The 71,746-nt window shown below is 43.0% G+C and overlaps 4 protein-coding genes and 1 long non-coding RNA gene across 5 annotated transcripts in view; 2 read left to right on the top strand and 3 right to left on the bottom strand.

Annotated features, from left to right (window-relative positions):
- The first annotated feature begins 34,942 nt into the window (after positions 1-34,942).
- On the top strand, positions 34,943-35,302 carry LOC138351667 (sporozoite surface protein 2-like). Its single transcript, XM_069303682.1, has one exon. The coding sequence runs from the start codon at positions 34,943-34,945 to the stop codon at positions 35,300-35,302; it is 360 nt and encodes a 119-aa protein (XP_069159783.1).
- A 524-nt stretch (positions 35,303-35,826) lies between these two features.
- On the bottom strand, positions 35,827-36,846 carry LOC123772733 (collagen alpha-1(III) chain-like). Its single transcript, XM_045766102.2, has one exon. The coding sequence runs from the start codon at positions 36,844-36,846 to the stop codon at positions 35,827-35,829; it is 1,020 nt and encodes a 339-aa protein (XP_045622058.2).
- Positions 36,847-45,663: 8,817 nt separating this feature from the next.
- LOC123772732 (putative phosphopantothenoylcysteine decarboxylase) lies at positions 45,664-47,556 on the bottom strand. The gene is given in 2 exon segments (XM_069303681.1): positions 45,664-46,511; positions 47,451-47,556. Coding segments are annotated over 2 exon segments (843 nt in total). The 3' UTR covers positions 45,664-45,774.
- Positions 47,557-49,710: 2,154 nt separating this feature from the next.
- LOC123772731 (calphotin-like) lies at positions 49,711-50,949 on the bottom strand. The gene has a single exon (XM_045766100.1). The coding sequence runs from the start codon at positions 50,947-50,949 to the stop codon at positions 49,711-49,713; it is 1,239 nt and encodes a 412-aa protein (XP_045622056.1).
- A 140-nt stretch (positions 50,950-51,089) lies between these two features.
- LOC123772783 (uncharacterized) overlaps positions 51,090-71,746 on the top strand; it is a 117,611-nt gene continuing 96,954 nt past the window's right edge. Inside the window, exon 1 of the long non-coding RNA XR_006774709.2 lies at positions 51,090-51,144. This is a non-coding gene — a long non-coding RNA (uncharacterized lncRNA). The remainder of the gene's footprint in view (positions 51,145-71,746) is intronic.

The raw sequence follows: 71,746 nt of genomic DNA, 5'->3' as shown, positions 1-71,746 counted from the left end.
TAGTTCCGTGATTTGGGTGTTCATGGTAGGTCGCTCTATTCTTATGTGAATTGCCTCAAGAATTTGCAATCTTCTTGAATCTTGGGTTTTGTCTATTATGCAAGTATTCTTGTTCAACATTTCTCTTGTTAGAGTAATGTCATGGGCTTGTCTCATGTGATTCCTAGGGGCACCAGATGGAAGATGGCATGTCAAACGCCTCGTCAGCTTGGTCGACGTCATACCTATGTACTTACATTGAAGGTTACATCCTTCGTGGGGGCAAGTGTACATGTATACAACGCTTGACTGCTGTAGAGGGTTCTCCGTCGGCTTCGGGCTGTTTTTGATAAGGAGTTCGAAAGTCTTCTTGGTTTTGTAGAATATTATCAGGTTTATGTTTTGGTTAGGAGTAGTGCTTTTTACTCCTTTACGGATTATTTCTTTCATTATTCTTTCCTCTTTTATATGTTCACTGTGCATGGTTGATTTGTAATATAATTTTATTGGGGGTGTTGTGGTTTCTGTTCTAGGTTCTGAATTATACAAACGGTCCAAGTGTCTTCTTATAGCAGCGTTTATTTCCGCGTTGCTATATCCGTTGTTCACCAATACCTGAGTTACTCTTTCAAACTCTCTACTCACGTTGCTCCATTCAGAGCAGTGGGTAAGCGCTCGACGAATATAAGCATTGAGAACACTGGCTTTGTATCTTTGGGGGCACTCACTTCTACCGTTCAGGCATAATCCTATGTTGGTGGGCTTGGTATATACGTTGGTGCTTAAAGAGGTTCCTGTTTTTGTTATTAGTACATCCAAGAATGGCAGACTGTTATTTTCACTATTTTCATGTGTAAATCGGAGTACTGACTCTCTCTCTAGGTGTCTTTTTAGGTCAATTAGTTCATCTGAGTCTTTTACTATTACGAATATGTCATCTACATAACGGCAGTATACAGTTGGTTTTTGTCTGCTACTGAAGACCCTATCTTCGATGGTTCCCATATAAAAAAATTAGCAAATAAAACTCCTAAGGGGGAGCCCATTGCTACTCCGTCTATTTGTAAATACATGTCTCCTTGTGGACTGATGAAAGGGGCTTCCTTTGTACATGCTTCGAGAAGACTTTTCAAGTGTGGCTCAGGTATGTCTAATTTGGGGGTGCTCTCGTCTCTGTATACTCTGTCCAGTATCATTCCTATGGTTGTGTCGACTGGGACGTTGGTAAAAAAGGATTCAACGTCCAGGGAAGCGATGATTCCATCGGGCTGGGTAGATTTGATCAATTCTAGGAAATCTGCAGATTTCCTAGAACAACACCCCCAATAAAATTACGTATATTACAAATCAACCATGCACAGTGAACATATAAAAGAGGAAAGAATAATGAAAGAAATAATCCGTAAAGGAGTAAAAAGCACTACTCCTAACCAAAACATAAACCTGATAATATTCTACAAAACCAAGAAGACTTCCGAACTCCTTATCAAAAACAGCCCGAAGCCGACGGAGAACCCTCTACAGCAGTCAAGCGTTGTATACATGTACACTTGCCCCCACGAAGGATGTAACCTTCAATGTAAGTACATAGGTATGACGTCGACCAAGCTGACGAGGCGTTTGACATGCCATCTTCAATCTGGTGCCCCTAGGAATCACATGAGACAAGCCCATGACATTACTCTAACAAGAGAAATGTTGAACAAGAATACTTGCATAATAGACAAAACCCAAGATTCAAGAAGATTACAAATTCTTGAGGCAATTCACATAAGAATAGAGCGACCTACCATGAACACCCAAATCACGGAACTATTTACTCTACCCACCATGAGAGTAAGGACAAGACAAGAACATATCGATGCCAACACAAGACAATGTCCAACATAACAGGCCAATTACACTGGATTAATCTTTGTGTTTAGATAGGAGATGCCTCGTATGGGCCAATAAGCCTTCTGCAGCCCCTATGTTTATCCCTTATGTATCCCCCCATGTTTTCACCTTCATTGTATTATCACCTGACCTAATGCGGGTATAAAATCAACTAGTATTGTAAGATCTGTTCACTTGAGAATGAACCATGGAGGTTCGAAACGTCGTGCAAATTATACAAATAAGTGTAATACACTCTATAGTAAATCACTTCTTTTCTTCACCTTAAAAGTACGAAAATGAGTTTTAGAGAACTCCTATTTCAATTAAGCCCTGATGCTAAGAAAATAGTTAGAGGGATAGAAGCCCTAAACCAGAAAATAATAAATACAGAATATGCGGTCATATTCAATGAAACATGTTTGAAAGAAAACCTGCTGCCAGTATACACCAATATATATATATATATATATATATATATATATATATATATATATATATATATATATATATATATATATATATATATATATATATATATATATATATATATATATATATATATATATATATATATATATATATATATATATATATATATATATATATATATATATATATATATATATATATATATATATATATATATATATATATATATATATAAATATTTAGGCACATATGTTGAATATACCCATGAGAGTTTGGAAGCTGAGATGAACAGACTGTTGGGTCAATGTCGGAAGAGATTACAAACTTTGAAGGCCTTGGCATGCTGTGGAAAGGGAGTAGGAGTCCCTGTGCTACGAATGATATACTCTACTCTCTATAAAGAAATTGGCATTTTTACCACATTTGCCTACTTCCCGTACCTGTTAATACAGCTTGGAGTTCAGTCTGTGTTGAAGAGACATTGTCAGTTAAGCGGCGTCTAATAACAGTGTCTACAGTGCCGATGTCAGTGTACGCCCTAATCAAGACTACTCATCCTGCCTTTCCATCCCTAGCTACTGACCCATCACAATATACATGTAGAGTGTTTTCTGTAGGTAATTTTCTAATTATACAATCATGTTACCCTCATCTCTCCTATCTCATACAAACTTTCTTTCTTTTGCAGGGAAATAATTACTACATCTACATTATAATCCTCCCATGGTGGTGTGAATTGTCTCTTAGAAAAAGCAATACATTCTGGAATAACATACTTTATAACATTAGACCAAAAGGTAAACATAGAAATCACAATAGCGTGATGCATCAAATGAACAAATCCACAAGGGCCGTGATGAGGGTTCGAACCTACGTCCGAGAGGATCCCAGACGCGCCTTAATTGACTGTGTCACGACATGGTTAAAAGAATTGCAACTGGGAGTTCCACTGACCTCACACGGATCCTGCAGTCTCTCCGAGATACAAACCAGGGTTTTACACAATTTCCCCCATGCACCCGGGCTCTGTCAGTAATGGGGGATGCATGGCGGAATTGTGTAAAACCCTGGTTTGTGTCTCGGAGAGACTGCAGGATCCGTGTGAGGTCAGTGGAACTCCCAGTTGCAATTCTTTTAACCATGTCGTGACACAGTCAATTAAGGCGCGTCTGGGATCCTCTCGGACGTAGGTTCGAACCCTCATCACGGCCCTTGTGGATTTGTTCATTTGATGCATCACGCTATTGTGATTTCTATGTTTACCTTTTGGTCTAATGTTATAAAGTATGTTATTCCAGAATGTATTGCTTTTTCTAAGAGACAATTCACACCACCATGGGAGGATTATAATGTAGATGTAGTAATTATTTCCCTGCAAAAGAAAGAAAGTTTGTATGAGATAGGAGAGATGAGGGTAACATGATTGTATAATTAGAAAATTACCTACAGAAAACACTCTACATGTATATTGTGATGGGTCAGTAGCTAGGGATGGAAAGGCAGGATGAGTAGTCTTGATTAGGGCGTACACTGACATCGGCACTGTAGACACTGTTATTAGACGCCGCTTAACTGACAATGTCTCTTCAACACAGACTGAACTCCAAGCTGTATTAACAGGTACGGGAAGTAGGCAAATGTGGTAAAAATGCCAATTTCTTTATAGAGAGTAGAGGAGCGTTGGAGTCTTTAAATAGCAGACGACCAGTTTACCAGAATATTGTGATCAAATGTAGAGAAAATGTTAAGACTTTAGAAAAAATGGGTATACATTAAGATTCATGTGGATCCCTTCACATGTGGGAATACTCTTGAATGAGGCAGTTGATGAGGTAGCGAAGAGAGCCTCGGAAAAAACTTTTGTCGACGTTGTATGTCAGAAAACTTTGAAACAAATAAAGATAAGAATCAAGATGATCCAAGAGGATGAAGAAAAGTTAAGAGGATAGCAATGTTGGGGATCAGTAACACACTTAAGAAATATTCACTAATAAATACAAATTCTTCCTTCATTTATGGTAGAGGAAAGTCTACTTGGAAGGATTCAATTTACACGTGATTAAGAGTAGGATATATTTACCTGGCAATACGGTGTTGATGTCAGTGAAATAGATAAGGAGTGTAAATTATGTAGTATGCCACACGCCCACACCTTAGAACATTATGTATTAGAGTGTCAACTTATTGATAACTATAGAAATAAGGAAATAAGTAGTATACCACATCAAATTGTTTGGATGTGATAATGGTAGGATTCTTGCCGAAACGCTGTGCATATTAGTGGCTTTAGGTATTGTATGTACTAGCTCTATCTATAAATCCAACATTATGTTTGTAACTCATCTTCAATGTATATTACTTAAATTATTACTTAATTACAATTATTACTTAAACTATACCTATAATAGGTATAGGTTATATAACCTATACCTATTATAGGTATAGGTTATATAACCTATACCTATAATAGGTTAAGTAATAATTGTTTAAGAAGCAATAAGATGCTTATCTTAACATACTAAGAAGGTTAGGTAAGGTCGGTGTTTTCTATGAAGCTTTTCAAGGTAAACTAAAATATTCATAATAAATTAGTATGTCACACATGCACTTATTTAATAAGTCAATATTGACTGTACGAAAGTGCGAGAACGGGTTGGCTCTGTTTACTATATTAACCTGTACTGTAAAATATGACTCCTGTATTGTGATTTGTGGATTTGTACTCACTGGATTGTCCCTTGAGGGACTTGAAGTAAAGTAGGGGGTGGGTGGGGGGGGGGGTAGAAGAAATAGCCTAAGCTACTTTATTTCTTTGAGATGTATTTTATTGTCTTAATAAACGTACTTGAATTTGGTATGTCAGGGGAAGCACAATCAATAAGAGATCTCACATTATGCCATGTGATTACTATTGGAATGTGAAATGTAAAATACGATTAATAAATGCATGTATTGGTTTGTGAGGGACCTATTTAGACGAGGATAGAAATAGCCTAAGCTATTCTGCTATTTTTTAGATTAACTATATTTTTGCAATAAACTTACTTGTACTTGATCTAAAAAAAAAATTTCACCAATACCCTCTGTCCTTTTAACATAAAGCTCGCCTTTCGACAAACTAACACTCTTCGTACTAATTAGGTTCACAATGATCATCCCCCCTTTCTGCTTCTAATGCTGCTGGTGTCTACTCTATTTCCAGTTCGTCTTGTCCTCTCCAATACTTTGGTGAAACTGGCCGTACACTTATTGACTGATTTAAGGAACATAAAAGAAGTGTTAAGTCTGTAGACACAAACAATACTCTTTTCTGTTATGATAGGGATTCTAATCATCCTATTGATTGGTCTTCTTCTAAAATATTCTTTCCTGCCTCTATTCCTCACAGATGCCGTCATGACGAATCGGCTGATACACAATCTACTTAACATGAACGTTAGTTAGTCCTGACTTTGTTACTGTTGACTCTTCCCTTTTGCAGAACATACTCAAATGCTCTAAACTTTCTAACAAACGTGACCTAACATAAGCCTACCCATCCTTTTTCTTTCTCTTATTCTCACGTTCCCATTCTTATACCCATTATTACCCCCCCTTACACCCCGTTATTACACCTATCCGATCCATAACTTTCTCCTTCACGGGGGAGACATCTCCCGTCACGCAGGGTGCAGTCGCACCTCCACAGATCTCCAGTATCAGCTAATGATACTGGTAATGGCTGATTGATTGATTGATGAAGATTAAGCCACCCAAGAGGTGGCACGGGCATGAATAGCCCGTAAGTGGTACAATTTTTTTTCAGTATTCTGAGGTTGCATTTAACCATCAAGCTGTTATCGTGGGGGAGGATACTGCTTCAGTCTTTATGAGGGTGTCCAGCTGCTGGACACCTTTGTTGACCAGGAGAGTGGCTGTGTTGATGGCTTCAGGGTGGCCACTGCATGATTCAGGAACTCTTAAAGCTCTTCTAAGGTCGTTGGTTGCTTCACATTCCAGAAGAAAGTGAAGTAATGGCTTTTCTGTGACAGTTTGGCAGAAGATGCACTCTCTCTGTCGGGGTTCACCAATATCCCAGTTGCATCTGTAACCTAGACGTAGTCTATATAACCTAACTGCTATTTCCCTGTGGATTCCTTTTGGGATATTTAACCTTTCAAATTTGGTTGCCTGAAGATACCATGTTGCAGATGGCGAACCTTCAGCTATTCTCTGGTGCAGGTCGGCTTTGTTGAGATGTGAGAGTTTTTTGGTGATGATGTGTTTTTATGTTCTCTAGGCTGGGTTGAATTGTTTTATGTATCACTGGATGACGAGTTGCCAATTTAGCCATTTCATCAGCTTTCTCATATAATGGGATTCCAATATGGGATGAGATCCAGTTTAAGGTTATGTTGAGTCCTTTGCCTTTAGTGACTGCTCCAAGATACAAAATGGTGGTAATTATTTCCACGTTATCTTTCCACTGTTTTTGTCCTAGTATTTGAAGTGCAGCTTTTGAGTCTGTGTGTATGATTGCATTTTGAGTGTTTTGTGCAATCACATATGCGAATGCCTGTTGTATGGCAAACAGCTTAGTTTGGGTTGATGATACTAGTCCTCCCAGTCTCCAATATGCCTGTACGCTGGCCGTGCAAAGAGCAACGCCAGCACTCTCATATTCTGTGTCCACCGATCCGTCTGTGAAGATATGGGTGGCTCCTGCTACTGCTATGCTATACATTTGCACCACCAAGAGCAGAAGCACCACCAGGAGTAGAAGCACCACCAAGAGCAGAAGCACCACCATGAACAGAAGCACCACCAAAAGTAGAAGCACCACCAAGAGCAGAAGCACCACCAAGAGCAGTAGCACCACCAGGAGTAGAAGCACCACCAGGAGCAGAAGCACCACCAAGAACAGAAGCACTACCAGCAGCGGCCCCACCACCAAGAGCAGAAGCGCCACCAAGAGCAGAAGCGCCACCAAGAGCAGAAGCGCCACCAAGAACAGAAGCACTACCAGCAGCAGCCCCACCACCAAGAGCAGAAGCACCACCAGGAGCAGAAACACCGCCAGGATTAGAAGCACCACCAGCAGCGGCCCCACTACCAGGAGCAGATGCACCATTAACAGCACTAGGGGCAGGAGGAGGAGCCCCAGCAACAACACCAAGAGGAGAAAGAGCAGCCAACATCACCAGCTGAACAAGCAGCAGGACAACCAGCAGTAGCCGCAGCAGCTGGACAACCAGCAGCAGCAGCAGCAACTGGGCAACCAGCAGCCGCATCAGCAGCTGGACAACCAGCAGCCGCATCAGCAGCTGGACCAACAGTGGCTGCTGTTGCTGCAGCAGCAGCGCCTTTAGCCAGCAGCAGCAGCTGGACTTGATGAAGATTAAGAGTATCTTGTAGCGAGTAAACATTTTACTCGCTCCAATCTCTTATTGCCTTAATGACAAACTCATTAGCACTAATTATGACTACTCAACTCCTTTCCCTAATTATGGGTAGCATTCTTTCCATTGTATTGGAGGAAGCTGAGGTGTAGTCCAATAATATAAGCAGTCATGAAACGAGTAAGCACTCACCAGTTCTAGCCCCGCTCCTGTGTTGCGACACTAGCCAGACATTTGTAGTTCACCAATTATTCTCAAAAACTTGTACAACACAACCGATGGTCAGTTGATACTTGCAACTGTTGTAGTGATCAGTTGATACTTGCAATAACTGACGACGATTGCAGTAGCTGGTAAACACACTCAAGGCTTGATGCTGTCGGCTTAGGTGGTGGGTGGCGCAGGTTCCAAGATGATGCGGAAAATTCAAAATGGCTGGCGGCTGGCAAATTCCTCTCCCCTCCACTGATGAAATAGCATTCTCATTTTGAAATATAGTGCCTACTTCTGAGAACGTCGACCTAGAGTAGTGGTTGATGGTAGGACCCCGGACTGGTACAATATCATTAAATATTGATGTGTGGGTGGCCGTGACAGCTGGAGACACGTGACGATGTGGGTTCTTGACTTGTCGTTGCTCATAAAATTAATTCTGAATCCCACAGCTGCTACCAGTATTCGTTACCTTCAGATGTGTTGTGCTAGCTTGATTACAGAGAATACACAGTAGTTCACTTCAGCAGTTGCCATACTCAATTTATTGAGTATGGCAACAAGGTATAGATGGGAGCCTGCTGAGGTCCTACCTAACCCTGGTGAGATACTGACCTTGCCTCCAAAGCGGTCAATACCTGCTCTCTGTAGGGAATGACGTCAGAGACCTACTCGACTGTGATTGGGTATATCCCAACTGTCATGCAATTTGAGTACTAACACCAGGTAAGTCCACTACGGGCTCACCATAGCCCATGCTACTTGGAACTTTTTTGTTCCCAGTAGCTGAATCTTAAACAACAACAACAACGAGCAAGCATTAGTACAATTTCCACAGAGATTCAGTTAACTTCAGTACAGACGCTTCGGATTTACCACACCTCTTCAACCTCAAGAATGTAGCACTCAGCATGTACAGCTCCAACCGACCCTAAGACACTACAGCTTCGTCACAGAGCAGAACCAGCAAACTCCGACCACATCAAGCTACAACGTTCTCGCTCCCCATCGAATTTAGACACTCACAATTCCCCATTGAGCCGCCACACTCTCCCGCACAGACGCATAGAGCTCCCCGACTCTAGCCTCACTCAGCTCTGCTCCAAGCTCCATCTCAACGTCTACAACACTGATGTATCCAAGACTACTAAATAAATATGAAAACCCACTAAACATTGTGTATCTACTCTACCCAACAACGTAACATAATCGTACGTTACAATCTTAATGATGATGAGTTTTGCTATACTTAGGCTTACACTATGCTATATTGCACTGCCATAGCATGTAAGGGAAGTGAAGTCTAATGAAATTGGGTCTAAGAAATTGTTTGGGTAAGTTGACATAGATGAGTTGCTCACCCGCGCAAACGATCAACCAATACTAATAATAGTTATCAAATATTTGACCTACTCCAACTAAGTCAAAATCCACACATAACATAGAGTACAGAAAGTCAATCTTTTATTATTTATTTATTTATTATTTATTTATATTGGGGGTTAACAGAGAACATAGAAATTAAGTTGATTTTACGGTCTTCTAAAGTCACTAGCACGCATAGCAAGTCCTTAAACTAACAGATAATTTTTAGATAATTCAAAGTAAAATAGACAAAACACGTTCACAGGTACTTTACAGCTTTACTTTACAGGTACAGATAATTTTAAGTAGAATAATTACAGTAAAAATTGACAAAAAATGTTTACAGGTACATTGCAAGAAATTTTGACACAAAAGCATATTAGAATAATACACAATAATAACAATACACAATAATGAACAAGGAACAAATCCACAAAGGCCGTGACGAGGATTCGAACCTGCGTCCGAGAACATCCCAGACGCTGCCTTAATCGACTGAGCTACGACATTCAAAAGGAGTTGAAACCGAAGTTCTACTGAACTTACTGGATCCTGCAGCCTCTCCGAGGCACACAAACCAGGTTCAGTAGAACTTCGGTTTCAACTCCTAGGATGCTGCCCTGTTGCACCCCTACGGTTAGTGGTGGAGTAGGAAAGGTTATATCATTGATGGCTACATATTGGTGCCTGTCACTAAGATAGGATCGGATATAGTTCAGGGCAAGGCCATGGATTCCATAATGGTGGAGTTTAAGTAAGAGGTAGTTATAGTTAACAGTATCAAAAGCCTTTCTCAGGTTAATGAAGAGTCCAATTGGAAACTCACTTTTGTCAAGGGCTGAGTAGACTAAGTCAAGCAGACTAACAATTGCATCATTGGTACTCTTTTGGAAGCGGAAACCAAACTGACAGGGACTTAGTATTTGGAATTTTACGAAATAGGAGTAGCTGTTTGTAAATATTTTTGATAATATAGGTAGATTTGATATGGGTCTGTAATTATTTATATCTGCCGTGTTATCTTCTCTATGAACTGGCGTTATTCTTGCTTTTTGTAAGGATATCAGGGAAGGTATGACACTCTTGAGATTTATTGAACAGCAAAGCTATGGGTGGTGCAAGGGCATGGGAGGCACTCTTGTATACCATGGATGGTATTTCACTAATGTTCCCAGCTTTGGATTTTAGTGAATGAATGATGGACGCAACATCTGTAGGGCTGATCGGTGAGAGGAGAAGATAGTTTGGGTAGCTACCTGGCAACTAGGTCTGATGTTTTTTTTCGGACGTGATTAGCACCAATTGATGAAAAGAAGCTATTAAATTCAGTTGCTGTTTCAAGATCTGTTGCAGGTGTATAACCATCCTTGGAGATTTTTATCTTGTTATGTGAATGTTGTTTAGCTCCTAGAATGTTAGAGATGGCTCTCCATGTGCTTTTCATGTTGCCTTTTGCTTCTTTGAATCTATTCTCATAATAGGAACGCTTTGCTCTTCTTATTATACTGGTAAGCACTGATTAGTACCTTTTAACTACTTCCTTTGCAACTAGATCAATCCAATGTTTTTATTTCATATTCATGTTTCCTGTCGATTGGATTTAATATGCCATTAGTGAGCCAGGGATTATTTAACCTTTTGCCAGTTACTTGCTTGGTGAGGAGAGGACAGGAAATATTGTAAAGGCTTAGAATTTTGGAGAGGAAGAGGCTAGTTAAGGAATTTATATCCTGTGTATTATTCAATTCAGATTCCCAGTTTATATTGAGGAGGGCATTGGTGAGATTGCCTATTGCTGCTTCACTGTGTAACTGTGTAACCTAAAGGTAATTTTCTTGTTAGCTGTTGGTGTTATGGCCATGTTCGCTGCAAGGAAGGTAGGATAGTGGTCAGTTGTTCTGTCAGGGATTATACCTGATGTGAGGGGAGCTGTTATGTTGGTCCATAAATGATCCCAGGGTAGTAGCGAATGTTTGAGTGAATCGGGTGGGTCTGATGATTGCAGGGATGAGCATACAGGAATTCATGCTGTTAAGGAAATAGTCGATTTGTGGACTATTTTGTTGCCCCAGGTCAATATTGAAATAACCCCCCAGAACTATGTGATTTTTGTTGAGGTTGTTGTTTATGATGAAATTCCACAAGCTATGCAGCTATGTTAGTATTGGGAAATCTATATATATGGCTCCAACAGTTAAGGAGGATTTAAGGGATTTAATTGAAAATTGAGCAAAAGTAAATTCACAGTAGTCTTCTCTATCACTAATGACACTGTTGCAGGTGACGGTATCTTGGTAGTATATAGCTGTGCCACCTCCCTTTTTGTTAGGGTTAGGCCTACAGTTGTGAATGGCTCTATAACCAGCTAATAGTTGGGTATGGTCTTTACTAAGCCAGGTTTCTGTTAAAATAATGAACAATAGTTCAGTACCCTAGTGCTGAGAGTAGTGCATTTATATAATCAAAATGTTTACTAAGTGATCTGACATTTTGGTTGAAGACTGATAAGCAAGTGTTATTTCGGAGTTTGGGTTTTGCCTGGTGAACTGTGTAATACCTGCAGTGGTGATGATCCGTGTGTTGGTTATTGAGAATTTGAGATAGTAGATTTTGTTCAGGATCGATATCAGCTTGCATGTGGATGCAATGGAGTCAAGGTACAATAGGAAAGCAAGTACAGAACAGTAAATGCTAAATCTGCTAAAAATATAAAATAATTATGGTAAGCAGATAAAAAGAAAAAAATGCAAATACAGTGGTACCTCGGCTTACGAGCCCTCCTGGTTACAAGTTTTTCGGGTTACGAGCAGGATTTGCTCGGAAAATTTGTATCGGGATATGAGGGTTGCCTCAGGATACGAGGGTGTTGATAACGGGCCGACTAGCACATGGTGGCACGGCGATCGCCACTCAGTTTACCAGTGCCTCGTGCCCAGTGACTATCCCACCTCAACTCTTCACCAGGATTTACAGTGTTTTGTTGGATATTTGGCCATTTTAACATAAAAGTTGTTATTATATATCTCGCAATGGGTACCAAGAAAGCCAGTGTAAGGTTCAACCTAAGAAAATAGTTGTGAGTAGAGGATGTCCAGTCCTCATTAAAAAATGTGTGAAGTACGGGAAGAACTGCAAAGTTTTGTAGAAAAAACTCACCCAGGTAAAGCTGTAGCAGGCGTTGCATTGACCTTTTAAATGACAATGTGATGTCTCACTACAGACAAGAGTTAAAATGTAAAGAAAAACAAGTGTCTTTAGACAGATTCTTAGTAAGACAAGCAAGCAATGAGCCACAAGCAGGTCCTAGTGGTATGCAGGCAAAACGTGCCAGATGTGCACACCAGAGATGTCCTCACTGCCTGATGTTATCAGGCAGTGAGGACAGTACTGTTTTGACAGTCCTCACTGCCTGCCAAACAGTAACACCTCTCCTCCTCCCCCCCCCCCTCCAAAACATAGTTTTGTAGTGCAGATTTCGATGAATTAGGTATAAAATATAGTTTGAAGTGAGGTTTTTGGGTAGTCAGGAACAGATTAATTCATTTCCCATTATTTCTTATGGGGAAATTAGCTTCGGTTTACGAGTTTTCGGGTTACGAGCCATCTCCAGGAATGGATTAAACTCATAAACCGAGGTACCCCTGTCTATATATAAATAGAAACAAAATAATAAAAAATGACAATCACTGAAATGAGACAGTAATAGCAAAAACAAATGATAATTCTATAAAATAATGGCTCACTTTAATAATATAATTACACTATATTTAATTACTAAAGTTACACTAAGATAAAAATGAGGTAGATTATTAATTAAAGATACACTCAGGTACAGGTACACAGGCACTCAGGTACACTGAATGATAGAGTTTATACTAGAGAACACTGGCAAAGTCAGTGAACAATGGAACAGGGGAGTAAGTAGTATATATAAAATAGAGTAAAATCAAGGAAAAAAGTCAATAACAGAGATGACAATTTAAAGAAAAAACTTTTGAAAGGAAAGGCAGAGCTAAAGTACACTTTGGTAGTTAGATGAGACTATAAATTAACTTCTGGTTATTCAGCTGTTATCCCACAGTCAACCAGGAAAGAATTGATGTGTGCCTCAGTGGTTATAACATAAGCTTTTCCCGAGTCAGACTTCCTAGCTGTAATTTTACCATTCTGACTTGTGGGAGCAGCTGTCTAATTTAACGCGACTTTTTCTGTTATTTGAACCAAACGATTTGATTCCCACTCTATAAATCAGCCTATCAAATCTATAAGCTGATTTGATGTCACTTGCTTGGATTGTATAAATCATCTTATTCCGCAATTCCTGGATCACGATGGCAGCACAGTCTTCTCCGTCAGTTTCATGGGGAAAAATCACGTGAATAGATAACAACAGAATCAAGGAGCTTATGCTGGTCTGATTCATCTTGGGTAACAGTGTGTTGCTGTTGCAGGGCGTTAAGATGCTTTTCAAACTTTTGTAGCATGTCTTCCTGCTTCTTAGTGTTTTTTGCTGGGTTAATGTTAGTAACTGTGTTCTTAAGAGAGCTTAATTCCTGTTCGAGGAGGTCGACTCTGGTAGACAGATCTTGATTATTCCTGAGCATGGCTGTATCTTTCCCCTGATAGTTCCTTCCTTCCTTCACCTTGCAGATTCATGATTAATGTCGACCTCTCTCGGATTACTGCCATTTGTTCCTCGTGTATTTGGCTTAATAACCTGAGCCACGGATTATCAGCAAAGCGCTTGAAGTCAGAACAAGGGGCCGCAGTTCGTTTAAATTAATCCATACGGTTATTTAATTGATGCATCGCCCAGGTCACTGACGTCGCTGAAACCAGCTGAGATGTTTTGTTGTTGTTGTCAAGGGGAGACTTGGTATCCCCCCCCAGTGGACCCAGAGGGAAGGACAGCTGCGTTATTCCTGTTGCTAGGGTTATTCCTGATAGGTGTGCTATTTTTCATAGTGGCCTTGGGTTTGTTCTGCATGGTAGCAGGATAAATGTAGGCAGGCACAATATGGAAGACTCGTTGATGTGGTAGCAGTGAACGCTAGGTAGCAGTGCACGCTTCCTCCAGGGAGCAACACTAGTGAGGTCGTAATTAGCTAAAAGGGGTTGGTCTTGATGATTGTTTCAATCACATTTGGGTCACTGAGTACATAGCTGCCTTCTGGGGATGCTACATCATTTGTGGGTTGCTGAGAGCTCAAGGAGCAGCTGATAAAATTGGAGGGACGGCAGGGCCATCAAGTGGGTTGAGCGTTCGAGTTTGTTTTTTTTCTATTATTTTATTATGTCTACTATTATTTTTTTTCTATTTTTTATTATGTCTACTACTGTTATGATCTCATCCTGCAGGAGAAACGAGTCTCCCTCCTTGAGAGTTATTCATCAAGCCTGACCTGATTAGAAGGTCTAGCAAATATTGAGGTGATAACGCATATGTAAAATAGTTGCTTGGATATGTATAACAGTTTGAGATTATGGGCAATGAAGAAGAAAACAGATAAATGACTGGCTAGGAGATGTGGACATTTTGCTGGAGGCGTGAGGCTCGCTTCCGGAGGACCTTGACCTCACTTGAGTGCCAGACATCGCAGGGGAAAACCGCCCTCCGTTCGAGCTCCCGCCAGAAGGGAACCCCTAGTGATATATCTCGAAGAGAAGAGAAGTGTGTAGACGTGCCAGCTGTGGAACCGAGCTGGGAACGTTGTGGTCTCAAGTCTTGGTCGACGAGCAGAGTTCAATAAGCTGCTCAGAGGCATTTTCGTGGGCTGTGTGGAGCGCCCTGACCAGACGCCGTCAGAGGGAAAGCGCCCTCGACCTTATAATCTGTGGTTTGTCCTTTGGGGAAGAAGTTGTTGAGAACTTCGAAGCCAGCATAGATGAAGTAATTGATGAGACTCCAAGGTAGTGAAGCAGAGGACCTCGAGCTGTGAGGAGAAGCAGTGAAGAGGAGTGTCACGTGCTTCTGTAGAGGTGGTGTAGCAGCCAAGAGAGCTGTGGAGGAACCTAACAGAAGGGTGAAGCACCGTAGTTGCACAAGGAAACTTCATGATAGCAGCCTGGAGGAGCTGCAGAGGATCCTGGTAGTGAAGCCCGGAAGAACCTGAAGATATTAGGGTAGTGAACTTCCAGAGGTGGAAGGGAAGTTCTGGTGGATTACTTGTAGGGAGTTGATAGTGTTTAGTTGTCATTAGCGTGCAAGACGCAGTGAGAGGTGAGTGACTGTTTGCATTCTTATGTCAAGGAGTGTTTTACACTGAAGTTTAGAGTACAGTCGTAGGCTGGATTACCTACAGACGTATGCGTTCGAGGACTGATAGAGTGATCGATTGATCATTGTTGTGTATCAATGAACATTTATACTGATATGTTATTGCATTCAAATGCTGATTTTCTTGGTACACATTTATAGATACATATATATACTCTCTTGTTGATGGTGCAACAGTGTATGTAGACTTGATTTACTTGAGGAGGTTGATAGTATCAGGTGGTGAACCAGGAGATAGGATACCACTTGATAAGCTGATGATAGAGTTCTGATGGTGTTGGAGTGCAACCCGATTGTAATATTATAGAGTATAGGATTCATTATTATTATATGTGTGTATGTATCGTGTATGTGCTTTGTCCAGTAAATGTATCCCAATTTGCTGGTGTTTGCCCTTGTCCTAGTGAGGCTTCCCATGAAATAGTACAGAAGAAGAGAGAGAGAGAGAAAGAACCAAGAACCACTGCTCTGGACAGGGTAAAAGGTAATACTAATAAGTCAAAAGGGGATTGAGGAGATCATATCACCTAAGGAGAGAGTGGGGAGTCACAGCGGCTCGAGTGGGTGTGTGCACGTGACAACGAGGCTGAGTGTTGGAGCCGCATCCCCTAAACATGTGACGTGGAGCCCCTCTCCAAGAGCCAGAAGCGCCTAGTGTGATCTCCTAGTGAAGTGTAAGCACTCTACCGAGTTGTGGGTTGGGTTGTCAGTAGAGAAGGATCAACGACGACAACTCCAACCAACCCACAGTCTATAATACTACCCATTCCCTTTTACTGTGACAGTCTTTTATAAGTTGTTGCTGATGTTTACTCTGTCACGGCCTGGTTGTAGCTGTCAACTTGTAGCTCTGTCACGGCCTGGCCCTTAATATCCAGTCATAAGTTTGGTTGTGTCCCTAGGCTATTACTCTGGTCATATAGTTACACTTAATTTACTTATTTGTCTAGGAAAGTATGATTGATGTCAGCCTTCTAGTTAAATTAAACAAAGGAAAATTTCAACATGAGTATAGAAACATCTTGTGTAGGGTAACAAACAAAAATAAATATTAATAAAACTACAAATAATATGGTAAAATATTCAGAAGAAAACTCCCTCTATCATACAGAACTTAAAGCATCGGTATATTAGTAATTATTCACCACTATAGTTTACCTTTCTCCAAGAACACAAGCAATATGGTAAACCTTACTACTGTACTCTGGTGTACAGAACAACCCCACATATTAGCATAGCTACCAGACACACAAATATATTAGGAAACCTGGAAACCTCTTTCTATTTATCCCACTTGGTAGTGTCTCAAACTACTCTAGGATCTCCTGTAATTTGAATAAATGCAAAATTATGTCTTATCTGTATATGTGGCAGAATGTAACCCTCATTTAAATAAATTCTCATTTAACTGTACTCCATTTATAGGTTACATAAATATATGTAAATCTTTTGTAAAGGAGAAATACTCAATGTTCAATTACTCCAAAATAAAGCCTTCGATTCTCGGTACTAGTTTCATTGTGCAGTGATATCAGCGACACACGACCTCCCAGCTGCCAGCAGACTTGTTACCTCCATTAAACAAATGTTTACTTTGGTTGAGAGAAAGCTCCATAAAAGTATCAAATTGTTGCATAACTGAAAAAAGCCACTGCGGCTGTGAGGCGACACGAAACCTAGGCATTGCCACCCGCATATTGTACCACCACTGACTTAGAAAAGTCTTGCAACTGGATCCCCCTCCCCATCCAGCCCGTTGGCGCCGTGAGGGGGCTTGGTGGTCGGCTGCCGGAGAGTGATGCTCCGTGGGACAGTCCTCTGTCCTTTTGTGGACTTATGCTCCTGCTGCTGTCTTCTCCAATTGTGCCGGAACGCTTTTCCTTTTCCCTCTGTTTCGTTTTTCTCCCCCCCCCCTCTTCTCTTATCTGCTTGTCATTTCCTGCCGACCTTTTGCTTGTTTTAGTTCTTCTTTTGGACTTCTTCTATTTTGATGCTCGGATGCTTGGGGAGGCATACTCTTGCGCCCGTAGAACTGTAGTATCCAACGTCGAGAGCAAGGAGGAACCTTTTATTGTCAGTCCTCCTTTCGTCACTGTGTAACACGGGTTTGGGTCCTCTCTCTTTACTTCCTTCTTTCTACTCCCTCTACCCGTATTCTTACTTTTATTTCTAAACCAAGGGACTCCAAAACTTTTAACAAAGCCAACTCCACGCCACGTGGTCCTAAGACGATTGACCGACTTAGGATTCTACACCCAGTATGACGTGACCTAAGCTCTGAACAAAACCCTAGAGTCACCTCTGCTGCCACCACCAGACCAGTAATACAAGAGCAATGATCGAGGTCTGGATCGATCACGCTAATTAATCAACCTAGGGGCTTGATCCCCACTATAAACGATGACCTTGAGTGTGGAATAAATTACACGGTAATGATAATTCCGATTCGATGTTAGAATCGGCGCCCAATGCAACTCTGCCTCGTGTGGACCACGTGACCAGGACAGTATACACATAAAACACATGGAAACAATAAAATGCAAATTAATAACAAATTTAATTTATTAAAAGAAAACTAAAACAAAATCTAAATGTGTTCACTCCCTATCACTTTAACACTCCCTACTTGACCTGAGTGGCAAATGAGACTATTTCTATACATAACCATAGCAACTATACCTTGGGCGACCAGCTCTGGGTGTTGGCTGGTCTTGGGGAGAGGTAAGATGTTTGACCTCTCCCAGCTGCTCCCGTATTCACACTGATCTTTTCCTTGTCTGGACTACCCCAGACAGAGTATTGTATTGTTCCGCATCGCTTACCCAGTTACTTTAGCAAGGTTAAGTTATAACAATTAAACTCTGTTGTACTTAATTGATCCAGACTGGTTGAATTATTTTACTGAATTAAATTACAAACATCTAACGGCAGAGCTGTTCCCGATCACAAAAATGGTTATTAAAACTTTGAGAAATAGTAGACCTGTCAACCCCTGATGACCTATGACCGCCGGTCACTCCGCTTTAAAAGTTAGATCTGATTCGTGACGTCACTGATGGTGACTTAAACTCAATAATTAGAATACTCTTGATATTGTATCCAGTACTATTATACAATACAATTTTAATAAAAATGAATAAAGGCTAATTTTCTCTAAATTACTGAATACTATAGGATGATTCATTATACGCAGATATGAACAAAGCGTCGGTTATTTCCACCGCGAATTCCCCTGGGGGTCAGGTCACCATGCGGCTCAGCTTCCCATTCTCTTTTGTCGATAAACCACTCTGGATAATTCTTACAACAGCCTAGTCTGTTACAACTGAACCCGATCTCGACGGACTGATGGTTCTTAAGGTGATTTTGTGGGGCATATACTTATGACGCACCCCTAAGGGGTGCGTCATGAGTATATATACGGGGCCCCGGTATGATTGGCGATAGCTTTTTGTTGGGTGTCCTGCCTCTAATTGTGGCTTCATGGTGGGTATGGGGCACATTCGTCAATGAATGTTTTTTTTCTCGTCCTTATGTTTCATTCTGTTCCTCTTCTACCTTCTTGGGGTCGTGGGGTGGGCGACCAAGCCTCCGAGTCGGACCGTGTTGGAAGACCGAGCTCTGTAGCAACCGCTGCATTGGGCTCTGACCTTGCTCCTCCTCTGACCCTCCTGACTACTCCCCTTGGCTCCCCTCCCTCCTCTGTGGTTGGGTCGAGCCCCAAGCCCCCAATAGTGACCACCTATTCCCCTGGCACGGCTCAGTCTCTAGTAGTGACTACTGCACCTTTTAACCCCTCTCTCTCTCTCTCTCTCTGGGGGTTCTCAACCCCTTCCTTGCTACGGCTGCGCTCGCTCGATTCCTTCCCGTACTGATGCGTTTCAAGCCTTGTTTGGTCCTTCTTCATAGGCCAAATACTTTCATCTCCTCCTTCTTGATTCTTTGCCTCCTGACGATTTCTCCCTCCATAGGCACCTTGTCGATTCAGTAGATGCCTCTGTTACCTTCAATCCCACCCGTCTCGGTACGCGTGTAATTGCTGCTCCTTCTCAAGATACAGCCTCCCGCTTGGCCTCCTTATCCTGTCTTGGCGAGACCCCTGTTTGGGTCTCCAAGAATGCTTGGTTGAATGTCAGTTGTGACGGTAACGCGTTGGTGTTCGGCTGTTCAAAAGCTAGGGGTATGGCTTCGTCACATATAGAAACAAAAAATAGAAAATCTGGAACTTCGTCTGTGGTAAGGTAATGGGAAGACACACAAAACACAAGTAAATTTAACAATGAGATTTTAATTACGTTAGAAAAGCAAAACATGAATAAAATGGACATAAAATTCGTATCATAAAATCAATCAATCAAAGTAATAAGAATAATCAAATGACAAAATGAAAAGTTACGTTAAGACAAGTGAGTAATAACAAGTGAACAATATACAATCAGATAATAGGTGCAGGAATATTGGCTTTAAGCTGCCACCTCTCTTAGTACACGTAAGCCAGAGCTTAGTCTACCAACGAGACGTGTTAACTTGTTGAAAGCACTGGATATTCTGAGGTCTGTAGGTCGTGTGGCCCCAGACATCAGGTAGTGTGGCGGGTGGAGGGCAGGTGCAACTGGACACGCAGCCAATCAGCGATGAGCAGGCGACGTACAGGTAGTTTGGTGATTTGAGTGGCGGAGGGGGGGAGCAGGTGTTCCTGGTGCTGCATACGTTTGCTCTCTGGCAAACCTTGGTGTTGTATTTGTTGGATATTTCTTCCATATTAGTTGTATATAGCGACGAACTTAGGAGGGAAGAGCAGGTTCAATCTCTTGAAGGAGATTATCGTCACACAGTGTTGGCACTATTCTCCTCTCGCCCCATGTTGCGACCGGTGTTCGGAATCTGCAGGACTGCTACAAAGATATTCTGCCTATCCTCGAAACCCAAGGCCATTCTGTCCAGGTGGACTCGTTTACTCGTCCCCCTCGTGGTCGTCGCCGTCAACCCCTTCGGGCGTTATGTGGTTTTTCCACATAACGAAGTTGTGAAGATTACCTGTGATGGTAGGACCCTTCCTCCCTCTGTCATTCTTGCTGGTGCCAGGTGCTCCGTTCAGGAGTACATTCCCTCTCCTCGGCTCTGTAATAAGTGCTGGAGGTTTGGGCATGGAGCCCTCCACTGCTCCAGTACTGTCTCTCTCTGTCCTATGTGTGGGGACGAGGGTCACTCTAAGTCGGAGTGCACTTCTCCCCAGGTTCGCTGCCTCAATTGCGATGAGGCCCACCCTACCTTCTCCCGCGCGTGTATACATTACAAGCTTGAGGCAGCCATCCTCAACTTGAAGCACCGGGAACGTTTGTCTTTTCCTGAGGCGAGGTGCCAAGTTTGCTGTCTCCCCCCCCCCCCCTTTATGCTACCGTCTCTTATGCTCGCGTGTTGTGCTCTTCCTCTCCTCGTCCTTCCCGCCTTCCTCAGTCTCACAACCGTTTCCGGGCCTTAAGGTCAGACACGCCCAATGCCGCCTCTTCTGTTCCTTTGCGTTTTGTCCCGGAAGGTCCCTCTCCTACCTCTCTGTCTGGGGTTCCCCTTCTTTCTTCCCAGTCTGTCGTGTCTCCTGTGTCTTCTTCCTCGTCTCCCTCCGATCCTCCTTCCCATCCTTCTCTGTCTCTTCGCTCTCCACGTCGCCTGTCAGTGTGGGCTGATGTCCATCGCTCTCCCAACGGCCGTCGTGTTTGTTCTTATTCTGTTTCTCCTGTTGAGACACTAGAATCTGTTGCCCAGTACATTGTTTCTCTTTGAGTCAGAAACATAACCTTGCTCCTCTCCTTCCTCCTCCACGGCGGGTAAAACGGCTTCGATTTCTTCCTCGCCCCCTACCTCTGACTCTCTCGCTCCATCTCCTCTTGTTTCGATTGTTCCGCCCCCTGTTCCCGCTATGGAGGTCTCTTTGGCCCCCGTTCCGATCTCGGTTGCTGCCCTTGCTGAGGTGCCCTCCCTGGTTTCTGCCCCTCCTGCTGCTGTCCTTGACCCTCAGTGCCCCCCCCCCCCCTCTTCCTAAACCAGACCCTGCTCGTCCGCCCCTGGTCGGTCCTCCATCTTCTTTCCCTCCTTTACTCAGTTCACCCATGCCCCCTAACCCTGACCCCTGATCCTGCGCTTCTTTAACGTACTGTGTTCCCTTTTCACCTTTGTTTCTTCGTTGTACTCTGTTGTTGTCCTTTCTCTTCTTGTCGATGACTATTGTTCAATAGAACATTCGTGGTTATTACGCCAATTTCCTTCACCTCCAACTTCTGCTTTCACGATTTTCACCCCCTTTGTGTCTGTCTCCAGGAGCCTATGCTTGGTGCTCGTCCTGGTCGCTTTCGTGGTTATTCCTTTCTTTCCCCCCCCCCCCAAGCTCTTGCTGGGGCTGGGGCTGCTCCAGTACTGTCTCTCTCTGTCCTCTTCTCTCTCCTAACTCTTCTGCTCTCTTGATTCGCTCTGATGTTCCCTTTGTCCCCTTACTTTTTCCTTCGCCTCTCAATTGTTCTGCTGCTCGTATCTTTGAGAGGAAATGGTACACGGTTTGTTCCATTTATCTCCTCCCGAGTGTCCTGCTTTCTCTTCCTGATCTTAAACACCTTCTGGACTCCTTGCCGAAGCCTGTGCTCCTGCTAGGTGATTTCATTTGTCGACATACCCTTTGGGGTGATGTTTTGATAAACACCTGATGTCGCCTTCTTGAACCGTTCATCCTCTCTTCTTCCCTGTCTCTTCTGAATTCTGGTGAGCCCACTCATTTAGACTCTTGGACTCCCTCCCTTTCCTTATTTATTTATTTATTTATTTATTTATTTATTTATTTATTTATTTATTTATTTATTTACTTATGCATATACAAGAAGGTACATTGGGATTGTGAGGATACATAATATGGTAATTACAATCGTGTAAAGCCACTAGTACGCGCAGCGTTTCGGGCAGGTCCTTAATCTAAGAAAATTTTAAGTAGGTAAATACTTGCAAAATTTATAAAAAATAATAACAGTTACAAGGCAAGAAAAAAAAAGATGAGAGAAAATTGTAGGTAAATTAAAGCACATAGGTAGCTCAGATTGATTGCAATGACAGCGTGAATGGTAGTTGACAAAAATTGGTAGGCACAATACAGCATATGGCTAGCACATAAAAGAAGACAGCAATGAACACAATGATAAGGTTGTTTGGGTTAAATACATAAAAATTAGGAGATTGGGTAACACTAGGTACAGAGCAAATTTAAAGCTCAGTGTAGGAAACTAAGAAGACGAAATTAGGTACTTTTTGGTTTTGCTTTTAAATAAGGCAAAAGTTTGACAGCTTTTCAATTCACTAGGGAGTGAGTTCCATAGACTAGGTCCCTTAATTTGCATAGAGTGTTTACACAGATTAAGTTTGACCCTGGGGATATCAGAGAGATATTTATTTCTGGTGTGGTGATAATGGGTCCTATTACATCTGTCCAGGGAGAGTTTTAGAGCATGGTTTGAATTTAAGAACAGGGTTTTGTAGATGTAGTTGACACAAGAGAATGTGTGGAGGGAGTTAATATTTAGCAAGTTTAGGGATTTAAACAAGGGAGCTGAGTGTTGTCTGAAAGCAGAGTTAGTTATTATTCTGATACAGGATTTTTGCTGGGTGATGATGGGCTTAAGGTGATTTGCAGTGGTAGACCCCCATGCACAGATACTATAATTAAGATAGGGGTAGATTAGTGCATAATATAGTGAGAGGAGAGCAGAGTTAGGAACATAATATCTTATTTTAGAGAGTATACCAACTGTCTTAGAGACTTTCTTAGTTATGTGTTGAATGTGGGTGCTGAAGTTGAGTCTCTTGTCTAGGAATAGGCCAAGAAACTTGCTATCATTTTTATTACTGATGTTAATGTTGTCTATCTGTAGCTGAATTGCATTTGATGATTTGCTTCCAAATAAGATGTAATAAGTCTTTTCTATGTTTAATGTTAGTTTGTTAGTTGACATCCATAAGTGGACTTTTTTTTAATTCATTATTCACAACATTATTTAGTGTATGTGGGTTGAGGTCTGAATAGATAAGGGTAGTATCGTCAGCAAACAATATAGGTTTAAGAATATTAGAGATATTAGGCAGATCGTTTATATATATAAGAAATAGAAGAGGTCCTAAGATACTGCCCTGTGGCACTCCAACGGTAATTGGTAGAGTGGAAGAAGTTGTATCATTGATGGTTACATATTGGTGTCTGTCACTAAGATAGGATCGGATGTAGTCAAGGGCAAGGCCTCGGATTCCATAATGCTGGAGTTTAAGTAAGAGGTAGTTGTGATTAACAGTATCAAAGGCTTTTCTTAGGTCAATGAAGAGTCCAATCGGAAACTCATTTTTGTCAAGGGCTGAGTAGATTATGTCAAGGAGACTAATGATTGCATCGTTGGTGCTCTTTTGGGACCGGAAGCCAAACTGGCAGGGGCTGAGTATGTCGAATTTTACGAGGTAGGAATAGAGCTGTTTGTAAATAATTTTTTCAAATATTTTTGATAGAATGGGTAGATTTGATATTGGTCTATAATTGTTTATGTCCGCCAGATTGCCTCCTTTATGGACTAGCGTTACTCTTGCTTTTTTGAGGATATCAGGGAAGGTGTGACACTCTATAGATTTGTTGAACAGTAGGGCTATTCCTGTCTTGATCTTTCTCTTTGTTCATCTTCCCTTTACTTAGATTTCGAATGGTGGGTTCTTGAGGACCTCCATGGCAGTGACCATTTTCCCATCCTTGTTTCCTTTTTCTCTTTTCACCCTGCCCTGTCCTTCCCTAGGTGGCGGTTTGCCGAGGCTGACTGGCCCTTCTTTACCCTCCGTGCTACTATCTTCGACCTTTCCATTCTGCCTCTCCCTTGTGCCCTCCTCCTTTTTTATAACACCGTCTTTGACGCTGCGCTCCGCTCTATTCCTCGCTCTTCCTCTCGGGGAACGCGGAAGTGCATTCCCTGGTGGAATGTGGACTGTGCTCGGGCTGTCCGCTGCAAAGCATGCAGCCTGGAATAGACATCGTCGCCGGCAGACGCCTGAATCTTTCCTTTTGTTTTGGAGGGCAAGTGCTGTGGCCCGTAGAACCATCCGTACGGCTAAACGTGCATGTTGGATGTCTTATGTCTCCACCATCACGTCCGAAACTCCATTCCCGCTGATCTGGAAGCGTATCCGCAAGATAGTGGGTAAGGTTGTTCCCGATGTCTCCCCGGTCCATCACCTCGGTCGTACACTTGTGGTGGACTCATTGCAGGTCGCGACCGAATTGGGTTCCCACTTTTTGTCTGTTAGCTCTGGTTCTCATCAACTCCATTCCTCCTTCTTCGTAAGCCTCTTCTTGAATCTTGTCCTTTGGGTTTGTGTACCCATCTCAACCTTCCCTGTAATGATCCCATCTCTCTCTCTCTGAGCTCCAGTCTGCCCTGGCCCTCTGCAGTTCTATGGCGACAGGCTCCGATGGCATTCATTATGAGATGCTTCGACATCTCCCTCTCTGCTCATCTCAGTATTTACTGAGTCTGCTTAATCGGGTCTGGGAGTCGTCGTCAGTCCCTGGGGACTGGCTCGATACTGTTGTCCTCTCTGTTCGGAAACCAGGGTCATCCCCCCAAGGACTTTCGCCCTATTGTCCTCACGAGTTGTGCCTGCAAGCTCTTTGAACATATGGTTAACGTTAATCTGATGTGGTTCTTAGAGCACTATCACCTCCTTTCCCCTTCTCAATTTGGTCTTTCGCAAATGCCGCAGCACAACAGAGGTCCTGGTGAATTTGAAGGTCTATATTCGTACTGGTTTTGCTGCGAAGTCCTCCGTTGTTACCGTCCTTTTTGACCTGAAAAAAGGCTTACGACACTACCTAGCGATATCATATTGTTACGGCCCTAATAGGATGCAACCGGGTTCTTTTCCGATGGTATTAGTTTTGGCTATCCGGCCCCAAGTTAGTAGAGGCTTTCAAGGGGTGAGCTCCGTAATGCAAGTAAAATAAACAGGGGAGGTACATTAAATACACAAAATAAAAATAAATAAAAAAATAAAATGTTTATTTAGGTAAGGTACATACATAAATAATTTTTTACAAAGATAGGTTGACTTATAGGTAGAGCTAGTACATACAATGCCTAAAGCCACTATTACGCAAAGCGTTTCGGGCATTTCAAATTATCACTTTTCTCTATATATATTCTTTTCCCACCACCATATATAAACAAAAGTCACAAACGGGAACTATTACTACACAATATATATATATATATATCTTCGTCTCCCTCTGGAGACACTGAACACTTGGCGACGCTCACTCTCTATAGTCTTGCCTGGTTTCCTATTCTGTGGCCCAGAACCCACGATGAATCTACCCTGGTCACAGACCAGCCAAATCACAATCCCACTGGGTGCCCCGTTGTGAAGGCCCACAACCACAGTCCAGCCTGTAGCTGGCAGGTACCAATCAGCCTCGCTGTTAGGCCACTTTACGATGAATACTAGGGTTGCGAGCCCTAGGCAGGAGCCTCGTGTAACTCGCTGGTCACTCTCCTCGGTCGGCACCACAGTGGGCTGTCTCTTCCACCAGCCAGCCCCGGGTACTGCGAATCCCGTCACTGCCACTCCTCAGGCAGATAATTGCACACTCAGTAGTGTTTGTCCAGGGGTGGCTCACAGCTTCTAGAAAGCAGACTGGTGAAGAGACCTTGGCTGCCTTGGGTAGACTGATTCAACGTACATCATAGCTGTCCTAGGTTGACTCTGTGAAAGCAGACACGTCATGGGGACACTACATGGGAACCACTAGAACATACCACTTACTGGCTTAGACACAAACGTCCACCTTTTCGCTCCATAGATGGCATTCACTGTCTAACCGCCACCTCACCAGAGGTCAGCAGCGGCTACTTTACGAGCCGACTAAGACAGGAATCCAGTGCCCATTGCCGGCATCTCCCATCATCACTAGATGGCGCTGTCCATGTTGTGGGGGTTTTTGGGAGCGGACTCACAGATGGCGTTGTCGTCACTGCTCCGTGCGCCGACGGTGGTCTTGGGTTCGTAACACATATTCTGTCCCAACTTCATTCTTTTGGCCTTCGTGGGAATCTCCCTCTCTTCCTCCAAAGTTTCCACTCTCGTCGTTCCTTTCGAGTGAGGCTCGGTACTACTCTCTCTCTGCCCCTTTTTGGCAATACAAGGGTGTGCCCCAAGGTAGTGTTCTGAGCACTACTCTTTTTCTTGTTGCTCTCAATCGTCTTCTTTCCTCCCTCCCTGCTGGCATCTTCTCCGCTCTCTTTGTAGACAATCTTACCCTTTTCTGTCGGGGTGATGATTCACCTCTCCTTCAACGGCGGCTTCAACTTGCGATTGATGAGGTGTCGTCTTGGGCCACCGATCATGGCTTCAAGTTCTCTGCGTCTAAGACTTGTGCCATGACTTTTACTCGGAAGCGTGTCATTCTTCGTCCCTCTTTGTCACGTTGTGGACATCCCCTTGTGTACAAGGATTCTGCAAAGCTTCTGGGGTTAATCTTTGACACTTGTTTGTCTTGGTCAGCCCATATCTCTTACCTCCGTGCTGAATGCTCTAAGGTCCTTTCCCTCCTTAAGGTTTTATCCCATACTTCTTGGGGGGCAGATAGGCGTACACTCCTCTCTCTTCCTTCCTCACTCGTCCTGTCTAAACTCGATTATGGTTGCCCTGCTTACTCGTCCACTTCTCCTTCTACTCTTCGCTGTCTTGATGCTTTGCACCATGCTGGGTTGCGCCTGAGCTCTGGTGCCTTTCGTTCGACTCCCACCCTCAGCTTGTATGTTGACACTGGATTCCTATCTCTCCAAGACCGCCGTGATCGCTACTGTCTTCGCTATCTGGTGCGGTCCTTGCAACATCCTTCCTCTCGACTCTGTTGCGCTTTGACTTTTACCCCTTCTGTTGTTCCTGTTCCTCTTCACCACCTCCCTCTTTCTATCTGGCTATCTCGTTTACAGGACTCTCTTTCCATTCGTCTTTCTCATATTTCTCCTCATATTGTTCCTTCCTTGCCCCCGTGGAGGGTCCCCGTTCCGAAGTTTTGTTCATCCTTGACCCGCATTACTAAAGCTTTTACTCCTCCTACGGTTCTGAAACGCCTTTTTCTTGAGCACTTTTCTTCATACTCCCGCTCAGTTTCCGTCTTCAACGATGGGTCTAAGTCTGTGGACTGTTTGGGCTACTCCATTGTTTTTCCTAATCGCATTTATATGTGTCGCCTCCCTTCGGAGACTAGCATCTTCACAATGGAACTTTATGCTATTCTCCATGCTCTCTGTCTCCTGCTTTCTCGTTGTCAATCATCCTTTGTGATTGTAGTTGACTCTCGTAGTACCCTCATGACTCTCGGGTCCTTTAATTCTGTCCATCCGGTAGTCATCGTGATTCAACATTAGCTGTTTCTTATCTCTAGTAAGTTTAAATCCGTGGAGTTTTGCTGAGTTCCCAGCCATGTTGGTGTTTCTTTTAATGAGCGCGCTTATGCTGCCACTAGAGAGGCTATCCGCTCTCGTCCCATTTCCCGTAAAGGTATTCCTTTTTCCGACTTTTATCCGGTTATTCATTCCTCCATCCTTTGCCCGTTGGCAGGGTTGTTGGTCTTCTGTTGTTGGTAAGAAACTGCGTACACTTAAGCTTTGTGTGTCCCTGTGGCCTTCCTCCTGCCACCATAACCGGCAGTGGGAAACGGCTCTGGCGCGGTTGCGTCTTGGCCATATGTTACGACCCTGGGTCCCTTAGTTGGAAACCAGAGGTCAAATTGAGCTCTAAATAATCACTTTACATATCTCGGTTATGAAGTGGGCCAAGGAAAAGTGTTACCTCGGCAAGATAACATCAGTGCCATTCTGGAGTATCCAGTGCTCCGGTCTAAAAAGGACATTCAAAGGTTTATCGGTATGTGTGCGTACTACCGATGCTTTTGTCAGAACTTTTCCAATGTCGCCACTCCTCTCACAGACTTGTTGCGAAAGGCCATTAAATTTAAGTGGTCAACAGACTGTGCAGAGGCATTTAAAAATTTCAAATTGATCTTAGCTCCGCCCCAGTACTCATTAGTCCAAGGTTCGACCAACCGTTTAAAATTCACGTTGACGCGTCTGACTCGGGTGCTGGTGCAGTGTTGTTGCAAACTGGGGATGATCAAGTGGACCACCCAGTATACTATTACTCTGTGAAATTTGACAAGGCGCAACGCAATTATTCAGTGGTAGAAAAAGAGGCGTTGGCGCTAGTGTTAACATATAAATAGTTTGAAGTATACCTAACAGGAAATATAGTGGAAGTGTACACAGACCATAACCCACTTGTGTTCTTAAACCAGATGAAGGAGAAAAATAAATGCATCCTCAGGTGTGCATTGTACCTACAGGACTTCAATCATTCCATTATCCACCTACCGGGCCGGCTCAACGTGATAGCCGATGCTCTGTCCCGGTTACCTGAGTAACATTCATCTGAGCCACAGGAAGCCATATACCAACTGTCATACTTTAGTTATTTTTTTAGGTTCTCCTGTGACATTAAATATTCCGTGTCAAATTTATTTACTACCCCATTTTTTTTTTTGTATGTGCTTTTACTTTCAGAGAATTCCTTTGTGCTTTTTCTTGCAGAGAAATTGTTGTTTTTGGTTGATTTTCTTTTGTTGCATAGATTTTCCTTTTTATTCTCTGTATGCTCTTACAAAAAAATATGACTACTATTCTAGTAGTCACATTTTTTCTTTGAAGGGGGGGGGGGGAGGAGGAATGTTACGACCCTGGGGTCCTTAGTTGGAAACCAGAGGTCAAGCTGAGTTCTAAATAATTACTTTACATTAATTGATAGGACTGCTGATGCGTTTTTGTTCCTATCTTCCTTGCCAGACATAAGACGAATCTTGTTTCTCACAGAGCATTCAGACTCTGAGCTTGTTGTTGATTATTAAATATTGAACTAGTTATCAGTTATTCTTAGAACTAGTAAAGTAACGAGTAACGAAGGCCAGTGAAGACTTGTATTGTTTGTAGCAGCACGATCAGTTAGGTTATATTCCCGGCAACAACAACAACAACTTGGGAGCTCGGAGACTGGAGGCTCCTGCATTTCTTCTCTGGACTACTGGGCTTGGGTCATCACCTCTCCTGTGTGGCTCTGTCTCCTCCTTTTCCTACTCCTCTCTTCCCTTACCCAATGCTGGGGTATTTCGCAAATAAGTGAATTAATACTAAGGTATCGTGCTACTAGCTAGGTTTGTGAGTTTGATGTATAAGTATTGTGTAGTATAAGCCAGTGTTTTGGGCATTCCTAAGTATATTGTGTCGTGAGTAGGGTACAAAGTGGGGCTTAACTACCCCAGGCTGCTTCAAGCCTTCGAGTTCTTTTAAAGTAGACTTTACCCTAGCTTTTGCCCGAGTGTAAGCCTTGTATCCTGTCTATGTGGACCAAGGTAGTTAACGTAAGATTGTGTGGTAAAGCAGTTAATGTTATTAATGTTTATGGGGGGGGTTATAAGAGGGTTAATAAATAAGTACTGTTAAAGGAGTATCCATTCTAACTGTGAAGGGGATCAGATTTCAACTGCTAGACTGACTTATTTACTTTAAGCCACTAATTTAATATTGTTTCATGTTCTTATTGGGGGCCGGGCCTATCTGATCTCCACTGATTTTAGGAACTCCTAGTTTTCCCTTAGGCCCTCTCAATACTACCTTCCCATAGCAGTAACATATTCATAACACAATACTCGCTTAACTCACGGTCACTTAATGGAGCGCCGCACAGCTCCTTATTGTCCAAATTGCATTGTCCCTCTTACAGTCGTGCATATCCTTGTTGAATGTCCTGACTTCCAGGACGAGCGTGTGTCTTGTTTTCCGACCGCCCCTCGCAGTCACTTGTCCCTCAATAGAATTCTTGGTGAATCGGATACTTTTGAAATCGTTCGCCTTATGCGTTTCTGTTCTCAAATTGGCATTCTTGGTGATATTTAGCGCCCTCTGATTATTCTGCACATTTGGTGGTGCTAAATAGCCTTCCCAATTTGGTGCCTTCTTTTGATTATTACTTACTTGCAACTGGATTTCTACTGAAATCACTGTAAGTCTGATGGCCCCTCCTGAAGCCAGTTCAAGTTTTACATAAGATCGGCAATCACTCATGTGAAGGCTAAAGCAGTTCATCACCATATGCCCCAACTTCAGATGCACAAAGAAAATCCAAGACAAGGAGAGAATTTTATCCTCTTTTTGGTTTTTGACTAATTTCTCTTCCTCTTTGGATGGTGCTGTTGCAGAGTGTTACAAAGCTGAGGAGTATGGTGTGTTGGCAATCGCAAATTATCCAAACTCTCCTTGCCTTCCTTCCCCAATATCAAGCCTCAGCAAGCTAAGGGCAGCCACAACACCCCTTGAGTTCCTCCCCCAATATCAAGCCCCAGCAAGCTATGGGCAGCCACAACACCCCTTGACTTCCTCCTCCAATAACAAGTTCCAGCAAGCTAAGGGCAGCCACAACACCCCTTGACTTCCTCCCCCAATATCAAGCCCCAGCAAGCTATGGGCAGCCACAACACCCCTTGACTTCCTCCTCCAATATCAAGCCCCAGCAAGCTATGGGCAGCCACAACACCCCTTGACTTCCTCCTCCAATATCAAGCCCCAGCAAGCTATGGGCAGCCACAACACCCCTTGACTTCCTCCTCCAATAACAAGTTCCAGCAAGCTAAGGGCAGCCACAACACCCCTTGACTTCCTCCTCCAATAACAAGTTCCAGCAAGCTAAGGGCAGCCACAACACCCCTTGACTTCCTCCTCCAATAACAAGTTCCAGCAAGCTAAGGGCAGCCACAACACCCCTTGACTTCCTCCTCCAATAACAAGTTCCAGCAAGCTAAAGGCAGCTACAACTTTCAGTGTACCTGAGAGTACTTGTAAGCAATCTACCTCATTTTTTTTTATTTCGTGTTTGTCAGGTATAGTCTTGTATATATTTATATTTTCCCCCTATTTATATCTAAATTTGTTTATTTTGTAATTGCCTTTTTTGCCTTGTTTTTTCTACAACCAGCCCTCTTATGCAAACAAGTATAGACCCAGAACTAAACTTCTTATCCACTATCTATGACAATCATCACTATAATGATCAAAATTGCAGATATTTTACAGCACATGATGTAAACAATGTATTAATACATTATCACAATATCTCTGTAAAAAACTTGAATGTAAGAACTCTAAGCAAACGCTTTGATGATGTTAGTACCTTGATTCAAACTGATGACAACAAATTCTCTTTTATTATTCTTACTGAAACGTGGTTAAAAGAGGATACTTCTCAACTCTTTAACTTGCCAAACTACTCAGCAATTCACAACTGTCGACCAATTCAGAGAGGTGGTGGTACTGCTCTTTACTACCACCAAGAACTGACTTGCTTAAAAGTAATTAGAACTAAAGACTCCTGTGGTGAGTATATCTTTGCCAGTTTCAGAGTCAAGGGTGCTGAGTCTGTCCTGACTGTGGGTGCAGTCTATAGAATTCCTAACACTGATGCGTCCGATTTCAACTCTAACCTTAGAAATCTAATACTAGATAACAGACTGAACAAAAACCATCTAATTATCGCAGGGGACTTTAATATTGACCTCTGCGAGCCTGAAAACCCTCCTGCTGCTAGAATCCTCAATTGTATGAATTCGTGCTTCCTCATACCCTTAATTACTAGACCTACTAGAATCACTGATAGTACTGCCTCTGCTCTTGACCACATCTGGACTAACATAACCTCTCCACTTATTTCAGGGATAATCATTGATAGGACCACAGACCATTACCCCACATTTCTCCTAACCATCATTAATAAACCACCACTAGAGACAAGGAAGATAAGCTTTAGGCTGCACAATAAAACTTCTATAAGTAACTTTAATGCTGCTGCTGCTGTTAATATCAACTGGGAGGCTGAACTAGGTGACATAGTGAACATCAAGCTAGCAGTGCAAACATTTCTTCAGAAAACTCTGAATCTTTATAACTCCCACTGTCATGCTAACGAAACAAGTTACAAATAAAAGGTTAAACACTCCATGGCTTAAATCTATTAATAGTCATTTAAACATTTAAAGTTTTAGTCATTTAAGTTTTTCATGCCCGAAACGCTTTGCGTAATAGTGGCTTTAGGCATTGTATGTACTAGCCCTATCTATAAATCCATCAATCTTTGTAAAATCTCTTGTATGTATGTACCTTACCTAAATAAACATTTATTTATTTATTTATTTTTATTATTTAATAAAAAACATGACCTTGAAAATAAGTATAGGTTAGGCGTCGTCTCCAAAGAATTTTCAAAGATTTACTTATCCATGCTGTCTAAAATAATTAGAAGAGCCAAAATAAAATACTACAAAAATAAATTTACCCAAATTAAGGGCAACATTAAGAAAACATGGAGCACTATCTCCCAAATATTAGGTTCAAAATAGTTTTTGAATAAAAAACCAATTCTCCTATCCAATGACGATGGTGTGCTTCCGGCCTCAGACACTGCTATTGAATTCAATAGATTCTTTTCATCAATTGGTACATCCCTTGCTCATGATATTCCATCCTCACTCACTAATATTAAAGACTACCTTACAGGTAACTATTCAGAGTCTCTGTGCCTAGCTCCCGCTAATTCCTCTGAAGTTAATGAAGTAATTCTTTCCCATAAAGCTAAGTCAAGCGCCCTTGATGAGATTCCATCTCTAATTTACAAATGTGGTGATCTCACTGATGTCAACAATTACAGATCTATCTCAATTCTGCCAACTTTGTCTAGAATATTTGAAAAGCTGATCTACAATCAGCTTTACTCATATCTAGCCAAACTCAATATACTTAGCTCTTGCCAATATGGTTTCAGACCCAATAAAAGCACTAACGATGCACTTATTAGTATGATTAACTTGATACATACAGCTCTTAATAAAAATGAGTTCCCAGTTGGGTTATTTGTGGACCTACGTAAGGCTTTTGACACTGTCAACCACAAAAACCTTCTTCTTAAATTACATTATGGAGTCAGAGGTCACTCCCTGCAATACCTTCAGTCTTACCTTACTGACAGGCTCCAGTATGTCATTGTGAATAATTCCATTTCTCCCACCCTACCCATCAACATTGGTGTTCCACAGGGCAGCATACTAGGCCCTCTCCTCTTTCTCATCTACATTAATGACCTTCCAAATGCCTCTCAACACCTCAAACCAATCTTATTTGTTGATCCTCCAGTCCTGACCCCCTTGCTCTAAATGTCACAGTAAATACTGAACTAAATAAAGTCCATCTTCAGGCTAACTGCTAACAAACTTACCCTTAACATTGACATAACTTTCCGTATTTTGTTTGGTAATGAATCCTCAAATGAAATTAATCTAAGAATAAACAATATACAAATCAGTAGTAAAGTTGTTGGTAAATTACTTGGTGTCCTCATCGATAACAAGCTGAATTTCCAGAGACACATTCAAAATATAGCAAAAAAAGTTCCTAAAACTTTAGGCATTCCTTCTAAGATCAGACATTATGTTCCTCGCCCTTCCCTGGTGACGCTCTATTACTCTCTCATCTATCCTTTTCTCAACTATGGTATTTGTGCTTGGGGTTCTACTACCCAAAATCAAATACATCCTCTAATTACCCAACACAAAGCTTCTATTAGAACAATACCTAACTCTGGCCCCAGACAGCACTCGGTACCCTTACCTCAATCTATAAATATGTTAGATATTAAGTTACTGCACATCCTCTCTTGTGTACTCTATATATTTAAAACTCTGAATTGTAATGTCAATCCTGACCTTAAAAGCTTCCTAGAAGGTTGTAACAGAACCCATGGGCACCACACCAGAAACAAATACCTATTTGATATTCCTAGAGTACGACTTAATCAAACTAGAAATGCTCTACAAATCAAGGGACCCAGAATGTGGAATGACCTTCCCAATCATGTTAAAGACTGTACCTCTCTCAACCAGTTTAAGATGAAAACTAAGTACTACCTAATTACCTCCATATAACCTAACTTACCCCCTAAATGTCAACCCATGTCATACTATTTTTAAACAATGCTGTTTGGAGACCAACTTGTATACTGACTATTGTCTACCATGTTCCCCCACTTTTTTAACTTTTATTTTTTATTTTTTTCTCAACGCATTTTATACTTTGAGCTCGATAACTATTAAGTTTTAGTCTGAGTGTTTTTCCCCCACCTCACCTTGCCCGAAACGCTATGCGTACTAGTGGCTTTAGGTATTGTATGTACTACCTCTATCTATAAATCCTACATCGTGTTTGTAATTCAACTATTTATGTACTTTCCTGAATAAAATTTACTTTACTTTACAACACCCCCCATGCCTTCCTCCCCCAATAACAAGCCCCAGCCAGCTAAGGGCAGCCACAACACCCCCATGCCTTCCTCCCCCAATAACAAGCCCCAGCCAGCTAAGGGCACCCACAACACCCCCATGCCTTCCTCATGCAATAACAAGCCCCAGCCAGCTAAGGGCAGCCACAACACCCCCATGCCTTCCTCCCCCAATAACAAGCCCCAGCCAGCTAAGGGCAGCCACAACACCCCCATGCCTTCCTCCCCCAATAACAAGCCCCAGCCAGCTAAGGGCAGCCACAACACCCCCATGCCTTCCTCCCGCAATAACAAGCCCCAGCCAGCTAAGGGCAGCCACAACACCCATGTCATGGAAGAGCTCTGAGAACGTGCTGAATAATGACAAATCGAAGACTAAACTTGCCTGGTGACATTTAGAGAAGGAACGGCGCAGTAAATGGCGTCAGTAATCATACAGGTCCAGATGGGGAGCAGATGGAGCCAGCCTGGGCCAGATGGCGTCCTCCTGGCCAGATGGCGTCCCTGGGGCCAGATGGTGTCCCCGGGCCAGATGGTGTACCCCGGGCCATGCAGATGGCGTCCCCGGGGCCAGATGGTGTCCCTGGGGCCAGATGGTGTCCCCGGGCCAGATAGTGTACCCCGGGCCATGCAGATGGCGTCCCCGGGGCCAGATGGTGTCCCTGGGGCCAGATGGTGTCCCCGGGCCAGATGGTGTCCCTGGGGCCAGATGGTGTACCCAGGGCCAGAAATGTCCCTGAGGCCAGATGGCGTCCCTGGGGCCAGATGGCGTCCCTGGGGCCAGATGGTGTCCTCTAGGCCAGATGGTGTCCCTGGGGCCAGAGGGTGTCCCCTGGGGCCAGATGGTGTCCTCTAGGCCAGATAGCGTCCTTAGGGCCAGATGGCGTCCCTGGGGCCAGATGGCGTCCCTGGGGGGCCAGATGGTGTCCCCCGGGGCCAGATGCGTCCCTGGGGCCAGATAGCGTCCCTGGGGCCAGATGACGTCCCTGGGGGCCAGATGGTGTCCCCGGGGCCAGATGGCGTCCCTATGGCCAGATGGCGTCCCTGGGGCCAGATGGCGTCCCTGGGGCCAGATGGCGTCCCTGGGGCCAGATGGCGTCCCTGGGGCCAGATGGCGTCCCAGGGGCCAGATGGCGTCCGTGAGGCCCGATGGCGTCCCCGGGGCCAGATGGCGTCTCTCGGGCCACATGGCGTCCCAGGGGCCAGATGGCGTTCTCGGGGACAGATGGCGTCCGGGGGCCAGATGGCGTCCCCTGGGGCCAGATGGGGTCCCTGGGGCCAGCGGGCGTCCCTTTGGCCAGATGGTGTCCCTGGGGCCAGATGGCGTTCCTGCGGCCAGATGGCGTCTCTCGGGCCAGATGGCGTCCCTGGGGCCAGATGGCGTCTCTCGGGCCAGATGGCGTCCCTGGGGCCGGATGGCGTCCCTGGGGCCAGATGGTGTCCCTGGGGCCAGATGGCGTTCTCGGGGACAGATGGCGTCCGGGGGCCAGATGGCGTCTCTCGGGCCAGATGGCGTCCCTGGGGCCAGGTGGAATCCCTGGGGCCAGCTGGCGTCCCTGAAGCCAGATGGCATCTCTCGGGCCAGATGGCGTCCCCGGGGCCAGATGGCGTCTCTGGGGCCAGATGGCGTCCCCGGGGCCACATGGCGTCCCTGGGGCCAGATGGCGTCTCTCGGGCCACATGACGTCTCTGGGGCCAGATGGCGTTCTCGGGGACAGATGGCGTCCGGGGGCCAGATGGCGTCTCTCGGGCCAGATGGCGTTTCTTGGGCCAGCTGGCGTCCCTGGAGCCAGATGGCGTCCCCGGGGCCAGATGGCGTCTCTCGGGCCAGATGGCGTCCCCGGGGCCAGCTGGCGTCTCTGGGGCCAGCTGGCGTTCCTGCGGCCACATGGCGTCTCTCGGGCCAGATGGCGTCTCTCGGGCCAGATGGCGTCTCTCGGGCTAGATGGTGTCCCTGGGGCCAGATGGTGTCCCTGGGGCCAGATGGTGTCCCCCGGGGCCAGATGGCGATCTCGGGGACAGATGGCGTCCCTGGGGCCAGGTGGCGTCCCTGCGGCCAACTGGCGTCCCTGGGGCCAGATGGTGTCCCCTGGGGCCAGATGGCGTCTCTCGGGCCAGATAGCGTCTCTCGGACCACATGGCGTCCCTGGGGCCAGGTGGTATCCCTGGGGCCAGATGGCGTCCCTGGGGCCAGATGGTGTCCCTGGGGCCAGATGGTGTCCCCCGGGGCCAGATGGCGTTCTCGGGGACAGATGGCATCCCTGGGGCCAGATGGCATCCCTGGGGCCAGATAGCGTCCCCTGGGGCCAGATGGCGTCCCTGGGGCCAGCTGGCGTCCCTGCCGCCAGATGGCGTCCCTGAGGCCAGATCGCGTCTCTCGGGCCAGATGGCGTCCCTGGGGCCAGATGGCGTCTCTTGGGCCAGATAGCGTCCCTGGGGCCAGGTGGCATCCCTGGGGCCAGATGGCGTCCCTGGGGCCAGATGGCGTTCTCGAGGACAGATGGCGTCTGGGGGCCAGATGGCGTCCCTGGTTCTAAGATGTGGTTACTTAGAGGAAAATCCAAACTGGATTTTGAAGAAGCAATAAACAGTATGCCCATGCACTCTGCACCAGGTCCTGATTCTTGGAATTCTATATTCATCATGAACTGTGAAAAAACACTATCGCAGGCCCTTCACATTCTGTGGAGACAAAGCCTAGATACTGGCGTTATTCCTGATATACTAAAAACAGCAGAGATAGTACTACCCCATAAAGGAGGAAATAAGGAAGAGGCAACAAATTGCAGACCGATAGCGCTAACATCACACATCATAAAAAATCTTTGAGAGAGTGCTAAGAAGTACGATCACCAAATACATGGAATCACAGCATCTCCATAACCCCGGACAACATGGTTTCAGAACAGGGCGCTCTTGCCTGTCGCAGTTGCTGGATCACTATGACATGGCATTAGTTGCTATGGAAGACAAACAAAACGCTGATGTAATTTACCTAGATTTCGCAAAAGCCTCCGACAAACGTGACCATGGTGTTATTGCACATAAAATGCGTTCAAAAGGAATTACCGGAAAAATAGGCAGATGGATCCACAATTTCCTGACTAATAGAACTCAACGTGTAATAGTCAACAAAATAAAATCCAGCCCATCAACCGTGAAGAGCTCAGTCCCCCAGGGTACTGTGCTTGCTCCAGTACTTTTTCTCATTCTCATATCGGACATAGACAAGAACACAACCTATAGCACTGTATCATCCTTTGCAGATGACACTAGGATCTTCATGAGAGTTGGCAACATAGAGGACACGGCAAACCTCCAGTCAGATGTAGATCAGGTCTTTCTATGGGCTACAGAAAATAATATGGTGTTTAACGAAGATAAGTTCCAGCTACGGAAAAACGGTTCCATCTACGGAAAAAAAGGAAAATATAAAAACGGAAACCACGTACAAAACTCAGGCAAATCATAACATAGAACGAAAAGGCAATGTAAAGGATCTGGGTGTACTCATGTCGGAAGACCTTACCTTTAGAGAACACAATAAAGTAGCCGTCACAACTGCAAGAGAAATGACAGGTTGGATAACAAGAACTTTTCACACTAGAGATGCTATACCGATGATGATACTTTTCAAAACGCTTGTGCTATCTAGAGTGGATTACTGCTGCACAATGACAGCCCCTTTCAAAGCTGGAAAAATTGCTGACCTGGAGAGCGTGCAGAGATCCTTTACTGCTAGAATCCACTCAGTAAAACACCTAAACTATTGGGACCGACTAAAGACCCTAAATCTGTATTCTCTTGAGCGCAGGCGGGAGAGATACATAATAATTTACACGTCGAAACTAGTAGAGGGGCTGGTCCCAAACCTGCACACAGAAATAACATCACATGAGACCAGAAGACATGGCAGGATGTGCAGAATACCCCCGTTGAAAAGCAGAGATGCAACAGGTACTCTGAGAGAGAACTCTATCAACATCAGAGGTCCGAGACTGTTCAACACGCTTCCACTACACATAAGGGGCATAACTGGCCGACCCCTCACAGTGTTCAAGAGAGAACTGGATAAGCACCTCCAAAGGATACCTGATCAACCAGGCTGTGACTCATACGTCAGGCTGCGAGCAGCCGCGTCCAACAGCCTGGTTGACCAGTCCAGCAACCAGGAGGCCTGGTCGACGACCGGGCCGCGGGGACGCTAAGCCCCGGAATCACCTTACCTCAGTGTTGGACCACTTACCTCAGTGTTGGGTCACTTACCTCAGTGTTGGGTCACTTACCTCAGTGTTGGGTCATTTACCTCAGTGTTGGGTCACTTACCTCAGTGTTGGACCACTTACCTCAGTGTTGGACCACTTACCTCAGTGTTGGACCACTTACCTCAGTGTTGGGTCACTTACTTCAGTGTTGGGTTACTTACCTCAGTGTTGGACCACTTACCTCAGTGTTGGGTCACTTACTTCAGTGTTGGGTCACTTACCTCAGTGTTGGACTACTTACCTCAGTGTTGGGTCACTTACCTCAGTGTTGGGTCACTTACCTCAGTGTTGCGTCACTTACCTCAGTGTTGGACCACTTACCTCAGTGTTGGACCACTTACCTCAGTGTTGGGTCACTTACCTCAGTGTTGGGTCACTTACCTCAGCGATGGACCACTTACCTCAGTTTTGGACCACTTACCTCAGTGTTGGACCACTTACTTCAGCGATGGACCACTTACCTCAGCGATGGACCACTTACCTCAGCGATGGACCACTTACCTCAGCGATGGACCACTTACCTCAGCGATGGACCACTTACCTCAGTGTTGGACCACTTACCTCAGTGTTGGACCACTTACCTCAGTGTTGGGTCACTTACCTCAGTGTTGGGTCACTTACCTCAGTGTTGGGTCACTTACCTCAGTGTTGGGTCACTTACCTCAGTGTTGGGTCACTTACCTCAGTGTTGGACCACTTACCTCAGTGTTGGGTCACTTACCTCAGTGTTGGACCACTTACCTCAGTGTTGGACCACTTACCTCAGTGTTGGACCACTTACCTCAGTGATGGACCACTTACCTCAGTGTTGGGTCACTTACCTCAGCGATGGACCACTTACCTCAGCGATGGACCACTTACCTCAGCGATGGACCACTTACCTCAGCGATGGACCACTTACCTCAGCGATGGACCACTTACCTCAGCGATGGACCACTTACCTCAGCGATGGACCACTTACCTCAGCGATGGACCACTTACCTCAGCGATGGACCACTTACCTCAGCGATGGACCACTTACCTCAGCGATGGACCACTTACCTCAGCGATGGACCACTTACCTCAGCGATGGACCACTTACCTCAGCGATGGACCACTTACCTCAGCGATGGACCACTAAGGTAAGGAAGAAGAAGGGCCTGAACGCCGGGGCTGAGTAATGCCTCAATATTCTTGACAACTCTCAAGAACATTGTAATCCAGACTAGATAAGGTGTTGATTAAGGCGTCTTTGTGTGCACGTCGTGGTGCAGCGGCGCTGGGACGTGTCCTGGGATTTATCTGGAGTAATCCTCCCGTCCGGCTGAGTATATCACACGGGGGATTATTATCATATACATAATGTATCTTTCCTGGAAATTGTATTGAATCCCGCCAGGAAATTCTTCAGAATTGCAGAGTCCAGTTGGCGTCGTTAATAAAAAATTGGTTACCTGTAAACCTGCTGGCAAGAGTTTACCTGTAGCCAATTTCTTATTAACAATGTCTGACTACCTGTACACAATATGCAACAGCAGGGTTGCCGAGGCTCGAACTTTCGTATCAGATTTGGTACATTTCTTGCAACTTTGGTACGTTTTATAATTGTTTTGTTTCATACAAATTGAAGGTTTAATATTAAAAGTATTCGATTACAACACTATATATGACGATTGTATTAATTTCCTCCAGTTATTATTCCTAAGTTCCATTGTAGAGCGCCAGTGGTCCTGCGCCTGTCAGTCTGAAGCTCTCAGTGTCCGGTCAGGAGACCCTTTTATCGGTTTACCTTCTTCAACACCACGGGTAAACCTCGCATCTACATCCATGATACATCCGTGATACATCCATGATACATGCATGATACATTCATGATACATCCATGATACATCCGTGTGTGTGTGAAAGTCCTCCAGGAATTGTCGCGATTAAAGGATCTACTGACCCGAAACTCAGAGCTTAACTTGACCCATGAACCAGGCGTCAGTGGTTCACTCACTTGACCCATGAACCAGACGTCGACGGTTCACTCACTTGACCCATGAACCAGACGTTGACGGTTCACTCACTTGACCCATGAACCAGACGTCGACGGTTCACTCACTTGACCCATGAACCAGACGTCGACGGTTCACTCACTTGACCCATGAACCAGACGTCGACGGTTCACTCACTTGACCCATGAACCAGGCGTCAGTGGTTCACTCACTTGACCCATGAACCAGGCGTCAGTGGTTCACTCACTTGACCCATGAACCAGGCGTCAGCGGTTCACTCACTTGACCCATGAACCAGACGTCGACGGTTCACTCACTTGACCCATGAACCAGACGTCGACGGTTCACTCACTTGACCCATGAACCAGACGTCGACGGTTCACTCACTTGACCCATGAACCAGACGTCGACGGTTCACTCACTTGACCCATGAACCAGGCGTCGACGGTTCACTCACTTGACCCATGAACCAGACGTCGACGGTTCACTCACTTGACCCATGAACCAGGCGTCAGTGGTTCACTCACTTGACCCATGAACCAAGGACAACACTACACAAGATTATACTCACCCACCAACAATGTGTATGAATGTGTATGTATGAGTGGTCACTCAGAATGCCCAGACAGATATATGACCAGTGTAACAAATGCTTTTATACGTGGAGTCCTGACTCATTGTTCTGACTGGCATAGTCACAGAGCGTTGACTCATTGTTCTGACTGGCATAACCACAGAGCGTTGACTCATTGTTCTGACTGGCATAACCACAGAGCGTTGACTCATTGTTCTGATTGGCATAACCACAGAGCGTTGACTCATTGTTCTGATTGGCATAACCACAGAGCGTTGACTCATTGTTCTGACTGCCATAACCACAGAGCGTTGACTCATTGTTCTGACTGGCATAACCACAGAGCGTTGACTCATTGTTCTGACTGGCATAACCACAGAGCGTTGACTCATTGTTCTGAATGGCATAACCACAGAGCGTTGACTCATTGTTCTGACTGCCATAACCACAGAGCGTTGACTCATTGTTCTGAATGGCATAACCACAGAGCGTTGACTCATTGTTCTGACTGCCATAACCACAGAGCGTTGACTCATTGTTCTGAATGGCATAGCCAGAGAGCGTTGACTCATTGTTCTGACTGCCATAACCACAGAGCGTTGACTCATTGTTCTGACTGGCATAACCACAGAGCGTTGACTCATTGTTCTGAATGGCATAGCCACAGAGCGTTGACTCATTGTTCTGAATGGCATAACCACAGAGCGTTGACTCATTGTTCTGAATGGCATAGCCTCCTCAAGGAACTTGCCAGAAGCCTCCCTGAATATCGACAAGTTCTCCAACGCCGTATAACCCTGGAAACACAAACCGTAACTGTCTTTATTTTCCGCGTGTTACAATTTGTAATAAAGTTGTTACATCTTGGCTTAACGTGTTTATGACGTATTAGAACGTTGTTACAACTTGCTATATTGGTTGTTATAACTAGTTAGGTGGTGTTAAAACTTGTTCGAACGTTGTAACAACGTCGTAGTTTCGGTGTGTGTTTGGCGGGAAGTGACTCCAGCCCCATACACTACACGATATACAACCACTCCTGGCGATCTCATATACAAATTGTTGTTCATGTCCCGTGTAGATGGGACGCCAGCAGTGTTAGTGCCATGAGTCAGTAGTCTCCGTGGTGTAGTGGTAAGACACTCGCCTGGCGTTCCGCGAGCGCTATGTCATGGGTTCGTATCCTGGCCGGGGAGGATTTACTGGGCGCAATTCCTTAACTGTAGCCTCTGTTTAACGCAACAGTAAAATGTGTACTTGGATGAAAAAACGATTCTTCGCGGCAGGGGATCGTATTCCAGGGACCATAGGATTAAGGACCTGCCCGAAACGCTACGCGTACTAGTGACTGTACAAGAATGTAACAACTCTTGTATATATCTCAAAAAAAAAAAAATGAGTCGCTGAGGTGAATGTTTCTCATCACTGATGATTACACGGACCAGTAATCCAGATCTTCATTGACATATCTTCTGACAGAAGCCAGTCTGGCTTCTCTATGATGCTCTAGCAGTGCTCTGCCTTTAAAGAAGGGACTGAGTATAACCTTGGATTGCCTATAAGCAATCTGAGGGCACAAATATACCAAGAACTTCAACAAAACCTTGTAGATCTGAGCGAAAGTGACAAAAGTCATTCCATCTATCATCATACTATCATGCAAGATGAGTCACACATCTATAGATCATACAATATAATCAGCAGACTCCTAGAAGTTACTAACTTTTTTTTTAATTTTGCCCCGAAGGGCGAGTTTATTGGGCAGTGCCACTCATCCAGTGAGTGGACACACCGTCATAGTGACAGTATTGGGCAGCGCCACTCATCCTGTGAGTGGACACACTGCCATAGTGACAGTATTGGGCAGTGCCACTCATCCTGTGAGTGGACACACTGCCATAGTGACAGTATTGGGCAGCGCCACTCATCCTGTGAGTGGACACACCGCCATAGTGACAGTATTGGGCAGTGTCACTCATCCTGTGAGTGGACACACTGCCATAGTGACAGTACTGGGCAGCGTCACTCATTCTGTGAGTGGACACACTGCCATAGTGACAGTACTGGGCAGCGTCACTCATCCTGTGAGTGGACACACTGCCATAGTGACAGTATTGGGCAGCGCCACTCATCCTGTGAGTGGACACACCGCCATAATGACAGTATTGGGCAGCGCCACTCATCCTGTGAGTGGACACACCGCCATAGTGATAGTATTGGGCAGCGTCACTCATCCTGTGAGTGGACACACTGCCATAGTGGCAGTATTGGGCAGCGCCACTCATCCTGTGAGTGGACACACCGCCATAGTGACAGTATTGGGCAGCGTCACTCATCCTGTGAGTGGACACACCGCCATAGTGACAGTATTGGGCAGCGTCACTCATCCTGTGAGTGGACACACTGCCATAGTGGCAGTATTGGGCAGTGCCACTCATCCTGTGAGTGGACACACCGCCATAATGACAGTATTGGGCAGCGTCACTCATCCTGTGAGTGGACACACCGCCATAGTGACAGTATTGGGCAGCGTCACTCATCCTGTGAGTGGACACACTGCCATAGTGACAGTATTGGGCAGTGCCACTCATCCTGTGAGTGGACACACCGCCATAGTGACAGTATTGGGCAGCGCCACTCATCCTGTGAGTGGACACACCGCCATAGTGACAGTATTGGGCAGCGTCACTCATCCTGTGAGTGGACACACTGCCATAGTGGCAGTATTGGGCAGCGTCACTCATCCTGTGAGTGGTCACACTGCCATGTCTTGAGGTTATCTTGAGATGTTTTCGGGGCTTAGCGTCCCCGCGGCCCGGTCCTCGACCAGGCCTTCTTTTTGTTACACACCCCCCAGGAAGCAGCCCGTACCAGCTGTCTAACTACCAGGTACCCATTTACTAGTAGGTGAACAGGGCCATCAGGGTGAAAGAAACATTTTGCCCATTTCTCTCCGCCTCCACTGAGGATCAAACCCGGAACCTCAGGACTACGAATCTGAAGCACTGTCCACCCAGCTGTCAGGCGCCCTATCGTCCTTACTAACGCCAACAACATGCTGGACCACATATCGTATCAAATGGTTACGCAGAGGTGTATAACAACGGACCTTAAACCCACAGATATCAGTAATGTCCGAAAGCACTAAGCCCCCGGAGGAAGCATGGTCCACTGCAATCAAGTTCCTGCGTTTATTCGGCCTGAAATCGTGAACCTTGATCTTAAAGAACTCGGGAACGGCTTGATAGAAAGGACTGCGTGCCCTACTATTTCCAAAAACACTTCGATCAGCGGACGTATCGGCATCAAAGGCGATGATGAACTCGTAGGCCAGGAGAACTCGTCTGACCGGGAGGGAGGGAGTGAAGGGCATGAAAACAGAGGTTGCTGGGGGTCACAGGGCACCGCAGAACACAGGCGACGTTTCACCTCCAATATATTAGCGTTACTATAATGTTTACTGTTCAGAAAAAACACCCTCGGGATTCCCCTCGAAGACCGGGAGAACGTCGTGACCGGAATGCGTGCCAAGGGACAACAGGTCCCAAAAACCCTCAAAGGGATCGGAAATATCCACGGGAGAAACGTTGCGCGAACCACCATCCGTCGCCATGGTCGGCCGGCAAGTCCCCAAAAAATTAATGTTAATTATGTTACCCATTTCATTTAATTACACCAAGCACTATTATTCTCATATTTTATTACACAACAGATTTCCTGCTTGTTAAATAATAATTAAAAATGATAGTTAGCATTACCCAGGCTTATACTTGTCATATCTCATTCTAAAGTGTTGCAGATAAAATTAAAATGTAGATCTAAGAGTACAAGTTGGCAGTTTGAAATTAAAAAATATGATATTGTTTTGAGACAATGATATAGCAATGCAGGGTATGTTCACAATTTAATGAAATAATGGAGATAGCCCTCAGTGTGTACTTTATCGAACAAACTGAGCTACATACTTTCTTTGCATTAGTAAAATTAAGGCAATTCTACAGATTTAAAATGGTCCATGAGACACCCTGTGGGCACCAGGTAACTCTTGCATGACTGCATTTACAATATTGTCCAGTTCGGCCATGGCTCCTGCACTCACGTCCCCACACGCCAGACGTTTGCTCACCACACATACCTCTATATAACCTAATTCCTTCAGAATTGAGGTGTGTCTCATAGTAGGAGGATGTTTGAACATGTGTGCATTTATTGTTGGACAGAAGACAAGAGGGCGTGCAGCATCCCAAACACGCACTATGCATGTAAGAAGATTGTCACACAGTCCCTGTGCAATCTTAGCCATGGTATTTGCATCAAGTGGAGCAATTAACATCACCTGTGCCCACTCTCTCAACTGGACGTGTAGAACTGGGTCGCCACGACCATTCCACACTGCCCACTCACCATAGTCCACTACAAAATTTAGATCAGGATATAAAGACTACAAGGTACCATCATCATTAATAGTTTACTTGCTACTTTCAATGGGAATCTGCCTTCCGCAATGGCTGCACTGATCACTGCTACTGTTTTGATCCTCGCTGTCACTGCCTCTTAACTCACCATTATCTGTCGACTTTCTCTCCGGTTTGACAAAACTAGCGAGTCGTCCATGGACTGGTCCATGACTAATTGTTTTATCTGCCCTAGCCTGGAAACACGGTGACACTTTTTTACCGGTGGTGGGGTTAGGCTGGCCTTCATCGATCAAGATAAGATAAGATGCAGTGTCCGCCGCTTCTCACCACCACCACGGGCTGTGACGTCTGCAGTAGCCGCACATGAATGCACAAGACTGCGTCAACCCCGCCCTTTAGTACCCCTTTTCCCCTGGCTCTCCTCGCTGCCTCTCGGCGCCAAATCGCCGCCACGTGAATGGACAACACCGGCGTCTCTTGACACAATTTAGGCATGTTTCCCGGGCAAGCATAAGCTGTGACGTCATAGGTGCACGTCATGTGATTTCTAGGATCTTTTCTGGCTGGTGTATGCGGGCGCTTGGTGTGGGGGGGGGGGCGTGTCATGATACTGTTAAGTTACCGGCTCACGTAGTGGCATCTGTGTCACAACTAAGTACTAATACATTATCTTTGCTCTACAAGAACATACAAATCTTGGCAGATTTGTTAATTGGAAAATGGAAGTATGATTAAATCATTTTTTTTTTGTATTTCAACCCACGCCGTTGATCGGAAATTGTAATGGCGTCTGCTGGTATTGTGCGACATTTAGGTCACCAGGTGCATGGTGCGGGAATGTGCCAGTCGAGTTTGGTGCGAATTAATGAATTAACTTTTCATTGATCCCATTAATTAGGTTTGCTTGGGTTTATAATTTTATTGTGCCAATGTCTTGTACATTGTCAGCCTCACCTGAATTTATATATTGAGCAGATTTACATGGCTTCGGTGACTGAGCGATCCTAACTCATTTTAGATTTGACCAATAACAAAAGGCAATTTGCTAAATTGTGTACATTTAATTTTCTTCTTAAATTGGCATTGGTTTCGTAAAGTAATTAAGATTGGCATTTTCAAAAACCTCTTGAGTACAAAGTGTATTAAACAGACCCTTCACACCCCTTTATTGGCCAACCTCCAAACAGTGGCCTGCCCTTCGTACCCCTCTCCTGGCCTCTAGACCCACTCCATAATTTTTGACCCTAATCTCACCACATACCAATTCCTGCCCCCTTCCTACATCCTATCCGGCTCGCACCCCCTCCGCCCACAGGCTTTTCTGGTTTCAAATCCCTTCGCCAGCATATCCTGCTCCCAAAATCCATCCTCCCACAACCTATCCTGGCTCCAACCCTCCCCCTTCCCATTGCCAATCCTGATTCCGATCGAGAAACAATGGGCAGAGTTTCCTTCACCCTATGCCCCTGTTACCTAGCAGTAAAATAGGTACCTGGGTGTTAGTCAGCTGTCACGGGCTGCTTCCTGGGGGTGGAGGCCTGGTCGAGGACCGGGCCGCGGGGACACTAAAGCCCCGAAATCATCTCAAGATAACCTCAAGATAGCCTGACATTTGAGAAAGTGACAAGCACGCCATAGTGACAGTATTGGGCAGTGCCACTCATCCTGTGAGTGGACACACTGCCATAGTGACAGTATTGGGCAGCGCCACTCATCCTGTGAGTGGACACACCGCCATAGTGACAGTATTGGGCAGTGCCACTCATCCTGTGAGTGGACACACCGCCATAGTGACAGTATTGGGCAGTGCCACTCATCCTGTGAGTGAACACACCGCCATAGTGACAGTATTGGGCAGTGCCACTCATCCTGTGAGTGGACACACTGCCATAGTGACAGTATTGGGCAGTGCCACTCATCCTATGAGTGGACACACAGCCATAGTGACAGTATTGGGCAGTGCCACTCATCCTGTGAGTGGACACACAGCCATAGTGACAGTCTTGGGCAGTGCCACTCATCCTGTGAGTGAACACACTGCAATAGTGACAGTATTGGGCAGTGTCACTCATCCTGTGAGTGAACACACTGCCATAGTGACAGTATTGGGCAGCGCCACTCATCCTGTGAGTGAACACACCGCCATAGTGACAGTATTGGGCAGTGCCACTCATCATGTGAGTGAACACACGGCCATAGTGACAGTATTGGGCAGCGCCACTCATCCTGTGAGTGGACACACCGCCATAGTGACAGTATTGGGCAGTGCCACTCATCCTGTGAGTGGACACACCGCCATAGTGACAGTATTGGGCAGTGCCACTCATCCTGTGAGTGGACACACCGCCATAGTGACAGTATTGGGCAGCGCCACACATCCTGTGAGTGGTCACACCACCATTGTGACAGTACTGGGCAGCGCCACTCATCCTGTGAGTGGACACACCACCATAGTGACAGTATTGGGCAGCGCCACACATCCTGTGAGTGGTCACACCACCATAGTGACAGTATTGGGCAGCGCCACTCATCCTGTGAGTGGACACACCGCCATAGCAGCATGTACAACACTCCCCAATAGGAAGAAAACCCGCTGGGTTGTTCATCCTGTCACTTGTACCCAGACACAGCTGGGACTTGCTTAACTGTCTCAAGTGAACGGCTTCTCAAACAAGAAGATTAACATCTGTCAACCATTAAAATCTTACGTTATCTTGCGGGTACAAAGTGGGGGAATCTTATAATAACAGTCTCTATATATGACGAATGGTATATCCCTAACTCAAACAATGTGGGTACTTCTACACGGCTTAGACTCTGCTGTAAGTCTCAGCAGACCTCTAGATGTTACTACTGCTCGGCTTAGACTCTGCTGTAAGTCTCAGCAGACCTCTAGATGTTACTACTGCTCGGCTTAGACTCTGCTGTAAGTCTCAGCAGACCTCTAGATGTTACTACTGCTCGGCTTAGACTCTGCTGTAAGTCTCAGCAGACCTCTAGATGTTACTACTGCTCGGCTTTGACTCTGCTGTAAGTCTCAGCAGACCTCTAGATGTTACTACTGCTCGGCTTAGACTCGGTTACAAGTATCTCTGGGAACTCTCATTATCTGCTGATGTAGACCTGACCAAATGTAAACTGTGTCAACAAAATTATTCGCACACCCTCCGTCACTATGTGATGGAGTGCGAAAAGATACGTGAATTCAGAGGCAATTCTATAACCAATGTTCCAGAGATGAGTAAATATTTCAATCAAAATGATCTGCTACTAGAAATTTTAGCCAAATATCCACAGGTTGCTAACTGTAGGTAGTAACTGAGTGATTGTAACCTATCCACCACTGCCCACTGGATGGGGGGCGGTGTGCAGGACAAACATATAAATTTTGACACTAGCTCTCCACATATGTCAGTTGCTTAATTTAGAACCTGTACTTGAGGTCGATCTCGAACCCGTTGTTGATGTGACGACTTATACTGAATTTTGTAACTAGCTCATCAAGACTGTAACTTGCTTAGCTAAATGAATTGTGACACTGCCGGGGTGGAGGCCGCAACATGTGGTGACACAGCAGGTGTGGAGGCCGCCACATGTGGTGACACTACAGGTGTGGAGGCCGCAACATGTGGTGACACAGCAGGTGTGGAGGCCGCAACATGTGGTGACACAGCAGGTGTGGAGGCCGCCACATGTGGTGACACTACAGGTGTGGAGGCCGCCACATGTGGTGACACTACAGGTGTGGAGGCCGCCACATGTGGTGACACTGCAGGTGTGGAGGCCGCCACATGTGGTGACACTGTAGGTGTGGAGGCAGCCGCATGTGGTGACATAGCATGTGTGGAGGCCGCCACATGTGGTGACACAGCAGGTGTGGAGGCCGCCACATGTGGTAACACAGCAGGTGTGGAGGCCACCAAATGTGGTAACACTGCATGTGTGGAGGCCGCCACATGAGGTGACACAGCAGGTGTGGAGGCCTCCACAAGAGGTAACACTGCAGGTGTGGAGGCCGCCAAATGAGGTGACACAGCAGGTGTGGAGGCCGCCACATGTGGTGACACTGCAGGTGTGGAGGCAGCCGCATGTGGTGACATAGCATGTGTGGAGGCCGCCACATGTGGTGACACAGCAGGTGTGGAGGCTGCCACATGTGGTAACACAGCAGGTGTGGAGGCCACCAAATGTGGTAACACTGCATGTGTGGAGGCCGCCACATGAGGTGACACAGCAGGTGTGGAGGCCTCCACAAGAGGTAACACTGCAGGTGTGGAGGCCGCCAAATGAGGTGACACAGCAGGTGTGGAGGCCGCCACATGTGGTAACACTGCAGGTGTGGAGGCCGCCAAATGAGGTGACACAGCAGGTGTGGAGGCCGCCACATGTGGTGACACTGCAGGTGTGGAGGCAGCCGCATGTGGTGACATAGCATGTGTGGAGGCCGCCACATGTGGTGACACAGCAGGTGTGGAGGCTGCTACATGTGGTAACACAGCAGGTGTGGAGGCCACCAAATGTGGTAACACTGCATGTGTGGAGGCCGCCACATGAGGTGACACAGCAGGTGTGGAGGCCTCCACAAGAGGTAACACTGCAGGTGTGGAGGCCGCCAAATGAGGTGACACAGCTGGTGTGGAGGCCGCCACATGTGGTAACACTGCAGGTGTGGAGGCCGCCAAATGAGGTGACACAGCAGGTGTGGAGGCCGCCACATGTGGTGACACTGCAGGTGTGGAGGCAGCCGCATGTGGTGACATAGCATGTGTGGAGGCCGCCACATGTGGTGACACAGCAGGTGTGGAGGCTGCCACATGTGGTAACACAGCAGGTGTGGAGGCCGCCACATGTAGTAAAACTGCAGGTGTGGAGGCCGCCACGGTCAGTGTTGCCCAAGACACCGGTGGAGGAGGACGGTCCGGGGCCTGCTACTCCGCTCTGACCTCTACTATAGAGTAAGTGTTCTCTCTCTGTTATTGTGTTCTCTCAAGAACAAATGTTCCCCTTAATGCGCCATTCATCTTACCAAATTATTAGAAAAATATTTATGAAGAATTGGACGCACCTCTGGGTGTTCACAGGTCCCGGGTGTTCACAGGTCCCGGGTGTTCACAGGTCCCAGGTGTTCACAGGTCCCGGGTGTTCACAGGTCCCCGGTGTTCACAGGTCCCGGGTGTTCACAGGTCCCGGGTGTTCACAGGTCCCGGGTGTTCACAGGTCCCGGGTGTTCACAGGTCCTGGGTGTTCACAGGTCCCGGGTGTTCACAGATCCCGGGTGTTCACAGGTCCCGGGTGTTCACAGGTCCCAGGTGTTCACAGGTCCCGGGTGTTCACAGGTCCCGGGTGTTCACAGGTCCCAGGTGTTCACAGGTCCCAGGTGTTCACAGGTCCCGGGTGTTCACAGGTCCCAGGTGTTCACAGGTCCCAGGTGTTCACAGGTCCCAGGTGTTCACAGGTCCCGGGTGTTCACAGGTCCCGGGTGTTCACAGGTCCCAGGTGTTCACAGGTCCCGGGTGTTCACAGGTCCCAGGTGTTCACAGGTCCCAGGTGTTCACAGGTCCCGGGTGTTCACAGGTCCTGGGTGTTCACAGGTCCCGGGTGTTCACAGGTCCCGGGTGTTCACAGGTCCCGGGTGTTCACAGGTCCCGGGTGTTCACAGGTCCCAGGTGTTCACAGGTCCTGGGTGTTCACAGGTCCCGGGTGTTCACAGGTCCCGGGTGTTCACAGGTCCCAGGTGTTCACAGGTCCTGGGTGTTCACAGGTCCCAGGTGTTCACAGGTCCTGGGTGTTCACAGGTCCCGGGTGTTCACAGGTCCCGGGTGTTCACAGGTCCCGGGTGTTCACAGGTCCCAGGTGTTCACAGTAGTGGGGTGTAAGCGCCACAGAACATTTTTTTTTTTTGGGCGGAGGACCCCTGTGGAATGTAAGCGCCACAGAACATTTTTTTTTTTGGGCGGAGGACCCCTGTGGAATGTAAGCGCCACAGAACATTTTTTTTTTTGGGGGGAGGACCCCTGTGGACTTGACACGCCACAGGTACCTTTTTTTTTGGGGCGAGGACCCCTGTGGACTTGACACGCCACAGGTACCTTTTTTTTTTTCTGGGAAATATCGTGTCTGTGAGCCAGGGTTTTCAGGTAAATTTAGAATATCGTCTGTGTGAGCCATGGTTTTCAGGCTCCAATATCGTCTGTGTGAGCCATGGTTTTCAGGTTCCAATATCGTCTGTGTGAGCCAGGGTTTTGAGGTTCCAATATCGTCTGTGTGAGCCAGGGTTTTCAGGTAAATTTTGTGTCACAGATTTTAGAAGTATGGAATTCTTATGAGAAAATAATTTCCGAGACATAGAAGTTTGTTAAGGCCTTATGGGACAAATTCAAGTAACGTATGTAGCTCTTTAGGGTTTCCATGAGAACTCTACGGACATATTTTACATGTTTTCAACTTACAAAATCGTCTATGTAAGCCTTAGTTATTCATATAAATTTAGAAAATCACCTGTGCGGGCCAGGGGTTTCAAGTCTCGTACATCACACCCCCCTCCCTCCCTCCCCCCCTTACCTCGCAATCTGTCGCGTCACCTTTATTTACTTTACGCCCGGCCAGCCAGACCTCTTATCTTATCTTATCTTCTTCATAATATCTCGACCATCCCTCCTCTCTCTCTCTCTCTCCTCCTCCTATTTCCTTACAACTATTTTCAGAGTTTCAAATAATCATAGAAGTTTATTTATATGTTTATAACCGAATTTGTAAAAGGACCATTTTCAGAGAATATTGTCTTAGATGTTTTGTTAAGGAAAACAGACAACTTATCCATAACATTTAGTTTTATATCCATTTATGGCTATTTCATCTGTAAAGACCAAATTGAACAGAGCCCAGTTTTAAGCTCTTATTTCATCAGAGTCCAGTTTATACCGAAAATTCGCCAGAGTCTACTTTGAGAGCAAAATTAGTCAGAGACAGTTTTTAGCTCATATTTCATCAGAGTCCAATTTATACCTAAAAAATGAACAGAGTCTACTTTGAGAGCAAAATTAGTCAGAGACAGTTTTAAGCTCATATTTCATCAGAGTCCAATTATCAACAGAAATTCGCCAGAGTCCAGTTCTTGATCGAAATTCATCAGAGTCCAATTATCAACAGAAATTCGCCAGAGTCCAGTTCTTGATCGAAATTCATCAGAGTCCAGTTTTCTAGCAAAATTCGCCAGAGTCTACTTTGTGCCAAAATATTCAGAGTCCAGTTCATGATCTAAATTAATCAGAGTCCAGTTTTCTAGCAAAATTCGCCAGAGTCTACTTTGTGCCAAAATATTCAGAGTCCAGTTCATGATCGAAATTAATCAGAGTCCAATTAAAGACCCAAATTTGGCAGAGACCACATTTTCGCTACTAGCAGTCCAATCCCCCTGAAATTTTAAACAGTCATATTTCAGACGTAGTAAATAAGATCAAGTCAGTTACAGAGCTCCAGCTCTTGTCCCCCTGTATTTGCATATTTTCTCTATATTCACTGTGTTCTTCGTATTCTCATCCGTGTTCACTCCATGTTCTACAAATGTTCACAGTCCCATTCAGTTCATATTTTCACAAGTATCTCCATTTTTTCTGTAATCTTTCTCTTAGTCTCATTATGTTCTCTACAAAGTCTAGTCATATTTTCTATGTTTTCATGTTCATCACATGTTCTCTTTACAACTTTTATACTCAATATTCATGCTAACTTCCATATTTTGTGTTCTTTGTCAATATTCATGTTCCTCTACAAGTTCATGTTCCTCACAAGATCACTTCGTTTTTCACCTTCACTTACATGTTTTCTACATTCTTTGTCATATTCTCCATGTTCTTCACAAGTCCATTGTTCATTCTTTGTATTCCCTATTCTCCTTATCATGTTTTCATGTTCTCTGTAAGTTCATATTCCCAGCATGTTCACTGTATTCATCAACTTTTCTTACATGTTTTCTGTGTTCACCGTATGTTCACTGTGTTCATTCCCTACTTAACCTCAATTTTTTATGTTCTTTGTTTCTTTTAACCAATTTGTTTCTTCCATTCACTAACTAGTTCTTTGTCAAATAATATTATACTGCATTACAGTTTCCTCAACAATTTTAGTCACCCAGTTTTTATTTGCAAAACTATGTCAAAGTAATTCTCATAGTCAACTTAATAGTTCTACCAGCCATGTTCTTAAACAAATCTACACTTTATTCAGTTCCAAATTTACAAAGACAAACCTTTCTTGTAACTTCTTAACTAAAAATCTTTCGCCAATCAACTGAAACATAGTCACTTTCCTCATTTCTCAACTAACTTATTATCCAATCAACCAAAAATTGTCAAAGGAATCTTTCCAACACTGTTCATAACTAAACTTATTATCCAGTCAACTAAAAATAGTCAGAAATAGCCTCGTTCAACACTGTTCTTAACTAAAACAACCTTTCTCTTAGCTAAAAATTGTCAAAGGAAACTTTTTTCAGCACTTTCTTAACAGGCACTATGTTTCATCAAGAAAAAATTGTCAAAGGAAACTTTCCAAAACTGTTCATAACTAGCTTTTATCCATCGTCAATCAACTAAAATAATAACTTTCATCATTTCTTAACTAAACTTATTCCCCAGTCATCAGAAATTAACCGTGTTCATCATGTTTCATTGTCATTTCATAACTAAAATTATCTGCCAATCATCAGAAAAAGTCACTTTCATCATTTCTTAACTAAACTTATTCCCCAGTCATCAGAAAATAACCGTGTTCATCATGTTTCATTGTCATTTCATAACTAAAATTATCTGCCAATCATCAGAAAAAGTCACTTTCATCATTTCTTAACTAAACATATTCCCCATTCATCAGAAAATAACCGTGTTCATCGTGTTTCATTGTCATTTCTTAACTAAAATTATCTGCCAATCATCAGAAAAAGTCATGTTCATCATGTTTTGGCTTTTGCTCAACTAAAAGTATTCATCGGTCAACTAAAAATAGTTACTTCATCATGTTTCCTTGTCATTTCTTAACTGAAATATCACTTCTCTCATCTGAAAATAGTCAGGATTAACCTCATTCAACACCGTTCTTAACTAAAACAGCCTTTCGCTTAGCTAAAAATTGTCAAAGGAATCTTTTCAGCACTGTTCATAACTAACTTTATCCATAGTCAAGTAAGAAAATATAGTCAAAGATATCTATCATCGTCGTTCTTAACTGACATTTATACTTTGTGGAGCACTAAAATAGTCAAATGTAACTTTTTCAACACTTTCGTAACTAAAATTATATGTCGCTAAGTAAGAAAAATAGTCAAAGGTGCTCTCCGTTACACCAAAGTTACTCTTCGAGAAATCAAAGACACTCTTCAATACATCAAGGACTTACTCAAAGACACCAAAGTTACACTCTAAGACATCCTTCGAGACATCAAAGACTTCCTTAAGACTTCAATGGGACTCTTCCATTCATCAAAGACATTCTCTAAGCCCTCAAAGTTATTCTCAGCACAATCAAAAGTTATTCCAAGACAACAAAAGTTATTCTCAGAACAATCAAAAGTTATTCCAAGACAACAAAAGTCATTCTCAGAGCTATCAAAATTATTCTCGGAGTCATCAAAAGGTATTCTCTAACTCACTTTTGGTCATTAAAGTTAATTTCTATGTTATAAAAGTTTGTCTCAGAGACATCTAAAGTTAATCTTAGAGTTATCAAATGTAATCTCTAACTCTCTTTTGTTCATCAAAGTTGATCTCAGAGTTAACAAAGGTAATCTCTAACTCACTCTCGTTCATCAAAGTTGTTTCAAAGACATCAAAGTTATTCAAAGAGCTAACAAAAGTTATTCTCAGAGTCACCTTCGTTCTTCAGAGAAACTTTCCAAAACATCTTTATTCATCAAAGTTATTCTCAGAGGCATAAAAGTCATTCTCAGAGCTATCAAACTTGTTCTCAAAGTCATCAAACTTATTCACAGAGTCATCAAAGTTATTTTCAGAGACATCTAAAGTTAATTTCTATGTTATAAAGTTATTCTCAGAGACATCTAAAGTCAATCTTGGTCATCAATGTTGTTCTCTAAACATCAATGTTGTTCTCCAAGACATCAAAGATGTTCTCAAAATCATAAAAGTTATTCCCAGAGCTATCAAAGTTAATCTCAGAGTTATCCAAAGATATTCTCATGTCCACAAAAGTTATTCCAAGAGACGTCAAAGTTGTTTCAAAGACATCAAAGTTAATCTCAGAGTTATCCAAAGACATTCTCAGAGACATCTAAAGTTATTCTCTAAGACATCAAAGTTGTTCTAAGAGTTATCAAAAGTTATTCTCAGTCATGATATGTTATTCTCTAACTCACTTCCATTCATCAAAGACATTCTCTAAGTCCTGAAAGTTATTCTCTAAGACAACAAAGTCTTTCTCAGAGCTACCAAAGATGTTCTCTAAATCATAAAAGTTAATCTTAACTCACCTTCGTTCATTAGAGAAACTTTCCAATCCATATTCGTTGACCAGAGTTATTCTCAGAGTCATCAAAGCGATCTCTAATTCATCTTCGTTCTCCAAAGTTGTTCTCTAAGACACCTTCATTCATCAAAGAAACTCTCCTTCTTCCATCATGTTATTCTTTAAGACATCTTCAGTCATAAAATTTTCTCTCCAAAATGTAACTAGTTCAGCTTTTCATACCAAACCTGCATTTCTGTTAAAACATATTTTCTTAGTTGCTTTACCCTAAAACTGTTCTCTGAACTACACTGTTCAAACCTACGTAACCTATCCTCTCCACCCAATGTTACTTAGTTAACGTAACGTTCCTAAACCTAGCTTTACCTATCCTAACATACCTTACCTTACCTTCCCTATCTTACCTAACTTTACCTATCCTAACATAACTTACCTTACCTTCCCTAACTTAACCTAACTTTACCTATCCTAACTTAACTTGCCTTTCATAACCTAACTTTACCTATCCTAACATAACTTACCTTACCTTCCCTATCTTACCTAACTTTACCTATCCTAACATAACTTACCTTACCTTCCCTAACTTAACCTAACTTTACCTATCCTAACTTAACTTACCTAACTTATTCTGCTTAACATAACTTACCTTACCTTCCCTATCTTACCTAACTTTACCTATCCTATCCTAACCTAACTTGTCTTACCTAACTTAATCTTACTTTCCCAAACTGATGTATCCTAACTTATCTAGTCCAACCAGACATGATCTAACTTAAGTATTCCTTCTTGTCTTTGTGTTTCGTCACTCATTGTCTCATATTCATTTACTCATTTCATTAGTTAATTTCTCAAATGGTCACTTATGCATTTCAAGTGCTATTTGTTAGAGATTGGATATTTAAGCATTTCAAAGAATTATAATTTCTCAAATGGACGTTTTTGCATTTCAAGTGCTATTTGTTAGAGATTGGATATTTAAGCATTTCAAAGAATTTTTGTTATATATGGGCATTTACTCATTTCATTAGTTAATTTCTCAAATGGTCACTTATGCATTTCAAGTGTTATTTGTTTAAGATTGGGTATTTAACCATTTCAAAGGATTTTTGTTATATATGGGAACTTACTCGTTTCAAGGGCTAATTTCTCAAATGGTCATTTTTGCAGATCAAGGGTTATTTGTTAAAGTTCATCAAGTTGCCCATAAGTTGTATTAGTAGGTTCTATCTTATGTTCTTATTCCCCAACCCCTTAACCTATCCTCTTGTAATCTTAGTGTATTTAGTAGGTTCTATCTTATGTTTTTATTCCCCAACCCTTTAACCTATCCTTTCAGATGTAGTTTGTTGAATATATTATCCTTTTCCTAACCTTTCAGATGTAGTTTTGTTTCTCCTTTTTGTATATTTTTACCCAAACCTTCTTTCCTTCTTTACTTTGATTCTCCTACTCCTTCTAACCCTCCTTTTCTATCTCTCTCCCTTATTCTCTCTCTTCCTCCCCCTCTCTCTCCCTCATTTGCTCAAATGCTCTCTTGTTTCTCAAATTCAAGTCTTATTGCTCCCATTCTCACACCCTCATTCTCATTCACTTAGTTTTTCTTTTTCTCAATTCAAGTCTTATTGCTCCCATTCTCACACCCTCATTCTCATTCACTTAGTTTTTCTTTTTCTCAATTCAAGTCTTATTGCTCCCATTCTCACACCCTCATTCTCATTCACTTAGTTTTTCTTTTTCTCAATTCAAGTCTTAGTGCTCCCATGCCCACACTCTCTCTCATTCTCTCTTCTTTGGTCCCATTTTCTTCCGCCCCCTCTCTCTTACTCCCTGCTCTTCTTTTATGCTCTCACTCCCTTAAGCTCTTGTTTCTCAATTTCAAGTCTTAGTAGATCTGATTCTTTACTATTGTAATTTTTATTATTACTATGATAAAGAATGAACTTATATGTGAAAACAAAGTAAAGAAGGAAAGAAGGTTTGGGTAAAAATATACAAAAAGGAGAAACAAAACTACATCTGAAAGGTTAGGAAAAGGATAATATATTCAACAAACTACATCTGAAAGGATAGGTTAAAGGGTTGGGGAATAAAAACATAAGATAGAACCTACTAAATACACTAAGATTACAAGAGGATAGGTTAAGGGGTTGGGGAATAAGAACATAAGATAGAACCTACTAATACAACTTATGGGCAACTTGATGAACTTTAACAAATAACCCTTGATCTGCAAAAATGACCATTTGAGAAATTAGCCCTTGAAACGAGTAAGTTCCCATATATAACAAAAATCCTTTGAAATGGTTAAATACCCAATCTTAAACAAATAACACTTGAAATGCATAAGTGACCATTTGAGAAATTAACTAATGAAATGAGTAAATGCCCATATATAACAAAAATTCTTTGAAATGCTTAAATATCCAATCTCTAACAAATAGCACTTGAAATGCAAAAACGTCCATTTGAGAAATTATAATTCTTTGAAATGCTTAAATATCCAATCTCTAACAAATAGCACTTGAAATGCATAAGTGACCATTTGAGAAATTAACTAATGAAATGAGTAAATGAATATGAGACAATGATTGACGAAACACAAAGACAAGAAGGAATACTTAAGTTAGATCATGTCTGGTTGGACTAGATAAGTTAGGATACATCAGTTTGGGAAAGTAAGATTAAGTTAGGTAAGACAAGTTAGGTTAGGATAGGATAGGTAAAGTTAGGTAAGATAGGGAAGGTAAGGTAAGTTATGTTAAGCAGAATAAGTTAGGTAAGTTAAGTTAGGATAGGTAAAGTTAGGTTAAGTTAGGGAAGGTAAGGTAAGTTATGTTAGGATAGGTAAAGTTAGGTAAGATAGGGAAGGTAAGGTAAGTTATGTTAGGATAGGTAAAGTTAGGTTATGAAAGGCAAGTTAAGTTAGGATAGGTAAAGTTAGGTTAAGTTAGGGAAGGTAAGGTAAGTTATGTTAGGATAGGTAAAGTTAGGTAAGATAGGGAAGGTAAGGTAAGGTATGTTAGGATAGGTAAAGCTAGGTTTAGGAACGTTACGTTAACTAAGTAACATTGGGTGGAGAGGATAGGTTACGTAGGTTTGAACAGTGTAGTTCAGAGAACAGTTTTAGGGTAAAGCAACTAAGAAAATATGTTTTAACAGAAATGCAGGTTTGGTATGAAAAGCTGAACTAGTTACATTTTGGAGAGAAAATTTTATGACTGAAGATGTCTTAAAGAATAACATGATGGAAGAAGGAGAGTTTCTTTGATGAATGAAGGTGTCTTAGAGAACAACTTTGGAGAACGAAGATGAATTAGAGATCGCTTTGATGACTCTGAGAATAACTCTGGTCAACGAATATGGATTGGAAAGTTTCTCTAATGAACGAAGGTGAGTTAAGATTAACTTTTATGATTTAGAGAACATCTTTGGTAGCTCTGAGAAAGACTTTGTTGTCTTAGAGAATAACTTTCAGGACTTAGAGAATGTCTTTGATGAATGGAAGTGAGTTAGAGAATAACATATCATGACTGAGAATAACTTTTGATAACTCTTAGAACAACTTTGATGTCTTAGAGAATAACTTTAGATGTCTCTGAGAATGTCTTTGGATAACTCTGAGATTAACTTTGATGTCTTTGAAACAACTTTGACGTCTCTTGGAATAACTTTTGTGGACATGAGAATATCTTTGGATAACTCTGAGATTAACTTTGATAGCTCTGGGAATAACTTTTATGATTTTGAGAACATCTTTGATGTCTTGGAGAACAACATTGATGTTTAGAGAACAACATTGATGACCAAGATTGACTTTAGATGTCTCTGAGAATAACTTTATAACATAGAAATTAACTTTAGATGTCTCTGAAAATAACTTTGATGACTCTGTGAATAAGTTTGATGACTTTGAGAACAAGTTTGATAGCTCTGAGAATGACTTTTATGCCTCTGAGAATAACTTTGATGAATAAAGATGTTTTGGAAAGTTTCTCTGAAGAACGAAGGTGACTCTGAGAATAACTTTTGTTAGCTCTTTGAATAACTTTGATGTCTTTGAAACAACTTTGATGAACGAGAGTGAGTTAGAGATTACCTTTGTTAACTCTGAGATCAACTTTGATGAACAAAAGAGAGTTAGAGATTACATTTGATAACTCTAAGATTAACTTTAGATGTCTCTGAGACAAACTTTTATAACATAGAAATTAACTTTAATGACCAAAAGTGAGTTAGAGAATACCTTTTGATGACTCCGAGAATAATTTTGATAGCTCTGAGAATGACTTTTGTTGTCTTGGAATAACTTTTGATTGTTCTGAGAATAACTTTTGTTGTCTTGGAATAACTTTTGATTGTGCTGAGAATAACTTTGAGGGCTTAGAGAATGTCTTTGATGAATGGAAGAGTCCCATTGAAGTCTTAAGGAAGTCTTTGATGTCTCGAAGGATGTCTTAGAGTGTAACTTTGGTGTCTTTGAGTAAGTCCTTGATGTATTGAAGAGTGTCTTTGATTTCTCGAAGAGTAACTTTGGTGTAACGGAGAGCACCTTTGACTATTTTTCTTACTTAGCGACATATAATTTTAGTTACGAAAGTGTTGAAAAAGTTACATTTGACTATTTTAGTGCTCCACAAAGTATAAATGTCAGTTAAGAACGACGATGATAGATATCTTTGACTATATTTTCTTACTTGACTATGGATAAAGTTAGTTATGAACAGTGCTGAAAAGATTCCTTTGACAATTTTTAGCTAAGCGAAAGGCTGTTTTAGTTAAGAACGGTGTTGAATGAGGTTAATCCTGACTATTTTCAGATGAGAGAAGTGATATTTCAGTTAAGAAATGACAAGGAAACATGATGAAGTAACTATTTTTAGTTGACCGATGAATACTTTTAGTTGAGCAAAAGCCAAAACATGATGAACATGACTTTTTCTGATGATTGGCAGATAATTTTAGTTAAGAAATGACAATGAAACACGATGAACACGGTTATTTTCTGATGAATGGGGAATATGTTTAGTTAAGAAATGATGAAAGTGACTTTTTCTGATGATTGGCAGATAATTTTAGTTATGAAATGACAATGAAACATGATGAACACGGTTATTTTCTGATGACTGGGGAATAAGTTTAGTTAAGAAATGATGAAAGTGACTTTTTCTGATGATTGGCAGATAATTTTAGTTATGAAATGACAATGAAACATGATGAACACGGTTAATTTCTGATGACTGGGGAATAAGTTTAGTTAAGAAATGATGAAAGTTATTATTTTAGTTGATTGACGATGGATAAAAGCTAGTTATGAACAGTTTTGGAAAGTTTCCTTTGACAATTTTTTCTTGATGAAACATAGTGCCTGTTAAGAAAGTGCTGAAAAAAGTTTCCTTTGACAATTTTTAGCTAAGAGAAAGGTTGTTTTAGTTAAGAACAGTGTTGAACGAGGCTATTTCTGACTATTTTTAGTTGACTGGATAATAAGTTTAGTTATGAACAGTGTTGGAAAGATTCCTTTGACAATTTTTGGTTGATTGGATAATAAGTTAGTTGAGAAATGAGGAAAGTGACTATGTTTCAGTTGATTGGCGAAAGATTTTTAGTTAAGAAGTTACAAGAAAGGTTTGTCTTTGTAAATTTGGAACTGAATAAAGTGTAGATTTGTTTAAGAACATGGCTGGTAGAACTATTAAGTTGACTATGAGAATTACTTTGACATAGTTTTGCAAATAAAAACTGGGTGACTAAAATTGTTGAGGAAACTGTAATGCAGTATAATATTATTTGACAAAGAACTAGTTAGTGAATGGAAGAAACAAATTGGTTAAAAGAAACAAAGAACATAAAAAATTGAGGTTAAGTAGGGAATGAACACAGTGAACATACGGTGAACACAGAAAACATGTAAGAAAAGTTGATGAATACAGTGAACATGCTGGGAATATGAACTTACAGAGAACATGAAAACATGATAAGGAGAATAGGGAATACAAAGAATGAACAATGGACTTGTGAAGAACATGGAGAATATGACAAAGAATGTAGAAAACATGTAAGTGAAGGTGAAAAACGAAGTGATCTTGTGAGGAACATGAACTTGTAGAGGAACATGAATATTGACAAAGAACACAAAATATGGAAGTTAGCATGAATATTGAGTATAAAAGTTGTAAAGAGAACATGTGATGAACATGAAAACATAGAAAATATGACTAGACTTTGTAGAGAACATAATGAGACTAAGAGAAAGATTACAGAAAAAATGGAGATACTTGTGAAAATATGAACTGAATGGGACTGTGAACATTTGTTATACTCAAAATTCTGTCAGTTGAAATGTAACCAATCACAGGCAAGTAGGCCTCTGACGTCATGACAGACAGAGGAGCATCAAGCATGCTCCCAGCAGCCTCAGTTATCCTCACAGACCCAGAGTAGGTGGACCTCGGCTGGCCAGTTATACACCTGTTTGCCTCACTCAATAAATATATACAGAAGCGACTACTGAGTCTACATTCTACCCGAACAAGGCAAACGAATACTGGTAGCAGCAGTGGGATCCAGAAATTTTTTTCTGGAAGCAAAAGTTCCAGTACCCAGCATCGCCTCGTGTTCCAGCCAAAACCGCCGCCACCGCCACCGCCATAAGCCGCCATCCTGCCACCCACGCATCAAATATTGTGCCAGACCGGGGTCCTGCCATCAACCACTACTCCAGGCTAACGTTTTAGAAGTAAGGGTCAATATTTTCCTGTGAGAACGCTCACTCATCAGTGAGGAGGAAGGAAGCTTCCCGCGCCAGCCATTTTTGAACCTCGCGCCACCACGTGGGAACCACCTATTACACCCACCACCACCACCACCGCCACCCAAGCTGACAGTATCAAGCTTCGTGAGGGTGCAAGCTACTGCAATCGTCGTCAGCCATCGTCGCAAGTATCAACTGGTTATTCCATCGTCGCAATATTGTCGTCGTCAGAATTTATCTTCGTGCCTCTAGCCTGAACAGTGTGGGGTCCCTGAGTCTCGCGCCACCGCCGCCAGGAGCGCTGCCGTCGCATCCAGTTTGTAAACACGCCTCACATGGGCCTCTTCAGATCTTCACGACGCTTCTCCTACTTTGGCTACTGGTGATCCTCATAAATTACAACCCTGAGATAAGTAATTGCTAGTTGAGAACAACGTGCCAAGTGTTAAAAAGTGACTTATGTAATAATTCCCATAATATCCTGTGAATTAACCATTCAGTGACTTGTTAAATATTGGAGCTGGTTCAGTACTGCACTCCCCACAGTTTTCCTGTGTGATTTCAACATTCCTGCTTCTTACAGTAATTTCATTGAATTTTAATTGTTCTCCTAGAGTGTTATTGGTAAATTCAAATTCCAGTGAATTAAGAAATCCTTGTTTTAGTAGCAGTTAAGGATTTGTGCAATATAATTTTTTTTAATTTCTCCAGACCTAACTTGAAATTTATCCTTTAAGCATTTTATTTTAAACTTTTACCATAGGAGTTATATACATTCCTGTGTCCAGTTTATGTGTTACATCCATATTTCTTGCATTGCCACTTGTTGTGTTGAATCTTTTTAATGAAATTTTGCAATTGCATTTCCCAGTTTTTATTCTAAATTGCTGTGCTTAGTCTGGTTTAATTAATTTACATACATCTAATTCCAGTCATTTTTTTAATGAAAGATTGCTAAATTTAGTTTACAATTGCTTGTTCTTAATTATTTTCTTGCCTAGCCCAATTTAATAATTTTATTTCTGCCATTTTTACTTTAGCCAAGTTGATATTTTTTTGTGTTTATTTTTGTGTATACTATTTCTGATGCCAGGTGCACTTAATTATAATCTGCGTTCAAATATTACTTCCACGGCTGTGACAATGCCTACCACTGTTGAAACCCCTTCAGAATCAATGGGAACAGTTGCTCGTCCCAATGGCCAGAGATCAGCTCAGGAAATGGCTATTCCTCTTTTTGCTGGGGAATCGCGTTTATTAGAATCATGGTTTAGTAAGGTTGAAGCGAAAACAGTTGCACGTTTTTCTAAGCCTACTGATGCCGAATACTTAGCAATTGCACGGTCAGCCGTGGACACAACCAAAGGTGATGCACGTTTTGTTGTTGATGAGAAAGCCATTGTTAGCCTCCAGTCTTGGCCTGAATTTAAGGATTTCTTTCGCCGTCGCTTTGTTAATAAAGGAGACCTTGACCCATATAGGTTAGTCAAGAAAATTGCCAATGCCACCATGCAGCCTGGTGAATCGTTTAATGCGTTTACTAGCCGTCTCGATCAGTATCTGTATGCCTTAGTTTCTGCTATGAATAATTCGACTTGGTTAGATAAAGACAATAATCTGTCCCCTGAGGCTATGGCCAAAATGATAGCATTTGGTACTTTAATGCATTTTGCCCCCGAGCATACAAAACCAATCGTTGAGCAACAAAATTTTGGTGTTAAACATGAAATTGGTGAAGTATTTGAGGCTATTAACAATGCCGCAGATAAACTAGCTCCCCGAAGTGCTCAACTGTTGCCACCCTCTGATGCTGTAAATGTAGTCACAAGCTCTCAGCATCCTCCCACAAATTCTCAAAACTCTTGGTCGCAGAAGCGTACCCATGCTCGTAGCCCCCAGTCAAATTCGCCGCCTCATAAAATGCCGAAACGCCATAGTCCACAACCATCCACTCCCTCATGTTGGCATTGTGGTAAGAGTAACCACCTTGCAAGGGACTGTTGGTCCGCCCCTAGATCATCACCTCCTAGACAATTCTCTCGGCCCCCTCATCAATCTAATCATTCTAGGCTTCCATATTGCACGTACCATAAACAAGTTGGTCACCACACTGCGGATTGTAGAGCTAGGCAAAGGACATCTCCACCTCGTAACTCCCATGGTCAGTCTTGGCGAGGCTCACAGCGTCCAAGACATTATCAGAACTCTCGTAATTACAACTCCCAGCCCAGCTATAATGCAACTTCAAATTATAATGCTCAGTCACAGAATGCTGGAGCTCAGAATGTTCACCCCATGTCGTCGGGAAACCCCCAAGGCCATCCGCTAACCAATTCAAGCTAGCCAATCCTAGTGCCCTCCCTGTGTATTCAGTAGCTACCCAAAATAGATTTGGACACTTGACAGAGGAGGACACTGACTCTAGACCAGTTGTAGATGTTGACGGATCCACAGTAAATTTGACACAAACAAGACGCAGATATCCCGGACAACATAAGTCAAAAATAGTAACTTGTCCAGTCTCAAGTGATGGTCCCCTTGTATCAGCCATTGTACATGGTAGAGTTTTAAAAGTTTTTCTTGACTCAGGTGCAAAAATTAATATTGTCAAGCCCTCAGCTCTTAGAGACATTGAAAGTAAGCACCCTACTATTTTAAAACAGTCACACATACCTTTTCTAAGTGGTATTTCAGGAAATAAAGTAAAAGTTCAGGGTGAAATTGACCTCCCACTCAAGTTCAATGATGTCACATTGTCTATAACATGTTTAGTTGTTGACATTATTCATTTTCCTGGAGACATTCTCTTAGGTCTGTACACCATGATTGATGAAAATATTGCATTGTTTCCCCATCGTTGGAACATAAGTATCAAAGACCATGTCATACCCTTGTGTAGCATGTATCGACAGGGCCACGAGTTCAATCTTCAATCAGATTACGTTAATTTTGTTGACACCCGCCTTGCAAGCGTAGGTTTGTCAGATCATTGTCGTGGTAGCATACCCGAGAAAACAGGCACTCGATTGAAGCATAGTAGTTGTGCAGTTGTTAAGGAGAATGAGTATCGGGACTTTCTGGAAGGGGACGCCCTAACGGATTCTCGTTGTCTCGCTCGCCTGGCAGCTTCCATCTCTGAAGTCAGTGGTTCCACGGCTACTGACACTGTGCTACACCCTCATTCTCTCACCAGAATAAGAGTTAAGGTTCAGGGAGTGCCTGAGTTGTCGGATGTGATTGCGGAAAGTGAAACATGTAAAGTGAATGGTACATTTGTTGAACCCTCCTGGCACACAGTGCAGGATGGTACTGTCTCACTTTTTATCGCGAACACAAGTAATGCCGATATCCATCTCCAGTCGGGTACCCATGTTGTAGATTTTGCCCATTACTCGTTACCGGTGCGAGTTGTGGATGATGTCTCCATGGATCATACTGTTTGTACACTCACACCAGGAGAACAGGGATCTCAGCCAGAGGTGCAAGCGCAACACCTCAGTCCTACTGATTTTCCTGACTCTGTGGCTCAGCTTTTGGAAATTTTGAACAGGAATAGAGCTGTTGTTGCTCTACCAGGAGAAAAATTAGGTCTCACTCCTCTCATTACACATAAAATTCCCCTTGAACAAGGAACTACGCCTATTTATGTACCAGCTTACCGTCTTCCCCATTCTCAGAGAGCAGAAGCAGATAGACTTGTAGAAGAAATGTTACAGAGTGATGTAATTGAATCGAGTAATTCGCCATGGAACGCTCCATTGATTCTTGTACCAAAGCGAGATGGGACTTGGAGACCTGTAATCGATTATCGCAAGCTTAACAGAGTAACAATACCTGATCGTTTCCCACTTCCAGTTCTCAATGATTTGTTGCAAAGTATTGGTCGAAACAAAGTATTCTCTACGTTAGATTTGTTGCAGGGATTCTGGCAAATCCCCCTTGATGAGGAAAGTAAACAATTGACAGCCTTTAGTACTCCCAATGGTCATTTTCATTTCAAAAGAATGCCGTTTGGTTTGCGTAGTAGTCCAATAACCTTTTCACGGCTCATGACAAATCTATTTCGTAGATTGATAGGAAGTACGCTTCTAGTTTACCTTGATGATCTCATAATCATGTCGCAAGATGTTCAGACTCATTTCCAGAACCTTGAAAAGGTACTTGCAAAGCTCGCTGAAGCTAATTTAAAAATAAAGCTTGCAAAATGTTCATTTTTAAAGCAAAAGATTAATTTCCTAGGTCATACAGTTACACCTTCAGGTATTACATTGAATGAATCAAAAATTATTGCTGCCCGTGATTTTCCAACACCTCGTACCGCAGAAGCCGTAAGACAGTTCACAGGTCTTGTAGGATTTTATCGTTCATTTATTGCTGGATTCTCTATTATAGCCGCTCCGCTTTACAAGTTGCAAAGAAAAGATGAACCCTTTGTTTGGGGAGAGGCCCAGGATCAGTCATTCAAAAAACTCAAAGCAGCCTTGATTTCGTCACCTGTCCTTAGGTATCCAGATTTTTCTAAACCTTTTACGTTGGTTACAGATGCTAGTGACATAGGTCTAGGTGCTGCATTACTTCAAACAGAAGGTCACAGAGATCACGCAATAGCTTATGCTAGCCGCACATTATCCAAAGAAGAGAAAAATTATAGTGCAACAGAACGAGAAGCCTTGGCAGTTGTTTGGGCACTTAAACATTTCAAGGATACAATTTATAATTACCCAGTTCATGTTCTTACAGATCACCAACCATTAATTCCCTTGTTCAAAAATAAGAATCCAGTTGGAAAGTTTGCTAGATATTTGCTCACAATTCAAGAATTCAATCCCACATTTGGATATATTCCAGGAAAGCAAAATGTTGTAGCGGATGCGTTTTCTCGACACGTAGCTGCGATTCAATTAAATTACCCAGCATTAGATGCTACAGTAGTAGAAACGGAACAAAGACAAGACCCCATATGGGCACCCGTCATTAAATTTTTGACTAAGCAAGACACTCGCCCGATTCATAAACCACCAGTACCATTGAAAGAACTAGTTATGTTGGACAATTTACTGTGTAGAGTAGTAAAGCTAGGGACAGCCCCGAGGAAATGTTGTCAGTTAGTTGTTCCAGCTGTCTTGGTACCAACTGTGTTAAAAATTATCCATGATGCTCCTGCAAGTGCACATCCAGGAAAGGATCGTACACTCCAACAAGGTCGATTGAAATATTTTTGGCCAAAAATGGCTAAGGAGATTGCTCATTATGTTGACAGATGTTTAACTTGTTTACAGCACAAGGGACATGTTTCAGGACCTAATCCAATTCAGGTGTACCCAGCAATTAAAGCTCCTTGGGAACGAATATCGATGGATTTATTGACAAATTTTGCGGAAACAGAGAAAGGGAACAAACATTTGCTTGTAATGGTCGATAATTTTTCACGGTTTTGCGAACTAGTTCCTATCCCGAACAAAACAGCAGAAACCATAGCCAGCGCATTCCATGACCAAATAATTTGTAGATATAGTATGCCTAAAGTAATCCTTTCAGATAATGGTCCGGAATTCAGTAATAGTATTCTAACTAGCTTGTGTGATTTATATAACATCAAAAAATGTAGCATCATGCCTTATCATCCGGCAAGTAATGGACTAGCTGAACGTACTAACAGGAAAGTGTTAGATGCCTTGAGAGTCACGTTGAATTTTGATAACAACAATTGGGATGATTTTATACCCTTAATTCAGTGTGCTATAAATTCTTCAATTAATGTTTCTACTGGTGACACACCTCACGCTATTCTTTATGGTACAGATAAGATCCTCCCTAATGAATTGATTAACGTACCTCCTACTCCCTTATATAACGTTGATGATTTTGTTCAAGTGAAGCGTAGACAAATGCAATTAGTATTCAAGAAAATACGAGAACAACTGTCCAAAGCAACAGCCGAGTTCACTCTAGCAAGGAATGCACGAGCTAAACCCAATAAAATAACTATTGGATCTGTAGTAATGATACTTAACCAACACAGGTCTGGTCCTATGTACAAGTTAACTAAGAAATTTTTGGGTCCATATAAGGTAATCGAGCTTATTAAAGGTAACAAATACAGACTTAAGAACTTGTTAACAGGAGAGTATATAAATGAACATTTAGACCACATGAAGTTAGCTAAAATGACTGTTGACGAGACTGATGAGGAAGATGACAATGAACTTACCCAGACAGATACTCCTACTCGGACACCACGTCCTGTGGTTGACAGACCACTGGATGTTCAGCAACCCCATACTAGCAATTATAATCTTAGATCTAGACCTCTCGTTTCAACCGTGCACTCACCACATGTCCATTGGCTAGATGTTAACGAGGATATCTCTCAAGATGATAGTTTGTCGCATGAAGTTTCACCTGTTCCGGACCTTCAGTCAGAGCCAGAGTTGTATAGTGCTCTGGATGAGCTAGGTGTAGATATCCGCAGAATTTATAATTGATTGCACTCTGTAGTTATTCTGTTTGTTTTGAAAAAAAAAAAAAAAAAAAAAAAACTCAATTGCAGTATTTCTACCACATGTGTCTTATTATTACCATTATATATAATGTATAGTTTTTCTCAACTTTATTTTGTTATGAATTAGATGCCATTGTCAAGTCTACTACCATTTGTATTTTTACAGTGCTTGTCATAAGAGTTATTATTGTTCTAGCAACCACATTGTGGCCAGTGAATCCTGACTGCTATCACGCAGATGTTAGTCTTCTTGATCCAGGTCTTGTATATGCTTGTAAATATATTGCACATTATATATATTGTACATTGGTCTTGTAAATATATTGTATATTTCGAAAAAAAAAAGAAAAAAAGAAAAAAAAAAAAAATTATCTATCTTGAAATTCAATTGTGGTTGTTAGGTCAGAACTTTGTTCTATTAATGTAATAATTGTTTAATTTTGTATGGTTTTCAAGCACATGCCATTGACACATGTTAATAATTTTGTTTAGGCAATACCTTGAGTTGTATTGTTCATATCTGATCAGTAGACATACACATGTTCTTAATACTCTGATTTAATCAAAGCATTGTTACCATGATTTTCACCTATTATGATGAATTTTTTTTTGGTGCATATATGCCGAGTTGTTTGTATTACGCACACCTGATCTTCTTTCAATGTTTTATTATGCAAATTTCACATGTAAGCCATTATTGTATGCCACCGAGGTCCTTTCAGTATCATTGTAACTATATAGCTAGCCAGAGCTTGTCGACAAGGGACGTCGACTTGGTAGCGTGTCCGAGCGGTGTTATACTCAAAATTCTGTCAGTTGAAATGTAACCAATCACAGGCAAGTAGGCCTCTGACGTCATGACAGACAGAGGAGCATCAAGCATGCTCCCAGCAGCCTCAGTTATCCTCACAGACCCAGAGTAGGTGGACCTCGGCTGGCCAGTTATACACCTGTTTGCCTCACTCAATAAATATATACAGAAGCGACTACTGAGTCTACATTCTACCCGAACAAGGCAAACGAATACATTTGTAGAACATGGAGTGAACACGGATGAGAATACGAAGAACACAGTGAATATAGAGAAAATATGCAAATACAGGGGGACAAGAGCTGGAGCTCTGTAACTGACTTGATCTTATTTACTACGTCTGAAATATGACTGTTTAAAATTTCAGGGGGATTGGACTGCTAGTAGCGAAAATGTGGTCTCTGCCAAATTTGGGTCTTTAATTGGACTCTGATTAATTTCGATCATGAACTGGACTCTGAATATTTTGGCACAAAGTAGACTCTGGCGAATTTCTGTTGATAATTGGACTCTGATGAAATATGAGCTTAAAACTATCTCTGACGAATTTTGCTCTCAAAGTAGACTCTGGCGAATTTCTGTTGATAATTGGACTCTGATGAAATATGAGCTTAAAACTGGGCTCTGACTAATTTTGCTCTCAAAGTAGACTCTGGCGAATTTCTGTTGATAATTGGACTCTGATGAAATATGAGCTTAAAACTGGGCTCTGTTCAATTTTGGTCTTTACAGGTGAAATAGCCGTAAATGGATATAAAACTAAATGTTATGGCTAAGTTGTCTGTTTTCCTTAACAAAACATCTAAGACAATATTCTCTGAAAAAGGTCTTTTACAAATTCGGTCATAAACATATAAATAAACTTCTATGATTATTTGAAACTCTGAAAATAGTTGGAGAGAGAGAGAGAGGGACGGTCCAGATATTATTATGGAGAAGATAAGATACGATTACCGAGGTGACCTGAAGGCCGTGTCTGGCTGACGTCTAAAGTAAACACAGGTGAGGCGACAG

Source organism: Procambarus clarkii, chromosome 50, assembly GCF_040958095.1.
Source record: "Procambarus clarkii isolate CNS0578487 chromosome 50, FALCON_Pclarkii_2.0, whole genome shotgun sequence".
Lineage (NCBI taxonomy): Eukaryota > Metazoa > Arthropoda > Malacostraca > Decapoda > Cambaridae > Procambarus > Procambarus clarkii.
This window is presented reverse-complemented; position numbering and strand designations above follow the sequence as displayed.

Bases quoted from the DNA above. Each gene is read 5' to 3' on its own strand.
- LOC138351667 (XM_069303682.1), top strand. From the start codon at position 34,943: ATGCCTTCCTCCCCCAATAACAAGCCCCAGCCAGCTAAGGGCAGCCAC.
- LOC123772733 (XM_045766102.2), bottom strand. From the start codon at position 36,846: ATGTGGCCGCAGGAACGCCAGCTGGCCCCAGAGACGCCAGCTGGCCCC.
- LOC123772731 (XM_045766100.1), bottom strand. From the start codon at position 50,949: ATGTCACCACATGCGGCTGCCTCCACACCTGCAGTGTCACCACATGTG.